Source organism: Benincasa hispida, chromosome 12, assembly GCF_027475165.1.
Source record: "Benincasa hispida cultivar pf3 chromosome 12, pf3_genome.v1.1, whole genome shotgun sequence".
Lineage (NCBI taxonomy): Eukaryota > Viridiplantae > Streptophyta > Magnoliopsida > Cucurbitales > Cucurbitaceae > Benincasa > Benincasa hispida.
In genome coordinates, this window is record NC_143489.1 from 76,350,427 (window position 1) to 76,422,515 (window position 72,089).

At 33.6% G+C, this 72,089-nt stretch overlaps 3 protein-coding genes and 1 non-coding gene across 10 annotated transcripts; 2 read left to right on the forward strand and 2 right to left on the reverse strand.

The window, feature by feature from the left end:
- Positions 1–10,253: 10,253 nt before the first annotated feature.
- On the reverse strand, positions 10,254–10,985 carry LOC120067619 (uncharacterized). Its single transcript, XM_039019164.1, has one exon. It carries the CDS (start codon positions 10,983–10,985, stop codon positions 10,254–10,256), a length of 732 nt encoding a protein of 243 aa, XP_038875092.1.
- A 956-nt stretch (positions 10,986–11,941) lies between these two features.
- On the forward strand, positions 11,942–12,042 carry LOC120068719 (small nucleolar RNA R71). Its single transcript, XR_005479344.1, has one exon. It is a non-coding gene; the product is annotated as a small nucleolar RNA R71 (small nucleolar RNA).
- Positions 12,043–25,651: 13,609 nt separating this feature from the next.
- On the forward strand, positions 25,652–38,942 carry LOC120092641 (transcription factor DUO1-like). 2 transcript variants are annotated; one of them, XM_039050786.2, is made up of 3 exons: positions 25,652–25,777; positions 37,624–37,864; positions 38,221–38,942. In XM_039050786.2, the coding sequence occupies exons 1-3, from the start codon at positions 25,743–25,745 to the stop codon at positions 38,713–38,715; spliced, it is 771 nt and encodes a 256-aa protein (XP_038906714.1). In that variant the 5' UTR covers positions 25,652–25,742; the 3' UTR covers positions 38,716–38,942. The 2 variants fall into 2 exon arrangements, with proteins under 2 accessions (XP_038906714.1, XP_038906713.1); XM_039050785.2 differs by lacking the exon at positions 25,652–25,777 and adding an exon at positions 36,773–37,137.
- Positions 38,943–41,513: 2,571 nt separating this feature from the next.
- Positions 41,514–49,395, reverse strand: LOC120068135 (uncharacterized). 6 transcript variants are annotated; one of them, XM_039019835.2, is made up of 11 exons: positions 49,117–49,360; positions 48,614–48,842; positions 48,330–48,427; positions 47,035–47,144; positions 44,176–44,244; positions 43,865–43,980; positions 43,698–43,752; positions 43,379–43,499; positions 42,876–42,923; positions 42,555–42,649; positions 41,514–42,192 (listed from the first exon to the last, which is right to left on the reverse strand). In XM_039019835.2, the coding sequence occupies exons 3-11, from the start codon at positions 48,355–48,357 to the stop codon at positions 42,091–42,093; spliced, it is 744 nt and encodes a 247-aa protein (XP_038875763.1). In that variant the 5' UTR covers positions 48,358–48,427; positions 48,614–48,842; positions 49,117–49,360; the 3' UTR covers positions 41,514–42,090. The 6 variants fall into 6 exon arrangements, with proteins under 6 accessions (XP_038875763.1, XP_038875762.1, XP_038875760.1 ...); XM_039019834.2 differs by having other exon boundaries at positions 48,330–48,430; positions 49,117–49,310; XM_039019832.2 differs by lacking the exon at positions 48,330–48,427 and having other exon boundaries at positions 49,117–49,395.
- Between the last annotated feature and the right edge of the window lie 22,694 nt (positions 49,396–72,089).

The window sequence follows — 72,089 nt, forward strand, 5'->3', positions numbered from 1 at the left end:
AGGTTTAACTTTGATATTCTATCTATTTTCAGTTTATTAGAATTTCAGAATTTCTAAATTAATTTCAAGTAAAGTCCTGATAATTTCGCTACGCTAGGGCTTTTATCCCTACAATTAGTATCAGAGCCATCTCGTAGAATTAATTTAGAATTTTGACATCTGCACTGGGTTTGTTGGTTTGAATTGTGTTATAAATGTGGTTTACGAAGACTGTTTAAGGTAATTTTTTACAATAGATTTACATGTTTGATATGATCAATTTATAAAGGCCCCTAAGTTTTTTGGCATTTTTCATGTAATTTAAGTCTTTTGTAAGTCTGTGTCTAGAATTAGGGTTGTTAATAGTGAAGATCGACACCAAGTTTGGCCAAAAACGAAGAATAATCAACGAACTGCCCAGAATTGTGTTCTGGTGTCGCAGCATTACAACGCTACGACACATTCGATGCTAGGGTTTGCGTTGTGTGCGATTTAGGGTGGTCCAACCTAATACAGTCGGTTCAATGTGGTTTGGTCTGCTTTTGTATTGGGTTGGCTTGGTTCATGGTTTTCAGGTCCGGTTTGAAGCGGTCCGGGTCAGTTTGAGTTGGTCTGATTCTAGTTCTAGAGCGACAGAAGTAGTTTTAGGACAAGATTTCCAAAATTATTGTAATTTATTGCTTTATTTTATCCTATGGGCCAAATTATCGGTTCATTTGCTCTTTAAATGATTCATGGATGTCATTTAGATAAATCTCACTATAAGTTAAGCATGTTCATACATTTTAATATATTATAAGCGTTAAATGTATGATATTAATGCATGTTATATATATAATTTCATGAGCTATTTAATATATTTTGATATGTTAAATATATGAAATTGGAAAAGGATGATGCATGGCAATATTTAGGTAAATATAAAGAGTTATATTTATTTATATTTTGTGTATGCATGGTTGATTTTCATGAATTGTTTAATATAAGTGTTACATTAATAAAGTTGACAATCAATTTACATTGAGCATGACACATCCATAGTTTAATATAATTGTTATATTAAAGTTATGGAATGCACATAATGTAGTTTTCTTATTAATTAGAATTTGATTGTTAATTAATTAAACCATAGAAAGCATGATTATAAGGCTAATAATTAATTTTGTAATAGTTATAAAATTAATTTTTAGTAACCGTCAACCTAATAATAAATAGTTGCATGAAAACATTCGGATCTTAGCGAATTGGAATTAATTTTAAAATATTTAAAATTAATTTAGACCTTAGATCACTTTAATTCTAGTAAGATTAGAATTAAGTCCTATTCCTTTTGATAGATTTAAAATATGATTAATAAGACAAACAGCACTTTTAGGTTCTAGTCTTGTAGTCGGCCTGGAATGCCTTTGTAGTCTTTCTAATGCTAATGCCTTCTTCATTCATTTTCTTTTAGTTGTGGTAGCTCCCGTGCCAGCAAGACACAGACGGTGAAGTCAAAGCAATACTAAACGAGCAGCCACCCTAACGAGACTCTTAGTCTAGCCTCAATGTCCTTATTGAAAACTAAAGCGCTAACGAGCAAACTCTATCGGTGAAGTTTTATCTTGGTTGGGGGTACTTAAGATGATGGTTTACAGAACACCTTCTACCTAGGAACTGGCCCGAAGCTTGAGTTGAATTAACTTTAGTCTTGTTGGCATGCAATGTCACTAGGTTAATTAAATGGTTTAATTCACCTGGAACATTAGAGTAAATACCTTATTATAAGAGTTATAATAGGCATAGACTTAGATAGATGTAAGAGTTAGATAACATGCAGCAGAAGTATCAAGGATCCATAAGCATTCAAATTCACTAATTTTGACAGAAACTAAAGCATGCTCTTCTAAAAAGAGGGTTTTAAGATCATACCTTTGAAGAACTCTCCAAGAACTTGATTGTATAGCAGCAGTCTTCACCAAAGATCACCGTGAACCACCTTAAGATCTTCTCCACTATCCTCTTAGAGCTTTAGACTGAGTTGTGAGACTCAAGAATAGCTTGAATCGATGAAGAACAGTGAAGAACTCACATCAACTCACTTTGAAGAACACTTTCTTCTCACTGAAATTCTCTCAAAATTTCTGTATTAGCATCCCTTCAAATCACTCCAAACTTCTTTATTTATTGCAAATGAACAAACAAAGAAGTGAATTGCATGGCCTGCAGCTCATGCTTGAAGTATTAATGAAGAGAAAAAAATGGGCTTTGTGTGAGCATGAAGAAGATGATAATGGAAAATCAACATTTTCTATTTTAAGCATGCAAAAAAAAGTTTCTCAATTTTCTTTTTAAATCAAAATTTGATTTCAAAACCATTTCGATTTATAAAATTGAAAAAAAAATTTCAAAAATTAATTTAAAATATTAATTAATTTAATATCAAATATTAAATTAATTTTTGCACAATAATCATCTTCATATATTTAAATCATTTTTAAATATATATTCTCCTATTCCGTTTAATTTGAATGTTTCAAATTAATTTCTCAAGCTACTCTAAATTTGAACCATTTACGAGCTAGTGGGGGGACCTCACGGACCTACAGATCATGGGCTCCAACGATTTGAGATTAATCGGATAAACTATTCATTGCTATCGTGATTCGAGCTAGGAGTGTATTGTATAAAATAAATTGGAAGAATTTCTAAGTATGAATGATGTGTTGATGCTTTGATGCGTTTATGTATTTGTAACGCATTGGTAACATAACGCACAACAATCCACTATTGACGTTCAAGTTTTCCTAAATCAGACCAAAGTATAAATCCAATTTAGGTTCCTGGTAAGTCCAGGGTCGAGCTCAGGGATTCAGGTTAAGCTAACGCAGACCTTGCGTAGTAGCTATTGTAGGGTTTTTCTAAATGTATGAAGAGATGTGTTATTTACACTAAGGTGTTGTGCTTATGCAAGAAGATACAAAAGAGTTGAGTAGTGAGTGATTGATCATGCGAAAATAGATTTAATGTAAGTGGTATGCGTCGATCTAAGATGAATGTACACGAATTTGAATAATGCTTGTCCTCAAGCATTCCATAAATAATTCTTTGTTATCTCCCTTGTCTTTAGTGTGCAGAGTTCACCTCTCATCATATTCAATTATAAACTTGAGATAAGAGTTTGGAAAATATAATGCAGATTGACTCTTTTCTAAAAGGAATAATGTTTAGTTTCAAGTGCAGCAAGCCTTTTATCAACAACTCCTTTCGTTTCTCAAAACATTCCCATTTTTTCTAAACCAGTAATGCGTTAGATGCTCTTTTTAAGATAGATGTCAGATAAAAAGAAAAAATATGAATTCAATTACCCATGCATTGTTCCAGGCATCCCACTTTCGTTTTGGCTTGCACCCACGGGTGTCATGCGAGCATCCAACTATGAGTGAGAACCCTTCACAACTAAACTCTTATCTAATACTCATGCGTTTCAAGATACAACTTTCTTAAACTAGATAGAGGAGTTTTATGGGATGCATTGGTCTAGGAGACTTAACTTCGTTTTGGCTTGCCTCCACGAGTGTCATGCGAGCATCCAACTACGGTTAAGTACCTGTTCCAACTTTTTAACTCTTGTCACTTTGAGGTTTTTCTTTTAGAGTAATGACAGAGGAGTTGCGTTTAACATTTTTCTATTTTGTTCTCTTTCTTTTTGATGTATTCAGTTAATGCGTCTTAACCGGATTTCCCTCATCCCCAAATTTAGAGATGAGCTAAATCCACATTGTTAAAAGAGAAACAAAATTTCGAAAATGCTTTGAGAGTTCCGAAAGGAGTTTTGAATTAAAGCTTGCATGCGTTAGAAAGAAAACATGTAGTCTTTTTAGAGAAGTTCAGGCTTTGTTGATTTTCCTAACACCTACTCTATACTTATATATTTCATATAGTTTATATCATTGAGGTCAGATAAAGCACAAGACTAGAAAATAGCTAAAGAACAAAAAAGTATGCTAAGATCAAACACAAGGACAAAAAATGATAGAAATTTTTCATTCATTTTCATAGAATAACATGAAATAAACAAACAAGTCAAACAAATACAAAAGATCATCAAATAAATCAAAATATAAAATAACCAACACCCCAAAACTTCATTGTGCTGGCACGCCATCCCTGCGTTCTTCTGCAAGGTCCTCATCCATAAAGCGCAAAGGGTTTCTAAGATGAGCAAGTAGTTGAGGCAGGGCAAACATTCCAACCAAGACCTGATTAATGTACTGCATTGTATAAACAAATTGGTTTTGCATCCTTCTTGTTTGCTGCCTTAAATAATCTCTTAGAACCCTGTTTTTTTGCTGAAGACCTTCGATGGACGCGGCCAATGGTCTGAGTTGATCACTGATGAAAGTTTACAACTCTTCAAGGTCAATGTTGCGTTGAGGTGGTGCTGGCTCTTCACTTCTTCCAACTAGGTCTTCAAAATTTCCTGTGTTGCTCGATCCTAACCTAGTTGGTTCAAAAATGGTTGGAAGAGGCACAAAATTGGGAATTGGAATTGGTGAGGGCAAAGGAAGGGAACAAAGGATGTCTTGATCTATGTAAGTAGGCTCTTGGTGCGTTGGATTAAGACTCCCTTCTCGCGGGGCCATTGGTGAGTTTTGGAGAGTTAGGTCTAGGCTTGGCTGTGCTTCTTCATCCGTAAGTTCAAGCTCTGCTTCGTAATCTTCATGCTCTGAAGCTTCATCGTTGTGTTCAACTATCTGGATGCGTCTTCTTTTGGGGGCACGTTTAGATGATCGAGGTCTGGTTGCCACTTCTTTAGGAGGCAAGGCAGGCTGATGCGGCGAACCGCGAAATAAATGCCTGATTAGCTTGATGTCCATCAGACCGTCGATCTCTTCATGATCATCCCCCAGAGGGATGCCCCGCATTCACACAATGCACAGATCAGCCATGGAAAATACAGTTATCCTCTTGGTTTGGTTTTGATGGCCTTGATCTGATCCCTTATTATTCTTCCAACATCTAAAGGGATGCACTGCATGATACAGTAGGTAGCCAAGACACGTTCTTTCAACAATGTTTCATCATGCGTTGTAGGCATGATGCTTTTCTTGATCAGATAATACCATAGATTCATGTCTAGGTTTAGGTTTCTGGACGCTAGCATCTTTGTTCCATTTCTAGACTTTTGCCATTTGCTTTCAGGCTTGGCTACCACTCTTAATGCATCTTCAAGTTGGCTCGGTGTTGGTTGTTCCAAGATGCGGTTTCCTTCTGCGTTCGGATTACTCCTGATGTTGAACACTTCATTGATCTTATGTTGTATTCTTATCCATGTCGAACTCACTGCTGTAGAATTGGCAGACAAGGTTGGGCCAAATTCACTTCACTAGGATAAGAAACGCATCAATACCGTATCAACAAATGTTGTATTCTTATCCATGTCAAACTCACTGCTGTAGAATTGGCGAACAAGGTTGGGCCAATTTCTTGTGTGTAGAACTGACCCCAACCCATTGCGTCTATGGTTTCAGTTATGTATGCTGGCAATGGGTGGCATTCGGGAAAGAAGCCTTTCTCTACAAGAATATCATTGAACTGGCGCTTCCTTCCCGTGGTCTTTTTGGGTAACGCGTCGGTTACCTTACGCTTGCCCGCCACATGTTCCTTGGCTTCTAACGCTAGCTCTCTTAATTCGTTCTCCAATTCCCATTGGAGAGCTGACTTCCTTCGCCCCTGCCTTGCAGGCTGATAATCTTCCAATTCCTTTTCTAACGAGTTGTGCCTTGAGCAGCTCCCACGTGCTGCATCCTCAGAACCGGATACTAACTGCTCATCTTCTTCCTCCAAGATTAATTTTCTCTTTCTTATCACTCTCTTTGCTTTTGAAAGCCCTTCATTCGCGTCAGTTTGGCGTGATTGAGCCGCGTCTAGGCCAAATCCCCTTTCTTCTTCTTCTTTTTCTTCTTCTTCTTCTTCTAATTCTGCTTCGAGCATCATTGTGTAGCACTCCGCTTTGTCTAGGTCAAGTGATGCGTTAGGTGGGTCGAAATGCATCACTTGCTCTTCTTCTTGGCCTTGATTAAGGCTTGCCAAGAAAGCTCCAAACACTTCTTGCTCGTCTCGTCGAGCCAATTCTACCAATTCTTCAAGGTTAGCTCTGATGCAGAACTGTCAGAGCTGGGCCTAGGTGGAGTAAATGGTGGGGTGCCTGATGGGGTATGAGGCGACCCAACGGATGAGATGATGATGGGTGAACACGGTGGTTGGCTGGACGTGTATGCTTCAACTAGGTAGATGGTGGCCAAGGGTTGGATTGAAAGTGGAGGAGGTGGACTCATGGCTGGTGATGGGGCATTATGGAGGTAGGTTAGGATGGGGTCATGCGTCGCACCCACCGGTGTGATGTTTGGAATCAATGGTGGGGGGGCGGGTTTGGTATATGGCTTATTGGCAATCGTAGATGAAGAAGGGCGCTGCCTAGGTTTTGCAGGGGTTTTGGGTTTTGGTTGGGTGATTTTGGGCTATTGGGTGGTCTTAGAAGGAGGTTTTATGGATGTTTTAGTGGGCTTCGACCGAGACGGTCCCTGGGAGATGGAGGATGCCCCGCCATGGAGAGGTTTGGTTGGGACAAAGGTTTTTGAGGTTTTTCGAGGGCTTGGGGGAGGCGAAGTTGAAACAGACGAGGAAGAGAAAGAACTTACCGGTGAGATGTCCCCAAAACTCATGGATTGATTCTGACTATCAGACGCTGACGACATCGTGGTTGAAGAGTGGCCGGAGAGATGCTTGAGCGAATGGCGATAAGGGAAATAAGAGGGATAGGGCTTTTTTTTTCTTTTTCTTTCACAAAAGCTCGAAGGTAATGGAAGAAAAAAAGGAAAACGAAGGGTTTCGTCTTATATAGGCTGGGGAGAAAGAGTGGGGTGACGTCAGGCGGCGCCTGACGTCCGTAATTAATGTGAAGCCGAAGGGACGTGTCTCGGGCTTCCAAGTACTCGAGTGCTTTGCATTTTCAAGATGCATCCTTTCGACTTGGGCCATCCGTTAGACTTAAGTCTAACGCGTCCATTATTCCCATCCCGATTATACACAACTTTTTTTTTAAAAAAAAAAAAAAAGTAAATCTCTAACTATGAAGGAAATAACAATGAACAATAAATCTTAAAACGCATATAAACAAACTAACTAACTCAAACGCATCGGTAAAATACATAATGCAAAAAGAAGAAGGAAAGAGGAAGCGTCCCTGAAATATATGTCGATGCGAACGCAGGGATGCTTCGACGAGGGCCTCAGCTGGCTTCGCGTAGTGCGAGAGATGACTTTTTACGTTCTATGCCATCTTCAAAGTATGGCTTCACTCTTTGGCCATTTACTTTGAACGCGTTTGTGCCATCCTCCCACATTAATTCTACCGCTCCATGGGGAAAGACTGTTTTAATGATGAATGGACCTGACCACCTTGATTTTATTTCCAAGGAAACAAACGTAATCGTGAATTGAATAATAAAACTTTTTGGCCAACAACAAACTCTTTCTTACTAATGCGTTGGTCATGCCAACGCTTTGTCTTCTCCTTGTAGAGCTTGTTGTTCTCGTATGCGTTCAATCGCCACTCCTTAAGCTCATTGAGCTGAAGTTTGCATTGATCGCCTATGGAGTCCAAGTTCAAATTTAGCTTCTTAACTGCCCAAAAAGCCTTGTGCTCCAACTCTAAAGGTAAGTGACAAGCTTTTCCAAATACTAGAGAGTATAGAGACATACCTATGGGGGTCTTGTAGGTAGTCCTGTAGGCCCAAAGCACTTCATCCAGCCTCTGTGCCCAATCTTTCCGCGATGCGTTGACAACTTTCTCCAGGATAGATTTTATTTCCCGATTGGATACTTCAGCTTAACCATTCGTTTGTGGGTAGTAGGCGGTAACGATTTTATGCCTAACATTATATTTGGCAAGTAATTTAGAAATGATGCGATTAATGAAATGCGTACCTTCGTCACTTATCAGAGCTCTTAGCGTTCCAAAGCATGTGAAGATGTTCCTGGTAAGAAACTTAGAAACAGTGGACGCATCATTTCTGGCACAAGCTACTGCTTCTACCCACTTTAATACATAGTCTACTGCAAGCAGGATATATTGTTAGCCGCAGGATAGAAGAAAAGGTCCCATAAAGTCAATGCCCCAAACATTAAATAATTCAACTTCAAGAATATTGTTCAAAGGCATTGTGTCCCTTGATGAGATATTCCCGGTGCGTTGGCAGGGGTCACATTTACGAACATATTCCCTCGCGTCGTTGAAGAGGGTGGGTAGAAGTATACTCTTTGAAGGATCTTCGCAGCGGTTCTTTGCCCACCAAAATTCCCTCCGTCAGGTGATTCATGACACTCAGCCAAGATGCATTGTGTCTCTTCCTCCGGAACACATCGACGCATTATGGAGTCAGGGTCTTGTTTATAAAGAAACGGTTCATTCGAAAAGTAAAATTTGTTGTCATGTACTAACCGTTTCTTTTGCTGAGTGTTGAAGTGAATTGCTTGATAGTTAAGTAATTAACTATGTCTGCGTACCAAGGTTCCCTACCTTCAACTCTGAACAGGCTTTCATCAGGAAATGCGTCTTGGATTTCACTTTCTTGATCTTGCATTTCTTGATTTTCTAGCCTGGACAGGTGGTCAACCACCTGATTCTCAATTCCCTTTCTGTCCTGAATATCAATGTCAAATTCCTGTAACAGCAGCACCCATCTTATTAATCTTGGTTTCGCATCCTTTTTACTCATCAGGAACTTTATGGCTGAGTGATCCGTATAGATGGTGGCTGACGCACCAACTAAATAAGATCTAAACTTCTCGATGCCAAACACTACAACCAACATTTCATTTTCCGTGGTTGTGTAATGTTCCTAAGAGTCATTCAGTGTTTTGGACGCGTAAGATATGGGATGTATCAAATTTCCTTTCTTCTACCCCAGCATGGTACCTATTGCAGCATCACTTACGTCGCACATGAGAATAAAACGTTGCGTCCAATCCAGTGCTATTAGTATTGAAGCTGTAGTCAACGCATATTTCAATGTTTCAAACGCATCGCAGCAGTCTTCATTGAAATCGTAGGGTCGGTTTACTTCTAGTAATGCGCTCAGAGGTCGTGCAATTTGATAAAATCCTCTAATGAACCTTCGATAGAAGCCAGCATGTCCTAGAAAACTTCGTAGAGCTTTAACATTTGATGGTAGTGGAAGTTTAGCTATGACATCTATCTTGGCTTCATCAACTTCCAACCCAGCTTTAGATACTTTATGGCCTAAAACAATTCCTTTCATCACCATGAAGTGACATTTTTCCCAATTCAGCACAAGGTTTGTTTCCTCGTATCGAGCGAGGACAACCTCCAAATTATCTAGGCATGATTGGAATGAGTCTCCAAAGACTGAGAAATCGTCCATGAAGACTTCAACGATCTTTTCCAAGAAGTCAGAGAAGATTGCCATCATACACCTTTGGAATATTCCAGGTGCGTTGCATAGCCCATAGGGCATGCATCTAAACGCAAACGTTCCAAAGGGACAGGTGAATTTTGTCTTTTCCTGATCATCCGGGTCAATCAAAATCTAGTTATAACCAGAGTATCCATCAAGGAAACAATAAAATTCTTTGGCAGCAAGTCTGTCAAGCATTTGGTCAATGAAAGGAAGGGGGAAGTGGTCTTTCTTAGTTACCGCGTTGAGCTTCCTATAGTCCATACAGATGCACCAGCCCGTGACAGTCCTTGAAGGGATGAGTTCATTATTGCTATTGACTATCACAGTTGTTCCCTATTTCTTGGGAATGTATTGGACTAGGCTTACCCAGCTGCTGTCAGATATAAGATAGATCACTCCTAAGTCCAACCATTTTAGGATTTCTTTCTTGACCACTTCCTTCATTATGGGGTTCAGCCTTCTTTGAGGCTCAATCAATCCCGACTTTCATTCTTCCAGCCTGATTTTATGCATGCAATAAGATGGGCTGATGCCACGGATATCCGCTAGCATCCAACCTATTGCACGCATGTGCTTTTGCAGCATCTGCAAAAGAGAGTGTTCGTTAGGCTCAGTAAGATTCGCAAAAATAATTACAGGTAAAGTTTTATTTGCTCCAAGGAAGGCATATTTCAGGTGACTAGGTAACGGTTTCAACTCGAGTTCTGGTGTTTCCTCTATTGATGGACACGTCGGTTTCATCCGCCGCTCACTCAGACTTGGCGGCTCTAAATCTTTCATGTTTTCCTCCAACGCGAGGACCTTGCACACTTAGGTCACTTCTTCTTCAGGCAACTCTATACTGTTCAGTTGACATTCTTCACTGTTTGGGAATTTTAATGTGTTTAACACATTAAACTTCACCTCATGATTGCCTACACGCATAGTCAATTCTCCTTTATGCACGTCTATTAAAACTTTTCCAGTAGCTAGAAAGGAGCGTCCAAGGATAATTGGTACATTCCTATCTACTTCATAGTCCAAGATGATAAAATTTGCTGGGAATATGAAGTTGTCAACTTTTACCAGAACGTCTTTAATCTTTCCTTCAAGGTATTTGATTGTTCTGTCAGCGAGTTGAAGAGTAACAGAAGTGGGTTGTGCTTCATCAATTCCCAGTTTCTTAAAGATTAAGAGTGGCATGAGATTAATTCTTACTCCCAAATCGCACAACGCATGTCCCACATCCAACCCTCCTATCGAGCACGGAACTGTGAAGCTCCCAGGGTCCTTCTGTTTCTTGGGTAGACTGTTGCTTACTAACGCATTGCATTCCTGCGTTAGCACAATTACCTCCATCTCGCTGACTCTCCTTTTCTTCGTCAAAATGTTCTTAAAAAATTTGACATATTTTGGCATTTGATCCAAGGCCTCTATAAGTGGAATATTGATATGCAGTTGCCTTAGGAGTTCAAGAAAATGCTTAAATTGTTGTTCATCATTCCTCTTCATCAAGCGTCTAGGGAATGGTGCGTTCACCGCAGGTTTTCCCGCATTAGACATGCTTGGTTCTGAATGGCTTGTGGTTTTAGGTGTTCTTTCTTCTTAATCTTCTACTGCCATTGAATGTGTGTTGTGTTCTTTTGAAGGACTACTATTTCTTGGATTTATTCTTCTTTCTTCAAGAGCTTTTCTACTTCGCAATGTCACCACGTGACATTGCTCCTTCTATTATTGTTCCCAGGAGTTTCAATGTTGTTAGGCAAAACTCCAGGCTGCCTATTCTTTAACTCGCTCGCTATCTGCCCTATCTGTATCTCCAAGTTTCTGATAGACGACGTCTAGCTTTTCAGCAACGCGTCATTCTGGGCGATGTATTCCTTCAATAGGTTCTCAAGCGGAGATTCTGAACTCGATGCCTGATCTCCTCTATTAAAGGAATGTTGGTGTGGCTGATGCATTGGTTGGAATGCAGGCGACGGTCCTTGCCTTTGCTTTTGGTTCGCCCCTGGGTGGTGCTCCTGTTGGTTTCCTGTCCGAGAAAAATTTGGATGGTTCCTTCATCCGGGATTATATGTATTGGAAAATTGGTTGTTTTTAATGAAGCATACTGACTGCAAGTTTTATGGGCAATCAGTATAGGAATGAGAATCTCCACAGCCCATACAGCTAACCATGGGCTGCCTGAATGCCTCTATCTGATTCACCTTCTGCTGATTTGATGTGTTCCCTAGCGATATGTTCTGCAGAAGGTTGGTCATCATAGCCACTTGTGCAGATAGTGTGGCTATTGTGTTGGAATCAATAGAATTAACATTCTGAGATCTCTTCTTCCTGTCAGCTCTTGCGTCATACGAATCGTCCACCCATTCCATGTTGTGATTAGCAATGTAGTCTAATATCTCCTTAGCTTCGGTGTAAGATTTATCCATAATTCCACCAGCTACAACTGCATCGGCTGCCATCTGCGATGCTCTATTCAATCCACCATAAAAGTCTCCATCTGGATAGTTAGTGGTAGTCCATGATTCGGGCAATTTTTTACCAACCCCTTAAAACGCTCCCATGCGACGCTTAAGGTTTCAACTTCTTCTTGCTCAAAGTTCATAATCTTGCGACGCCTCCTCGCGTTGGTGGGAAGTATTTTTGCATAAATTTCACCACCAACTTCTCCTAGGTAGTGATTTCACCAGGCTTCAGTGAGCTTACCCATTGTTTTGCGTCATCACGCAAAAAATAGGGGAACAGAGATAGCCTGATCGCCTCTAGGGTGATTCCAGGAATCACAAATGAGTTACATGTTTCCAGGAAACGTTTCATGTGGGCGTGAGGATCTTCTCCACGACCACCCCCAAATTGTCCAGCAGTCTGGAGCATTTGAAGCATTACAGATTTCATCTCGAATCTCATCCAATCTGGCGTTGGGTATATGATTCCTGGAGAGAAATCATACAATACAGGGGATGTGAATTCCCTCATGGGACACGTGCTATTGTTCGCCATTAGGATCAGATTTTGCGCAGCTTGAACTAGTTGTTGAGCTAAGTTCTGATTTGCCTGGTTGTCCGCCATTGCTTGTTGCCTATTTTGTTGTCTGAGAAGTTACGGCCTCAACTTTCGACGACAATTAAATCGGTTTCTACGTCGAAAGGTCCTTTCAATCTCGGGGTCGTATACAAGTTCGGGAATGCTCTCCCTACTCATAAACATTCACAAGCTTAGGCTTAGCTCGTAATACTCCTTCGACTAAAGTGTTCCTACAAAAGATACAAACAAAATTTCTGGTTAGATTTGTTTCTGAATCCCCGGCAACGGCGCAAAAAACTTGTTCGTTGCTATCGTGATTCGAGCTAGGAGTGTATTGTATAAAATAAATTGGAAGAATTTCTAAGTATGAATGATGCGTTGATGCTTTGATGCTTTTATGTATTTGTAACGCGTTGGAACATTATAGATGTGCAACAGAACGCACGACACTCCACTATTGACATTCAAGTTTTCCTAAATCAGACCCCAAGTATAAATCCAATTTAGGTTCCTGGTAAGTCCAGGGTCGAACTCAGGGATTCAGGTTAAGCTAACGCAAACCTTGCGTAGTAGCTATTGTAGCGTTTTCCTAAATGTTTGAAGAGATGTGTTATTTACACTAAGGTGTTGTGCTTATACAAGAAGATACAAAAGAGTTGAGTAGTGAGTGATGGATCATGCGAAAATGGATTTTAATGTAAGTGGTATGCGTCGATCTAAGATGAATGTAAGTGGATTAGAGCAGTTCGATTTCTTTTTTCTTTTAGTGAAACGTTCATTATGAAAAATGGTGTGACTATTTGTTCAGCTAAATTAGAAAACAACTTGTATGTTTTAAAACCAACTAAAGCAAAAGCACCTTTGAATTATGAGATGTTTAAGACTGCTAATACTAAAAAAAAAAAAAGGCAAAGAATTTTTCCAAGTAACAATAATACATATCATTGGTATTTGAGATTAGGTCACATAAATCTCGATAGGACCGGGAGATTGGTAAAGAATGGACTTCTAAGCGAGTTAAAAGATGGTTCATTACCTCCATGTGAATTCTGTCTTGAAGGAAAAATGACTAAAATATCTTTTAGTGGAAAAGATTATAGAGCCAAAGAGCCCTTAAAGCTCATACATTCAGATTTTTATGGTCCAATGAATGTAAAAGCTTGAGGAGGGTATGAATACTTCATCTCTTTCATAGATGATTATTTGAGGTATGGTTACTTATACTTAATGAAATATAAGTCTAAAGCCCTTGAAAAGTTCAAGAAGTATAAGGTTGAAGTTGAAAACCTGTTAGGTAGAAAGATTAAAACACTTTTATCCGATCAGGGTGGAGAGTATATGGATTTAACATTCCAAGACTATATGATCGAACATGGAATTTAATCCTAATTTTTAGCACTTGATACATCTCAATAGAATGATGTATCAGAAAGGAGAAATGGAACCTTGTTGGTGTTCTATGATAAGCTATGCTCAATTATCTAGCTCATTTGGGGGGTATACAGTAGAGACTGCAGTTCACATCTTGAATAATGTTCCCTCGAAGAGTGTTTCTAAAACACCTTTCAATTTATGAAGGGGACGCAAACTAGTTTGCATTACTTCAAAATCTAGGGTTTTCCTGCACATGTGCTAGTGACAAATTCTAAGAAATTTGACTTCGTTCAACGTTATGTCAATTTGTTGGTCACCCTAAGGAAATGAGAGGTGGTTTGTTCTATGACCCTTAAGAAAACAAGGTGTCTATATCGAAAAATGCTACATTCTTTGAGGAAGGCCACATAAGAGATCATAAACCATGGGGGAAATTAATATTAAATGAAGCTACTGAAGAGTCAACAAGAGTTGTTATTGAATTTGGTCCATCATCAAGAGTTAATGAAAAAGCCAATAGTTCAGGTCAGTCTCGTCCTTCTCAATCGTTGAGAGTACCTCAATGCAGTGGGAGGGTTATATCACAACCTGATCATTACATGAGTTTAATTGAAACTCAGGCTGTCATACCAGATATAATGGCATTGAGGATCCATTGTCCTATAAGCAGGCAATGAACGACGTAAACAAGGACCAATGGGTCAAAGGCATGGACCTTGAAATAGAGTATATGTACTTCAATTAAGTATGGGAGCTTGTAGGTATACTTGAAGAAGTTAAAACTCATAGGGTGTAAATAGAACTATAGAAGAAAAAGAGATGTAGCTGGAAAGGTATAAACTTTCAAAGCTAGACTTTTAGCAAAGGGTTATACCTAGAGGGAATGGGTTGACTATGAGGAAACTTTTTTCCATATTGTTATGATTAAGTCTATGAGAATTCTTTTATCCATAGCCACATATTATGACTATGAGATATGACAAATGGATATCAAGACTGCCTTTCTTAATGGAAATCTTGAAGAGAGCATCTTTATATCTCAGCCCAAGGAGTTCGTAGCCTAAAGTCAAGAGCAAAAAGTTTGCAAGCTAAATCGATACATTTATAGGTTGAAGTAGGCCTGGTAATAGTCAGTAGGTACCAATCCAATCCAAGGTTAGACCATTGACTGTGGTTAAGAACATCCTCAAGTATCTTAGGAGAACGAGGGATTGGTGTAGCTAAGGATTTGATCCTTACGGGATATACCGATTCTGATTTCCAAACTGACAAGGATTCTAAGAAATCCATGTCATGATCAGTGTTCACACTGAATAGGGGAGTTATAGTATGGCGTAGCTTTAAACAATGATGCATTGCAGACTCCACTATGGAGGCTGAATATGTAGCTACTTGTGAAGCAGCAAAAGAAGTAGTTTGGCTTAGGAAGTTCCTAAGAGATTTGGAAGTCGTTCCAAACATAGACTTGTCTATCACCTTATACTATGACAACAGTGGAGAAATAGCCAATCTAAAGAGCTTCGTAGCCACAAACGAGGAAAACATATTAAGAGGAAGTATCACATGATATGGGAGACTGTAGAACGAAGAGATGTGATCATCACAAAGATCACTTTGGAGCACAACATCACTGATCTATTTACAAAGGTTGTCTCGGCTAAAGTGTTTGAGAGTCATCTAAAGAGTCTAGGTCTGTGAAACATTGACATTGTATAATCTAGAGCAAAAGGGAGATGTATAATGGGTATATGGATACCTAGTTTATTGTACTTATTTACCATTCCCGTTGTTTTGGGTTATTAATATTATGTACATCCCACTAACTAGAGTTTTAGTTCAAATTGGAGTTTGTTGGATTTTATGCTCTAGAACTCGTAGATAGTAAATGTAAATAATTGATTGTCATTAATAAAGAGTTATTAATGTTATTTCAATAAGTGTTATTGATTGTATTGTATTCATTTTTCTTAATAATTCTAAATCCAATAAACTAACATCCTAAGCTATCTTATGAGTCTTGAATTGTATGTGGAGACATATAGAGATCAATGTTCAAGATACAACCTAAAGGGTCTATAGTATAATGATAAGGCTGGGTATCTTATCTTGGTGACACAGTGATACAGCCTACTTTGTATGATACAAATGTAATGATTCAATGCATTCGTGTAAGTGACATGCGAGTAGGGGTATCTTATGCAATGAGTTTAAGTAAAATCAGATCGCAAAATAGTAACCACTAGATGTAACTTCATGAACTAGTTAGGTTCCTATTTCAATAAGATGGCCTAGGTAACTTAGTCTTAATCCTCAGTCTATTATAAACTCCTATTCACGAAGGATTATCCTTTGATTTTTATGGTTGAGACTATGTTGGAAATATCCTAAAACTCGCAATTCGTAAATAAACATATTCTATTTATCAATAAAAGTATTATTGAGTATTTCATTCAATAAATTGTTATTGATATTATATTCTGTTATGAAATCCAATAAACAAATCCATGGCTATAATATGAATACTTTAACTTTATGTGGAGACATAAAAGTGGATCAAGTTTTAGTATATAGCCAAAATGGTCTATAAGTATATGAATGAGATTGGGTACTGATGGAATGAAATATCATGCAACGGAAGACTATAGAATCAATAAGTACTTAAACTACATTTAATTTGAGTTTTGAGCATGTTGTACATATGATATTCAAAAGAGGGTTTGAAATACATATTATCTTTGAAGATTCCTCCACAAAATTAGTTGAAAAACACCAAGATCTCGCTTGAATCATCGAGAGGACTACCACCGAGATCTTCTCTATTATGCTCAAGCTAGAATATGTGGTGGAAACACTTGAATAAGTTGAGTTGATGAGGAACGAGAGTAAGGATATCAATGAAGAACTTTTCTTTTCTTTTTTTTTAAATCTCTCGTTGATCTTCATGCATGGAGCTTCAATGTATAGGTAAAAACCATGCAAATGTATTAGGTTGCATGTTGGGCAGCTCCAGCTTAGTGATTCTCCAATAAATATAATTAGTGGATTTTTCCCAAAATATGGAAAAATCTACTAACTACGAATGTTTTCAAAAAAAATTTTTATTTTAAATTAGTTTTATAAAAATCAATTCAAAATAATTAATTATATAAAACTAAAATTTTAATTTAAATATTAAATTAATACAATATCACAAATAAATCAATTTTGTATTTAAATTATAATTTAATTACTAATTGATTTTCCGATTTCGTTTAATTTCAATTAAAATAAATATTTATAATTGTATCATATATAATCAATTGAAAATCCAAAAATTCATATATCAATACTCAATTTGCTATTCTGATTTAATGGACTAGTAGAAGGACCTAATGGACCTATAGATCATGAGCTCCAACGATCTATAATTAATTCGTTAAAACTCTTTAATTGAATTAATCACTATTTGTTAACTATCAAGACACACCACTATAGCTCGATAGTTGTACTCTCCTCATTGTAGATATATTTCTATCTATATAAACTATGATCAGTAAGTCAATCCTCCACAAGTTATTCGTACTTACAACTAGGTCAAAATTACTGTTTTACCCCTGCAAATACATCTTGTTCCTTAAGTTTCCACTAACCCTCTAATTAACAATTCAATTCATAATTCTACTTATGAATCATGTCCTTCTTTATCATGAGAAGGCGGGGCCCCGATTGTTCAAGATCTGGAATCAGTACTTAGAGAACAACCTATCTGCTAACCCTAAAATGGATAGGAGTGCATTCCACCTTGCAGGGCTATGTCCCAAGTTATTCATCTGGTCTTATCCCAAAATGGAAGGCTTATTAAGCAGTGCTATTGGACTACCCTCACCCATGCAGATCAAAGGACAGTTTGAATAAACAGGAGTTCATAGCTAGCTCAGGATTAAGATCGACTTATCCTAGGTTACTTGAATATGAAATAATTAGTTTTAATAGTAACGGTTGTTATAAAGAAAAGTTACTATTTCGTGGTCTAGTCTATATGCAAACTCATTGCATAGGATGCCTCCACTCACATGTCTCTACATGAATGATTTGAGGATCACATCATTTGTATTAACTTTACAAAATGGGTCGCATCCAATAATGTTACCAAGATGAGATATCCAATTTCATCCATACTTATTAGACCATTTAGGCTATATACTATTAACTTGATCTTGTTTATGTCACCACATAAAGTTAAAGTATTCATACTATAGCCATGGATATGTTTATTGGATTTTCATAATAGAGTGCAAAATCAACAACTTTATTGAATAAAATACTCAATAATATTTTATTGATAAATAGAATATTTAACACAAACTGCGAGTTCTAGGACATTCCCAATAGGTACCTCATCTTGGTAGCACTACTGGATGCGGTTCACTTTGTATACTGATATAAATGATGTGACCCCAAAATCATTCATGTGGAGACATGCAAGTGGAGGCATCCTATGCAAATGATGTTTGTATAAGACCGGACCTCGAAATAGTCACTTTTCTTTATCACGACCATTTACTGTTAAAATTGACTATTTCAAAATTCAATGACCTGGGGTAACTCGATCTCAATCGTAAACACTCGATCTCAATCCTAAACTAACTATAAACTCTTGTTTATTCGAGATTATCCTTTAATCTGCATAGGTGAGAGTAGTCCAACAACACTGCTCAATAAGTCTCCCATTTTGGGGATAAGACCGGATAAGTAGCTGGGGAAATAGTCCTACAAGATAGAATTTACTCCTACCCGATTTAGGGTTAGCAGATAGGTTATTCTTTTAAGTATTGATTCCCGGTCTTGAACAACGAGGCCTCGCCCTCTCATGATCGATAGGATCATGGTTTATTAGTTGGACTATAAACCAATTGTTCAATAGAGGTTCAGTAGGAGCTTCAGGAGCAAGATGTATTTACAGGGGTAAAATGGTAATTTTGACCTAGCTGTATATACGAACAACCTGTGAAGGATCAACTTATTGATTATGGTTAAAGTGGACAGAAATATATCTAGAATGAGGAGAGTGCAACTATCAAGCTATAATGGTATATCTCGGTAGTTAACAAATATTGATTAATTTGGTCTAAAGAGTTTAGCCATTTAATCTAAAATCGTTGGAGCTCATGATCTGTAGGTCCATAAGATCCCTCTACTAGCTCGTAAAATTATATCTTGAATCAGTGAATTGAGCATTGAAATTATCAAATTCAAAAATTAGGGTTTTTGAATTTGAAGTTTCAAATTCAATTAAGGTTTTGATTAATTGTATTTGATACAATTAAAACGTTTACTTTTGTTAAAATTAAACGAAATCGAAGAGATTAATATATTTAAATATTGATTTAATATTAATTAACATGAATAGGATTCATGTATAAATTAGATGTTTAATTAATTCAATATTTAAATTATTTTTTGATTAGTTAATTAAATTTGTTTAATTAATTATTTAAATAAAACATTTTTTTTCATTTTTTTTAAATTGAAATTTAGATTTCATTGTTTGATTAAATTTAATTTTAGTGTAAATTAAATATTAAATTGAAAAAATGAAATTAAAAATTTGGAAAATAAGAGTTAGTGGATTAATCCAACATTATCCCTTAATAAACACCTAGCCCACTTATTATCAACTTCTTGAGGTGTCAATATGCTGAAGATTGAAGTGCTTGCATGATAAACCTGCTTAAATACATCAAATTTGATCAGATTTAAGGTTTATGCCAGTTGTAACTCCATAAATTCTGATATACTCTCTCAAACCCTTTTCACTCCCTTCACCTAATTGAGCTATTTTAGAGATTCCACCTCGCAATCCAAGTTAAAGGATAGTAGAGAAGATCCTTTTGGTGGTCTACTGTCAATTTGGAGGCTGAATTCGTGGAGAGAAGCAGAAATTTCAGAGTTTCAACAAAGGTATAACATTCTAAAACCTTTTCTCAGAAATTATTATCTTCCATGTTTTTTAAATTCAAATTAAGTGTAATTAGAGTGCTTATTCATTCTGATTTCTTCCACTGCATGTTAATTTACTCTATCAGAGTGGCCAGTACACCGACTCAATATACCTACCATTTTGGGGATAAGACTGAGTGGGGAGTTGGAGACATGATAAAACAAGATAGATTCCGCTTCTTCCTAACTATAAGGTAAGTAGATGAGTGTTCCTTAAGTGGTGTCTCTAAGACTTGAACAAAAGGCCCTAACCTCTCAATGGTCTAAGAGAGGTTTCTGTTTAATATAGACCATAAAAAGGTTGTTCATTAGAGGAGCACTGGGTTAAAGATAAAGAAGTAACCCAGGGGTAAAATGATAATTTTGACCCAGCTAGTGTTACGAACACTCGTGAAGGACTAACTTACTATCATTGGTTTATACCCGTGGACATAGAAATATATCCGCAGTGAGAAGAGTACCCATAGTTAACGAATATTGATTAATGTAGTTAATGAGTTTAGTCAATTAATCTCCTATCGTTGGAGTTTCTGATCTGTAGGTCCATGAGGTCCTCTTCCTAACTCGTAAAGGGAATTGAGGTAATTATGTCTTGAATTGAGTTCGAAATGTCCAAATTCACTTAGAAAAATAGTATAATGTATAATGATACATTATAATATAAAGTTTATATTTTAATTAAACTTTATAATATTAATTTAATTTAGGATATGATTCAAAATAATTTATGGGAGAATTAAATACTTGAACAAATTCAAATATTAATTTAATATGAATTTTATTCATATTACAACTATTGGTTAAGATTAATACATATTAGATGCACATTAAAACTATAGGTTATGAGAGAAATACAATTGAATATGATTCAAATGTAGACTAAATTAAATATTTGATATGTAATTTGGTAATTAATTAATTGGAGAATTAATTAATTATTAATTTAATTTAATTTAATTAATTTAATTAAATCAATAGGTTATGTGAGAGATATTTCATTTAAATATGATTTAAATGAAATTATTTATTAAATTATATTTAACTAATTATTAGTTTAATTAATTATTAATTATTTAAATTAAATTAAAATAAATTATTTATTTATTTGATTTTTAAATTAAATCAAATTTTAACTCCCATGTCGGGAGTTATCAGAAATGTGGGATTGCTCCCACGTTTCTCCCTCTCTCTCCATTGATTAAAAATTTGGAAAAAATTGAAGAACAAAAGGGTGTGTCTTGTTGTGCAGAAAGGTGCTGTGAACAAAACCCCTCCCAATTTTTCTCATTTTCCTTCTTCCCAATTAACATATTGGTTTCTGAAAACTGAAGGAACCCTAAGATAGGATCCTTGAGCGGAAGTGGGATCGACCCAAAATTCCCAATTTTACAGAATAACAGAAAATTATGCATTTACATAAAGAAACAGTAGTGTGCTTAAAGAAGAGGAAAAGAAAAAGGTCCAGAAGGACTTACCCATGAAGATCTCAACACTTCACATTAAAATCCCTTCTGTGAAAAAACACGTACAAATTGTAAGGCCAAATGGGCACAACCAATAGGTAACCTCAGTATTATCAGGTGAGAATCTAGGAGGTGTGGGCTCTGGTGAATTTGGATGAGAGGGAAAGGAAGAATTTTTCAGAAGAAGTGAGTAATAGGGAGTTTTCTCTAAACACTTTTGTGAGAGTTTTTACCGGAAGAAGAAGACTACCCCAAAACCACTCATCCCATTCACGTAAAAGTAGAGAGAAAAGAGGGGGGGAGTTACAACTCCCTCCCTTAATTAATTTAAATAAATTTTTAATTAATATAATTAGTTTATTTAATTTAATTTAATATATGTTAATATGATAACTAACTTATCATATAATATAAATAAACTATATATTATATCAAATATAACATATAACCTATAGTTTTAATATTGTACCATATACAGTATAACCTATAGCTTTTTTTTCCTCTCATTAATGGCATTAAATATAAATAACATTTAAATTAAAATTAATTATATGATTCTAATTAATATTTAAATCATATTCAAATATTTATTTCCTCTCATAAATACTTAATATTATAATGTAACAAATACATTATAGTAATCATATCATATATAATTAATTCTCTCAATTAATTTGAACTAATCCAAAAACTGATTCTCATTTAATCTCGTTGAGCTACCGAGGGGACCTCATGAACCTATAGCTTGAAGCTCCAACGATACGTAAATAATTAATTAAACTCTTTAATTAAATTATTTACCATCTGTTAACTGTCGAGCACTCCACTAAAGACCGACGGTTGCACTCTTCGTACTACAGATATTTTTTTGTCCATTGGATATAACCAATCAACAATACGATGACCCTTCACAAATTGCTCCAGAGTACAGTTTAGTCAAAATTACCATTTTGCCCATGTAGTTATATCTAACTCCTTAAGTACCACTGTTCCCTCTAATGAACAATAAATCATAGTCCAACTATGATCAAACCCCTCTCAGACCAGGAGAAAGTGTGGCGTCACATTGTTCAAGCCCCGAATCAGCCTTTAAAGGAGCAATTTATCTACTTACCTCGATATTAGGGAAGAAATGAATTCCATCTTTTGTAGTTGTGTTCCCAGCTCCCCAATCAGACGGATCTCCAAAATGGTAGGCTTGTTGAGTCGGTGATCTGATCACTTTCACCCATACAAATCAAAGGATTGCCCTCACAGGTAGGAGTTTACAACTTACTCAAGATTTATGTCATGTTACCTATGGTCATCTTGGTGAAATGTAAGTCTCTATTATGGATGGTATTATATAATGAGACAAAACATTTTGTGGTCCAGTCTTATACAAACTCCTTTATATAAAATATTCACGCTCACATGTCCTTACATGAATGATCAGGATTTGTAACACTTAACAACAATTGTAACACCTACAAAGCGGATCATACTCGTAGTGTCACCATGATAAGATATTCAGCTTTATCCATCTACTACAGACCATTTAGGTCATCACTTAAATATGATCCACCCGTATGTCTCTACATACATATTTAAGTTATAAAATAACCTTGGATGTTAGTTTACTAGTTTGTGGTTAATGCAACTAACTTCAAAATAAAATATCAAACATTTTATTACATAAATAAAAAGTTTGTACATTACAAATACAAACTATAGAACCCTACGAGATTTAGGGCATCAACCCCAACACAAACCAGTACCATAATTCTCAAAGAATAGGGAGGTTGCCCATTTGTAGTGTTCGTGGAATCTCAAGGAGAATTGGCTCTTTCGTCTGAGTCATCAACAAGAGCAAGTTTTGTTTACCTTTCTCTGTAGGATTTTTTTATTTTAAAGCATGCTTAACCTAGAATATAGTAGGTTTAACTTGTTTTAAGTTTATGTGATATCCTGTCTATTTCTAGTATATTGGTATTTCATAATTTCTAAATTAATTTTAAGTAAGGTCCTTATAATTCCACTGTGCTAAGGCTTTTATCTCTATAAAAATAATATATCTTGATTTTAGTTTTATATATGATGATTTTTATACTTTTATCATATAATTTAAAGAAATATAAACTATAATTTGTAATATAAACTATATAAACTATAAAATAATTAACTAATGAAATTCATATATTAGTTATCGACTCATACATATTGTGTAATATGTTAAATCATATAAATATAGTTTAAACTTACCAAATGTTGTTACCTACTTTTTATATTTAATTTTGAAATTTATCAAATACTAATCTATTTCATATAAAAGCTTTTTTTTATATATGCACAGTTGTCAACAATTATTTTAAAAGCTATAACAATCTCAAACGAAGCCTTAATGATGTATATTAGGTATCTGTTGTAAACATTACTGGTGGAATCTTATTTGTAAAGATTAGTTATATAGGTTGGTTTTAAGTGGTAATCGGCTGCCTAGGTTATCAAACCAAATTACTGGTTTAGCTGGTCACTTCTTTATGTATAAATAGGCTTACAGCCTTCCATTTAATGATATTCAGATTATTTTTCTTAAACTTGTGGTGTGTTGCATCAATTTGGTATCATATCGTTGTAATCCAAAACAAGCGTTCTCTTCATTGGATTGTTACCTCAATGAATGTGGAAGCTTCCTCATCAGCCAAAGCCTTGGAGAATAGAATGGCCTCGGTAGAATCGGCCATTGTGAACAAGAAGAATGAGATGAACGACCTTCGAGTTATGTTAGCCCAAATTCTACAACAATTGGACGTTCAAAACCCAGTAGAAGCTCAAGGACAGCAAGCTCATGGCAATCGAAAAAACAAGAATGTCATGCAAATCAATGAAAATCTTCAAAAAAGAGCACATATTGATGGAAATGGCCTAAACTTCAATAGAACAGAAGTCGGAACCCAAGAAAGAGTAAAGAACCTTTCAAGAACCAAGGAAGAACTAATCTGGGTGGACAAATTTGGGCTGACATACATAATTTCCCATAAAAAGACATAATTAGCAACAAAGATTGCGGGCCCCAGATGCTCAAATCCCAGGATACATGATGCAAGACTCAGACTCTTCATATGAGGATGATGAAAACTGCTACTTACCAATTCAAGAAAGGATAGGATTTCATAAGGCAGACCACAATACCTTCAAGAACATCAAGATTACAGGATGAAGGTGGATCTTCCTAGCTTTGATGGCAAAATGGATGTAGAAGCTTTCTTGGATTGGATCTAGAAGATTGAAATTTTTTTCAAATACGCCAATACCCTCGAAGACAAAAAGGTACAATTGATTACATTTAAGTTTCAAAGAGGAGCTTCAACTTGGTGGGATCAACTCCAAACCAACTGAAGATATTATGGCAAGCCACCAATCAAGCTTAGCCCAAACTTCTAAGACTAATGAAAAAAAGATTCCTCCCCCTCAATTATCAACAATTCATGTACAACCAATACCAACTTTGTAGGCAAGGGGACAGATCTATTGTTAATTACACCGAAGAATTTCATCGATTGGGGGCTAGAAACAATCTTCCCAAAATCGAGCAATAAATTATCTTGAGATTCATCCTTAGCTTACGAGAAGATATTAAAGAAGTTCTCAAATTATATCCAGTGGCCTATTTGGTTGACGCCATTACCTTAGCTACCACCATTGAGGAAAGTCAGGAGGCCAAATACCAAAAAACATACCAAAGAAGACAGAATTGAGAGCGGCAACAATCCTCCTTTTGTAGAACGGTAATGGAGCAATCTAAAGTAGTTGATCAAGTTTCTTCTTTAAGTCAACAAGTCAAGAAAGATGACACTACCTTCAAGCAATCGAAACCTAAACCTGTTGAGACCACTTCAAATAGGAAGAACGTAAATCTTTACAACCGGCCAACACTAGGAAAGTGCTTCCATTGTGGGCAACAAGACCATCTCTCGAAGGAGTGTACTCAACGAAGGACTTTAGCCATTCAAGAAGAAGATGATTTTGTAAGGGATGACTGTGTAAATGACAACGACAATGAATCTGCTTACATTGAACCTGAAGATGGAGATCAATTATCATGTGTTCTTCAATATGTTCTCCTCACACCTAAATCTAAAAGTTGCCTCCAATGTCACTCTCTATTCTGCACTCGTTGTACCATCAATAGTTGGGTGTACGAAGTAATTATTGACAGTGGGAGTAGTGAAAACATAGTGTCAAAAAAGTTGATTGTTGCTTTCAATCTAAAGGTAGAGATTCACTCGAATCCTAATAAAGTCAGTTGGATCAAAAAAGGGGGAGAGGCAACAGTTCAAGAAAGTTGCACAGTCCCTCTTTCAATAGGTAACATTTACCAAGATCAAATCACTTGTAATGTTTTGGAAATAGACGCCTGTCACTTGCTTTTGAGCAGACCATGGTAGTATGATAACAAGACCCTCCACACTGGCCGTGATAACACCTACGAATTTACATGGATGAGCAAGAAAGTGGTCCTCCTCCCTTTCGGTAAGAATGACAATAATAGAAAGGTATCTTCTAATCTTAAAAAGTAACTTTTTTTTCCTGAAAAATGGTAAAAAATCCATATAGAAGAATGATAATCATCCTATAGCTTATATTGTTAAGCATGATACTTTTGATACCCCCAATCCTTTCACTCTAGATCCTCGAATTTCCAAGCTTTTAAAAGACTTTCCTCCTCTAATAGAAGAACCTAAATCCTTCCCCTCCCTTTTACAATATACAACATCACATAAATCTTATTCCTAAAAGTTCATTAACAAATCTACCCCACTGCAGAATGAGCCCAAAAGAGTATGTAGCTTTATATGAACAATTTCAAACTCTTTTAGAAAAATGCCACATACAACCAAGTCTTAGTCCATGCGCCGTCCCCGCCCTTCTAGCACCAAAAAAGACGGATCTTGGAGACTATGTGTTGATAGCCGGGCCATTAATAAAATCACAATCAAATGTAGATTCCCTATACCCTATTTATCTGATCTATTAGACCAACTAGGAGGAGCTACACTTTTTTCTAAGATAGATCTTAAGAGTGGATATCATCAAATACGAATTCGGTCAGGAGATGAGTGGAATACGGCTTTTAAGACCAATAAAGGCATTTTTGAATGGTTAGTTATGTCTTTGGTCTTTTCAATGCATCTAGCACGTTTATTAGTCTTATGAATCAAATTTTGTTACCTTTTCTAAATAAGTTTGTTGTTTACTTTGATGACATCCTATTTATAGTTCTAATTATAAGGCACATTTAGAACACCTACATTCTCTTTTTATTGTTTTAAAGGAACATGTCTTATATGCTTAAAAAAAATACTCCTTTCTTCAAATTGGATTATAGATCCTAGGTTTCTTAATAAGTTTACAAGGTATTTGAGTAGATCCTAGGAAAATCTAAGCTATTGTTGATTGGCCACAACCTAAATCGATTAAAGAAATCCAAAGCTTCCTAGAATTAGCATCTTTTTACTGAAGGTTCATCAGAAATTCCAGTACACTTGCAACCCATTAACTGCTTGTTTAAAAAGTAATAAGCCTTTTACTTGGACTGATGATCAAACAAAATGTTTTTCTACAATCCCAAGCCTTGAATTTACATGGATAAGTGTTGTTTTAGGATTTCCAAACTTTATTAAATCCTTTGAAGTCATCTAGATGCATTAGGATTGGGATAGGTGTTGTTTTAAGCCAATGGGAACACTATCTTTTGGGTAGAGAATTTCATTAAATGGAACACTATCTTTTAAGTGGTAACTGGCTACCTAGGTCATCGAACCAAATTATTGGTTTAGCCAGCCACTTCTTTGTGTATAAATAGGCTTCCAGCCTTCCATTTAATGATATTCAAATTATCTCTTAAACTTGTGGTGTGTTGCATCACTAAACCCCCTTTAGTTCTCATCCAGATTTTTAAATTTCAAGGCTTGGGATTGTGACATATCATGATGAGAACAAGGATTGTATTTTGTATTTTTATTTTTCTCCTAGTTTTTTTATTTTTCTCTTAGTTTTGTATTTTGTATTTATTTAACTAGGGATTTTTTTGTATGCCTTCAATATGTTTTTAATGGTGTATTTAGCATATTTTTTCTTTTCTCCTACCCATTGCAGAGATTTATGATTTTAGTTTTGGCTTGAAAATGTTATCACTTTAATCTAGACTAGGATGCTATCACTACTTGTAAAATTTTGCATGCAAGTGAGAATTTTTTTTTTTTTTAGAAGTCTTTAATTTTTATTTTTTATTTTTTATTTCTTTTCTTGTTAATGTTTTATTATTGAGAAAATCTAAATGGATAAATCAGTTAATCTCTAATAGGAACAAAGAATTAATTGAACTTGGAATATTAGATTAATAACTTTGAAACCTCTTAGCTAATAATTTGTTGTATGTGGACTTACTTCACTAATTAATCAAAGTGGTATTTTTTTACGACAACATGGTCTAAACTCTAAAGAGAACGTATCCTCTGTTTGTTTCCATTTAGGTAGATTTTAGGTTTAGTTTAGATTATTTCATTTAAGTTTTAGGTTCTTTAGATAAAACTAGGTTTACTAACTTATTCATGCACTTCAATGAAAAGATTGATGGATAATAGCGAACTAGGCTCCACGATAAGAGGAGATACTCGTAATAGAATTGTTCATTATTCTTTGGTTAAATGGGCTTCTTCTATCGTTGAGGATAGGGGTGTGCATCGGCCGGTCGGTGTCGCCGATAACTAACCAAAAAAAGAGTGTAAAATCCGCCTGTACATCAGTTCAGTCGGTTTGGTCTATTTTCTTTCTTTCTTTTTTTTAAGAATAGTCAAGATGAATGAAAAAGAAAAATGAATTGATAATGTATCATTGTTAGGTTAATAAATTAGCAACCTTTTTAATTTTAAATCAGTCATTTTTTTATGAAAAAATTTAAATAAATCAAGTAATGGTTTGAAAATTAGGAACATAAAAAAAATAATAAATCAATATTAAAATAGTAGGCTTGGACTTGGGTTTGAGTTGGTGGTAATGGGCTTACTTTTATACTTATTTTTAAAAAAAATAGAAAAACAAATATATATATATACACATATACTATGAAGCATATATATTTCATGTGAGGCAAAGAATCCGTATCAGACACGTATCAGATACCGATATTTCCAGATATTTCTATCTGACGAGCAATTTGATGTATCTGTTTTTACGCTTACTTTTTTAAAGAAAAAGACAAACAACTCATCTAATCTTTTTCAATCTAAAACTAGACAACCTATCTTTTTAAGCAAGAGAAAATATACCTTCAATGTATCAGTATCTTCGTTTTTTAGAAATATATATTAAAATGATATAAAAAAAATGGCGTATCCTTCATCCTACCCATATCTTAGTTTTTTAGAAATCGACGAATAACCGTATCTAATCGTATCTGTATCATGTAACCGTATCCCTATATATATACGTCGGTCGGTTGGTTTTTAATTTTTTTCCAAAAAAATCGAAAACCAACCAACCAATCTTAATTCGATCAGTTTTGATCGATCGAATTGGTTTTCGGTGCTTTTATGTACACCCTAATTGTGGGATTGAATGGACCTTTAATTTACCCATGTGGCTGAGGCCGGTTATATGGCTAGCTACAAGATGTGTGCAACTCTTTAAAAAGAGGCCACAATTCACAGTTTCAAAATCAAGTCTTGAGAGTTTATTTGAAGGTAAGTGTTGAACCGAACCAAACTGTCAAATATATAAAATAATATTAAAAAAAATCAAACGAATTGCTACATACTCGGTGTCTATGTGTATACTTTTCAAGAAAAGTTGTATATAGTTCATGTATTTTTAAATATCCCATTTTAGTCAAATACTTTCTTAGTAAGTTTAGTTCTTGTATCTTCACAAATAATAAATTTAGTATTTCAAAATATTTCTTTTTTATCAAAATTGGTTAAATATAATTATAATTTTCATGCATAAAAAGATACTGTGTGAATATATTTTTTCAATTTATATAAGGATTGTTAATTATATTATGACTAGATTTAAAATTTATTGAAAATATCGGGATTAAAATTAGACATTAAAAAATAGAGAAATCAAAATGAAAGAAAAATTAAAATACATGGACCAAATTGATATTTCAACATAATCTTTTTCGTATATTGTAAAATTGATTTGAGAATGATTCACGCAAACATGTATAAGAGAATAAAACTAACATATTCAATATTGTAAAATAAAATTATAAAAACCTTTTTAATCTTTAGGTTTTGGATTTAGTTTCTATTTGATCCCTAGATTCTAAAATGTCACATTTTTAGTCACTGAATTTGAGTTTGATTTTAGTTTAGTTTCTAGGTTTCATGTTACAATTTTACCTAAGATTTGAATTTTGTTTCAATTTAGTTCCTACGTTTTAAGATTTTCACTTTTAAACTCGAATTTTTACTAAATATTCACTCTCAATCTCTAGTTCTAATGTCTATCAATTAATTTAAAAGAAGTATAATTTAGTTTCACTACTTTTTTCATCATTCATTAATTTTTAAAATTTCACTTTGTAAATATTTAAAATTAATTAATGGACATGAATGTAAAAGACTAAATAATTTTGTTGTAGCATTGAACATTTGAAAACTATACAATTCAAATCAAACTCAAATTTAAGGACTGAAAATATAACATTTTGAAGCTTATGAATCAAATAAAAACTAAACCTAAATTTTAAAGATTAAAATATAATTTTTTTTCTCTTTCTTTATTCCTGTTTTCTTATACTTATAATAGAACTACAAAATGCATTGTGTCATGGTCATGCTTGTCCAAGGCCTGTTGCCCATGGCCGCATGCCCGATCCAACTCCCTTCTAGCATACTTTCATATCATGTGTTGTATTAGCTTAGTTAGCTTGCTTTCTTTACATTTTCATTGTAAGTGACCACTCGCCCTTTTGCATATGCAAGAGTGCCAGTTGGCTTTTTGTTCAGAATGCACTATATGGGGATAAGACTAATCATCACTTCCCCATACCCGGAGTAGTACTCTATAAAGCTGTTGTTGTTGCTTATTGCTTTCTAGCCTACTACAATCTTTCTTTCTTTATTCACACTCACAAAAACTTCTTACAAAAACCTTTTCTCCAAACCCGTTTTCTAAAACCGTTTTCCCTAAAACGAGGGTGAAGGTTGAGAGAGGCACTCGGTGTGCCACCGGCAGTCCGTATTCGAGTTGGCTGACTTGTTCGTGAGCGGGAACAAGTGCCGCACAATCGCTAAGAGAAGCTTTCGAAAGAGCGATTGTGACAGTTGGTATCAAAACCAGGTTGGCTCATAGAGGGAAAGATCAGTGATCATGTCGGCGACGAAGAATCTGAACAAGTCCCATGTGGATAGGTTGGTAGAGATGGAAGAGCAAATGCTCTACCTGAGAGAGGTCCCGGATAATATCCATTTCCTAGAGACTCGGCTACAAGAAGTTGCTGAGAAAGGCGATGGAATTGATGCGGTAGTGGGCCGCCTAGACGGATTACCCGTCAGAGAATTGATGATGAGAGTAGAGACCCTCGAGACCAAAACAGCACGGTCCGGCAGCTTTGAACGCGGCGATAGCTCATCGGGCTCTGTTGCCCACATAGAGGAGCGCGTCGAAGAGCTAGACGGCTCCCAAAAAGCAATACTTCAGATGGTAACCGATTTGTCTGAAGACTTTCGGTCAGCCCTTGACGTCGTCAGAGCCGAGATAGCGGATGTGAGCGCAAGGGTGAATCTCACCATCCGAGCGGTAGGGAACCAAGCCCCATCTAGGGGAGCAATGGCAGTAAGCAAAATAAAAATCCCAGAACCGAAACCTTCTGTGGGGTGCGAGAAGCAAAAGCCCTGGAAAACTTTATCTTCGACCTTGAACAATACTTCAAGGCGACGAACACAGTGACTGAAGAGTCGAAAGTCACACTAGCAACGATGCATCTGGTTGAAGATGCAAAACTATGGTGGAGATCACGATTTACAGACATACAGGAAGGACGATGCACTATTGATACTTGGGATAGATTGAAACAAGAACTTCGCTCGCAGTTCTTCCCTGAAAATGTCGAGATCTTGGCTCGACGAAATCTTCGAGAGCTGAAGCAAACAGGTAATATCAGGGACTACGTAAAACAGTTTGCAGGACTCATGTTGGACATACGAGATATGTCCGAGAAAGACAAGGTTTTTTTCTTTGTCAAAGGGCTGAAACCATGGGCGAAATCAAAATTATATGAACAAAGAGTACATGATCTCCCCTCTACCTATGCGGCAGCTAAACGGCTATACGACCTTAGCACTGACTCACAAGATGTGAGGAAGTAGTCAACTTTCTCAAATGGGGGAAACAGAAACAGTCGTTCCAGTCCTCCTAGACCTGGGGGAGGAGACAAGAACACAGGGGGGGACCGTAAACCATCCCAACCGAGATCAGGAAACAACTGGCGGGGGTCGCCGCAACAGCATAACAATTACAATTGCCTCCTGTCTTGTTTCATATGTAGAAGGCCACACAGGGCGAGCAAATGTCCAAATCGGAACGCGTTCAATGCTTTTCAAGCCACATTAGCCTCTAGTTCCGAAGACAAGGCTGAACTGGAGGAGACAGTAATCGAGCCAGCTGTAGAAATTGAGAATCCTAGGATGGGGGCATTGAAATTCTTATCTGCCCTCCAGAAGAAAATGGGAAAGGCGACGGAGCCACTAGAGAGAGGACTCGTGTATGTGGATGCTTGGGTCAACCAAAGATCGGCCAAGAGCACTATGGTCGACTTTGGGGCCACCCATAACTTCATGATTGAAACGGAAGCCCGTCGCCTGAACTTGACCTGGGAAAGAGATGCAGGGAAGATGAAAGCTATGAATTCTGTAGCCCTACCGATTACGGGGATAGCGAAGAGAACTCCGGTGAAGTTAGGAGACTAGAAGGGCCTCATTGACTTCGTGATTGTCAAGATGGATGATTTCGACGTGGTATTGGGGATGGAGTTCCTACTTGAACATAAAGTTATACCAATGCCCCTCGCCAAATGTCTAGTCATTACCGGATCTACACCTACCGTAGTTCAAGCCAGTATCAAGCAGCCAAATGGGGTGAGAATGATCTCAGCCCTCCAATTGAAGAAAGGCCTGGCCCACGACGAACCCACGTTCATGGCCATCCCGATAGAATCAGTTGAAACCACTGAAGAGAAGATCCCCCAAGACGTTCTATTTGTCTTGGAAGAGTATCGAGATGTCATGCCTAAAAGTTTGCCCAAGTCCTTACCCCCATAAAGGGGGATTGACCATGAGATTGAGTTGTTACCAGGGGCAAAGCCGCCCGCCAAGAATGCATATCGGATGGCCCCGCCAGAATTGGCCGAACTTCGAAAACAATTAGACGAATTGTTAGATGCAGGATTTATCAGACCGGCAAAGGCCCCTTACGAAGCCTCAGTACTGTTTCAGAAGAAGAAGGATGGGAGCCTCCGGTTGTGCATCGACTATCGAGCCTTGAACAAGCTCACAGTCCGCAACAAATATCCCCTTCCTATCATTACTGATTTATTTGATCGGCTTCACGGTGCTAAGTATTTCTCGAAGCTGGACCTGCGGTCAGGATATTATCAGGTTCGAATTGCTGAATGAGACGAACCTAAGACGACTTATGTCACGAGATATGGAGCCTTCGAATTCCTCGTGATGCCCTTTGGCCTCACCAATGCTCCAGTAACTTTCTGTACCTTAATAAACCAAGTGTTTCACGAATACCTCGACAAATTCGTCGTAGTGTATCTTGATGACATTGTAGTCTATAGTGCATCGCTGGAGGACCATCGACATCACCTCCAACTAGTCTTCGAAAAGCTGAGGAAAAATCAGTTGTATGTAAAGAGAGAGAAGTGCTCCTTTGCCCAAGAACGCATAAATTTCCTCGGCCACGTGATTGAATGTGGTCGGATTGGTATGGAAGAGGGCAAGGTGGCCGCGATCAGAGACTGGAGGATACCATCATCCGTGACCGAACTACAATCCTTCCTTGGACTAGCCAACTACTATAGGCGGTTCGTAGAAGGATTCTCAAGAAGAACAGGGTCATTAACCGAACTGCTAAAGAAAGATAGCCAATGGAGCTGGACTCCTGAATGTCAAGCTGCCTTTGAGGGCTTGAAGAAAGTGATGATGGAGGGGCCGGTCCTCGGAATTTTCGACGTGACCAAGCCATTTGAAGTAGAGACTGATGCTTCTAACTTTGCATTGGGCGGTGTCCTCCTCCAAGACGAACACCCCATCGCGTATGAAAGTAGGAAACTAAATGATGCCGAACGGAGGTATGCCGCCTCCAAGAAAGAGATGTTAGCAGTAGTTCACTGCTTGAAGGCCTGGAGACAGTATCTCTTGGGGGCTAAGTTCGTGGTCAAGACCGACAACAACTCCATTTGCCACTTCTTCAACCAACTGAAGTTGTCGTCGAAACAGGCACGATGGCAGGAGTGTCTAGCGGAGTTCAACTTCCAATTCGAACATAGACCGGGGAAAAGTAACCAAGCGGCCGATGCTCTTAGTCGAAAGAGCGAACATGTGGCCCTGTGCATGTTCGCCCGCCTACAAGCAAGTACATTGAGTGCAACAGTACGAGAAACTGTCAAAACTCACTTGACAAATGACACAGCAGCGCAGGCCATCATACAGTTGGCCAAAGAGGGGAAGACACGCCAATTTTGGGTGGAAGACGGTCTACTATACACCAAAGGAAATCGCCTCTACATCCCCAGATCCGGGGAGTTACGAAGGTCGCTGATGAAGGAGTGTCACGACACACCGTGGGCAGGACATAATGGTTGATAAAGGACTTATGCCCTCCTAAAACAAGGCTACTACTGGCCAAGCCTTCGAGACGATGTCATGCAATTTACCAAGACTTGCCTTGTCTTCCAACAAGACAAGGTCGAAAGGGCGAAATTAGCGGGTCTGCTGGAACCCCTACCTGTGCCCTCTAGACCATGGGAGAGCATGTCTCTCGACTTCATCACCCATTTGCCCAAGGTGGGAGAGTTCGAATCAATCCTTGTTATCATCAACCGGTTCTCAAAATATGCCACTTTCATCCCAATGCCAAAAATGTGCACAGCCGTGATGACTGCCCAGCTATTCTTCAAACACATCGTGAAATTATGGGGCGTCCCCGCGAGCATTGTTAGTAATCGGGACAGAAGATTCACTGGGACATTTTGGACAGAATTGTTCAAAATATTGGGGTCAACACTGAACATCTCCTCTAGCTATCATCCCCAAACTGATGACCAGACGGAACGCTTCAATAGTATGCTCGAGGAATATCTGCTTCACTTTATCGACACTAGGCAGAAGAACTGGGTCCAGTTGTTAGATGTGGCTCAGTTCAGCTTCAATAGCCAACAGAGTTCCGCGACCGGAAAAACGCCCTTCGAAGTGGTGTGCGGTAGACAGCCACTCATGCCACACTTGGTGGACCACCCTTATGCAGGCAAAAGTCCTCAGGAACATAACTTCACTAAAGAGTGGAACAAAACCTCTAAGATAGCTCGCGCCTACCTAGAAAGAGCACGAAGAAGGATGAAGAAGTGGGCTGATAAGAAGCAAAGGGCCCTCGAGTTTCAAGCTGGGGACAAGGTCCTGATTAAGCTATGAACGGAACAGTTTCGTTTTCGAGGCCAGAGAGACCAACGGCTAGTAAGGAAATATGAAGGTCCAGTGGAGGTAATTGAGAAGGTCAGGAGAACCTCTTATAAGGTTCAGTTACCCTCATGGATGAAGATTCATCCTGTCATCCATGTGAGTATCCTGAAACCCTATCATCCCGATCCCGAGGATGAACAACGAAACATGCTAAGGCGCCCACCAGTCACGATGAAGAATTCCGCTGAGAAAGAAGTTGCACAAATCTTCAATAAACATACGCGTCGTATTGGAAGACCTAGACGAGAACTGACAGAGTTCTTAGTGAAATGGAAGGATCTCCCCGATGAAGAGATCAGTTGGGAGCGGGTCGAAGATTTGAAGAATGCAGCTCCAGCCATCGCAGATTTTGAACAAGGTCGGTTGACGGGGACGTCAACCAATTAAGTGGGGGAGAATGTCACGGTCATGCTTGTCCAGGGCCTGTTGCCCATAGCCGCATGCCTGATCCAACCTCCTTCTAGCATACCTTCATATCATGTGTTGTATTAGCTTAGTTAGCTTGCTTTCTTTACATTTTCATTGTAAGTGACCACTCGCCCTTTTGCATATGCAAGGGTGCCAGTTGGCTTTTTGTTCAGAATGCACTATATGGGGATAAGACTAATCATCACTTCCCCATACCCGGAGTAGTACTATATAAAGCTGTTGTTGTTGCTTATTGCTTTCTAGCCTACTACAATCTTTCTTTCTTTATTCACACTCACAAAAACTTCTTACGAAAACCTTTTCTCCAAACCCGTTTTCTAAAACCGTTTTCCCTAAAACGGGGGTGGAAGTTGCGAGAGGCACTCGGTGTGCCACCGGCAGTCCATATTCGAGTTGGCTGACTTGTTCGTGAGCGGGAACAAGTGTCGCACAATCGATAAGAAAAGCTTCCGAAAGAGCGATTGTGACACATTGCATGTACTTCTTACTAGTTTATTTCAAATATTCAAAAATCCAAATTGAATAATTTTGAAATTTAGATTAGAAGTAACATTTCAAGATTTAAAAACTAACCATTTGATTTTTTTTAGTTTTTAAAAATTAAGCCTATAAACACACATTTCACCTCATATTTTGTTTTGTTATTTATTGTTTATCCATGTTTTAAAAAACTCGGTCAAGTTTAAAAAACTAAAAAGAAAGTAGTTTTTAAAATTTTGTTTTCTAATTTTGAATTTGGCTAAGATTCAATTCTTTTACTTTGCATGAAATTGAGAGAAAATGGACTTAATTTAAAAAATTAAAAACAAAAATCAAAGAAAAATTACTTTTTTTAAGAATATATATATTTGGTTCATGTGTTTTCAAAATGTTCGTTTTTAGTCCATGAGGTTTTAAGAATATGTTTAAAAGGTTTTTGAAGTTATTTTTTAAATTTCTAATAAAATTATTATATAATGTTTTTTAAAAAATAATTTTAGATAGGAAGATAATTTTAAAAAAAAAAAAATTTAATTGAAAATGTCATATAATGATGATGATGATGTCAAAGACTAAAATAAAGAGTTAGCAAAAATCTTCATAAAACTAAATTAAATATTTTATTTTTAAGAGTTTAGAGATCAAAATAAAATAATATTCAAAGTTTAAAGACTAAAATAAATATTTCTAAAAGTTTAGAGATCAAAATATAATGTTATTGGAAGTCTAGGACCAAAATAAGATTTAAACCATAATAATAAGAATAATAATAATAATAAAAGAAAGAGAAAATGCAGAGAACGTGGGGGAAATGCTCGAGGAGGGACGTGGCCGATAACCGTCTCAACCGCCAAATCGCTTCAACAAAAACCAATTAAACAAATTAAAAAAAATGAACTCAAAATCTTCAAGCATAAATCTGCAAGAACAAACCCCTGCATGCTCAAACACTATCACAGTAACCATTTTTCTGCGAAAAGAAAAAGTTTGAAGATGGAGTCGGGGAAATTTAGTGCTCTGTGAGTGGAAAGCAACAATGGAAGAAAGAGGATCACATGAAGTTTTAAGAAAAGGGCCATGGAAACTTGAGGAAGATGAAGTACTTTTAAACCATGTTAACCGTTTCGGCCCCAGAGACTGGAGCTCCATTCGATCCAAAGGCCTTCTTCAGCGGACCGGCAAGTCTTGCCGTCTTCGTTGGGTTAATAAACTCAGACCCAACTTGAAAAAGTAACCAATTTTTGCTTGACCGCCATTAATTTCCTTTCGTTCATTTCTGCTTTAGGTTTTCTTGATGAATTTGAAGGTGTTTCATGTGGGTTGGGGGTTGAGGGTTTTCATGTTCAGTTTTTGTTGTTTGTTCTATCTCTTTTATGTACGAGTTTATTTGTGTCTGCAAACTGTTTGAGAAAATGACCGGTAGAGTAATTTCTGGATTATGCTTCTTCTGATTGTGGTATGGACCTTTTTTCGGCGAGACTCTGATTTATTTTCTTAGAATATGAACTTATGTGTTTTGTTATTCTGTGTTCCCCTAAATCCGGCAAGTGGGTTGTTTTTGTTGACTGTTTTATCTATGTGACTGCAAACTGTTTGTGAAAATGTCTAAAGAGATGTTGCAATTCATGGCTTTTTCTCACACGAGATTTGGAATTTAATTTCTTAGAATTTGCGCTTATGTGTTTGATTTTTTTGTGCTCCCTCATTTCCGGCAAGGGGGTGCAAGTTCACAGCAGAGGAGGAAAGAGTGGTGATAGAATTGCAGGCACAGTTGGGGAACAAATGGGCGAAGATAGCGACTTACTTGCCCGGCCGGACTGATAATGATGTGAAGAATTTTTGGAGTAGCAGGCAGAAGAGATTGGCTAGGCTTCTGCAGACATCAACTGCTCCATCCAAATTGCAGAGAAGCGCTAAAAAGGAAAAGCCAGTTCATTTTGATGTTCCCTCCATGGAGGTATTTTCTTTGTTAAATTAATATCTCGTTATGTCTTGGATCCAAAATTTCTTGTAGTTTTGTAGTTGGTTTTAATTTTCTCAGAGTTTTAGGACTTCTAGTTTTGATTAAGTTGCAAGAATAGTCCGGACTGAGATGCTTAATGGTCATTTCGAAGACGAAATATGAGCGCTGCTTTTTCTTGTGTTAAAATGGATTATGGTGATTAATGTTGTTGGTTTGATTTGATCTTTATCAATTTGCTAACAAGATCTTATGATCGAAGGGCATTATGACATGGCACTTCTTTTTGTTGAAGTTACTTTAGATTTTGGTGATTTGTTCAATTTCTATAACTGGTTTCTCCTACTTTCAAGGCACCAAAGCTAAGCTCTGCATCAGAGGGGGAGTCATCTTCAAGGCCAATGTCGTGTTCGTCTTCCTGTTGTGCCGACAATGCTGAAGCTGTTAATATGTTCTGCTCGTTGCCAGATCTGTACAGTCCCAAATTATTTGGTTTTGGACAAGACTTTCTTCAACCTGAATTCAACTCGTTTCAGACGACAATCAAATCCGAACCACAAACCAGTTACCCCTCAACCAATTTCCACAAACAACCACTGAGTTCAACATTCTCATCTCAAGGACTCCATGATCCCAACTTTGATGTGTTTCTTGAAGCTTTGGATGTTTCTCAATTAAATAACGAAGTTCAATTTCCATTCGGGCTACAGTTCTACGAACCGATGGGATGTTGCTCAAGTCATGATGTTGTAAGGGAGAACGTTGACAACCCAGAAAGCTTCTTCAGTGAGTTCCCTGCAGACATATTTGATCATATAGAACCACTTCCGAGCTCGCCAGATAACTGATACTTTGTCCCTTTCATTTCTGTAAAATGTTTGCAACTTTGATTTGCATCTGTATCTGTGAAATTCATGTGTAATGTTTTGTCTAATCAATTGGCCTATATTACAGAATGTGTTTGTTTTCTCATTTGAACTTGTAAAGTGAAAAGTATTCAGATTTCAGCATGTTTTTTCCTTTCAGTTGCAAGAATTTTTTAAGCAGTTAAATCTTAACAAGTATAATTATTATATCCTATTATTATTATAGTTTCTAATTTTCTCAATGGGAGAACTTGCCAAATTAATATAATGTTTAAAAGGGAGAAAAGCTTAATGTTTTATATCTAAACTTGTCAAAATTGTATTCATTTTCACCATAAACTTTCAATTTCATCCACTTAAGATCAGTATTGCAATTTTTAACATTTGTTAATTCAATTACTAGTTTTAACCAAAAAAAAAAAAAAACAAACAAACAAACAAAACAATACAAAAATCTTTATAATCTCACTAACATCAATAATATCAAGTTTTAGACAAATTTTAGTTTGATTTATCCGCATATTAACTATTTAACAACTTTACTAAAACCGTCACAACCCTACCCCAATTTACCCTACGCTGCAATTGCAAATAAAGTCTCATAAGTATATAAGTGAGAATATTTAATTGTTAAAATAAAACGCAACACTAACTAATCTAGAAAGTTCTTGAAATATATACAAAATGACGTGTAAATTAAGATTTTCTAGAATTATGTTTAGATATGTAATTGTAAATAAGTAACATAAAAATAAAGATCCAAAAATGTCCTAGGCTTCCTTTAGATTTAAGGAATTCTATAGATTTCTTTTAAGATAAGAATAAACCAAGAAATATCTAGAATATTTAAAATCCAATAATAACCTAGACAGATGCTTTTACTTGGGTTCTAAGGATCTCATGCCTATAATAAGAGGTGTGGCCCCATATGAAAGCTAGAGAGCTAGTGAAGAAAAGTGAGCGAGTGTCTTGAGAGTGAATAAGTAATTTTAAAAGGCACTAGAAGTACTTGTCGTAGAGGATTTTTCTTGGTGAAGCGGTTGCTTGTTTGAAAATACGATTGGAATGAGCTCGTATGAGTTTTGACCATTGGAAGATGAAGATCAAGGATTTCTTAACTTATGAGAAAGTCTGAAAAAGAAATTAAAAGGGATGTTAGATGAAGATTCGAATGCTCTAGATTAAAATGTAGTTGCAATCATCAGAATGTATCTATCATTGAACATGATTAGTCTTGAGACCAATGAGACTAGTATAATTAAGTTGATGGAAGTACTTACAATTATTGAAGATGAATTTTATATATGCTATTTAAATGTGCCTTTGCCTCATAGTCATAGTTGGATTACACACTCAATTTTTCAAGGGTTTGTGATTTGGCTATCATTGAGAAAATCTGTAAGAATGATAATAGTATGGAATCCTCTCTAGGATTAGTTTTAGTTATAACTTTTCTTTTTGACCAAGTAGAGGGATCAAATCTTAGACCTTGAGGTTGATAGTATAAATTAATACCAATTGAGCTATATGCTCCTTACTAAAGGTAAAAATAAACTCAATTCTGGGGGAATAGACCGAGTAGTAGTGAGGAAAATTAAAATAATAGGAATAAGGAGGTAGACTATTTTAATTGTGATTTCAAAAGTCATTTTTGGAAATTAGAAGAGGGTCAAAAAAGAGAATGGCAAATATTGTTAATATCTAACATTTTCTTCAATTCCCGAAAACTTTTGTTCAATAGAATGTTGATAATATCTAACTAACCCTAGAAAACTATTTTCCAAACTTTTTAAGATCGACACCTTTGATTTTAGAAATGTTTTCAAAATTTAAGCAAAGTTTTGAAAACTAAAAATAGTTACTTTTAAACCCTATTTGATAATTTTCAAAACTCTTAAAGAAACACTTGAATGAACTCCTCGATAAATTCTAAAAATAATAACTAAGTTTTGAAAACTACATTTTTTAGATTTCAAAACTTTACCTAGTTTTAAAAAAAATATTAGTAGCATGTAATAAAACATAGGAACTTTTAAATAAAAGTAGTGTTTTAGTTCATGTATTTTAAATTTAGTTGAGTATTCAATTATTTTCTTAGAAGAGGCGAAACCTGAGGGGGAAAACATATAATTTTCAAAAATCAAATTATTATCCAACAAAAACGTAGAAGCTTGTTAAACATGAAATAGGAGTTCACATGTCAGACACTTAAGTACAACTAAACTTGTAACCCTTTTTCTTTGTTTTAACATAAGAATAGCTTAGTGGTTGAGAAATTACTCCTCTTGAAGTCGAAAATTAAAATCTTCACTTTCCTATTGTTATACTAAACAAATAAAAAATTTTAAATTTAATATATATGTATATATATTATTAAAAAAAAGGAAAAAAAAAAAAGTCATTTTCACGTGAACAAGGATGACAGTACTGAGTCATTGGATGCAATTTGGGAATATTAATTGGCTTCCAAGGTATCCATTAGAACTAAATTTTCATATTTCAACATTTGCAACTTTATAACAAAAGAAATGAAGATCAAAGTCTAATTTTTTTTGGTGGGGGGGAAGCATTCATTATAGGAGGAGCGTCCTCAATATTTAAAGTGGGAATAACTTTATGATGACAGACTCTTTTAACAATAAACAAATCAATAAGAAGTCTTTCACCCTTCCCCGATCTAAGGTAGATCCAATTTGCAAAAATAAACTTTTCATCTTTATATCAACCACGATATCGTTCGAAGCATAGTATAGAGATATAAAACGAACACAAGAACGAGATTGATAAAACTCTAACTCAAGTTAAAATTCTTTATTGGCGAAAGTTGATAAGACCACGGGTACATTCTTTCTCATGCATTAGATCTCATATCTCATAGTTTAGATCCCAAAAAACAAAACAAAACAAAACAAACAAAAAATCATTATGATGTTTCACATTCACAAATCATCAGAGGAGGTCTTGTATGCAGAGCGAGAAATTAAAAGCTCATCCATCAAACTTAATTGCAAACAAGTCTCAACCTCAAATTCCGAGAAGAAACAAAGTGGGAAAAAAAAAAAGAAAAAAGAAAAAAAGAAAAAAGAAACCCACAATAAAGAAGAAAAAAAAGTGGAAGGAATGAAGACAGGGCTTCTCTTGGAAGAATTGAAGTGAGAATGGGTGGATATACTACTAGCCAAAGGAACAAAAGAGCAAGCCACTTGGAAAATGAAAATGGGGAAGAGACCAGAGAATAATCATGTACAAAAAAAAACACTAACTATTTAAAAGCTATGGGAGGGCGATACCGTAACTTGCTTTCTTTTTCTCACGAGCTATTTCCTTTAGAAAATGAGATGTTTGATTGTAGACGAACTATCGATTGAGAAGGCTGTATGAGGGCAGTTCTTCTAGTCTTGAAATGTCCTCGATTAGAAGCTCTTTTTCCAGCTGTCGTCGTGTCGCTTTCATTACCGTCTGTAAAATGGCAACAACAAAGGAAACACCTGCTGCTATTATAAGGGTGGAGAATTGAGTATCTAACTTCAAGGACGTCTATAATGACTTAACCAGTTCCACAATCCATGTCATGGGTGTGCATTCACACCTTAAAAAGAAGGTTTTAATTTTAAGGATCAAGATTCCCAACAATTGTATGAGCAGTGGCACAAGTTGTCAAGTTGAATGTTTCAAGGAAGTTTGATCAGATTTTATAAGTCTTAACCTATAGTTTGAGAGGATATTGATCGAATGTAATACGTAAAAACAGGGATCGAGTGCATGCATCAAACAGTGCTAAGAGAGTAAATTTGACAATTTCAAGGTTCAAGACTACATACATTAAAGTCCATATACGATGCATGCATGGCAAGCCATTCATGATCCATTAATTTGAACGTGATACAATAGAGTAGGTCAAATGCTGAATCGTTTTCTGTCAGCAAAAAGGAAATACTGGGATTAGTAAATTTAAAAAGGAGATGCTTGTTTCACATGTATAATCATCATATATCATGAAATCACCTAATAAGAAGATATATAATCAATAGCTACGCGTATTTTGTGCCATAGAAATAACAAGCAGAAAAAGCATTTCAATTGGCATATATGGCTTTCATATACTATTCGTGCAAATACTCAACAAATTAGTTGCACATTACCCGCGAGAAACTTCAAGAAAGTTGCTCCGACAAGTGTCCGTGGCTTGACTGCAAATATCATTTCATGCCATTAGTTGATAAGAGCTGTCACATTTCCGTAAGCTAGAATATCAACCCTAGAATTGAGTATAAGAGAACGCTGCTTTTCAAAAATCATGCTTAGAGGTAGAGGGTGTCTAGTTAGGTCCTCAAATCACATCGAATCAACCATGAAGCAAGTTCAGGAAGTATTTTCAGAGTGAAATGCAGGGCAAGTAAATTCGGAAAATCGAAATAAAAAACAATTGTCAACCACATCAGAAATATCATGGAATACTTTAAGGCATGCATTTGCCTCCACCCACACCCAAAAAATCATACGCGAGCGCACACAAACACAAGGAATCATGGTACATTCTAAATTGCAACGAAATTGAATTTGACGTCAAAGAGGCAGTTGAATTAAATGTGGCAATTGTACATTAAATTTCCGTTGAATACATTGATTCATAGAGACAGCAAACCTGCTTCAAGATCAAGCATTTGAATAAGCATGAATGTAATGTTCACCCCGGCTACAGCAAATGGGTATTCCCATAGAGACCGATCTCCTTCCTGCTTTCGAAGGAGATCCTGGAATGACTTCTGTAATGAATATCCAGAAACTTTAGGGTTAAAAGACAATAACTGGAAGCATATATGCATTTTCCAAGCTAAAGGTTCCTATGGTAAAATCAGTATGTTCAATTTTCATTTAATAACTTTAGCTTTTTTCTTTTTGCCAAAAGGAAACTAAATCAAGACTCCAAGGAGTTAAAAGCAAGGAAAGAGAAAGTTGCATACCGGGAAATTTCTGGCAAAGTACAACAAATTCTCCAGTGAAATAAAACCACCACCCCTAGAGATAGCACAATAAATAAGAATTAACGCAGGAATAACTTTAACGAGAAAATATAAAAGCAACTCATGTTAACTGTTAAGTATGAAGCAACAACGTAAATCTTAATTACCTAAAATCTGTTGATGGATCCTTTCCTTGCCAACCCATTTCCTTCCACTGTTCAGATATCAGACCACGAAGTTCTTCCTCTGGGAAGGCCACATTCCATAGAGTCCTTAGAGCCTCCTATCAAGAGTCCAAATCTTCATAAAGGAGAAAAACTAAACAAAAATAATCTCAGGTTCTCTCTCCACCAGACACAGAAAAAAAATGGCTTGGCAGGTTGGTAGTGAGATGTGTCCAAGCTTCATCTCCACCAGACACAGAATCTTTACATTTTACATTATATAGAAGGATAAAAACGTTGTACAGGAAACAAACCTGGTGCTCAAGGATTGAACTATCATAGGCAATATCTATGCGGTTCTGCAGTCTCAGCAAGCATTCTTCCTAGTAACAGAACCAACATGAGCTGTGATTATGAGATGCTGATTCTAACCTAAAACAGTTAAAAAAAAATAGTTTTTCTGTCGTTCTTCTAGAGATATGAAATTACAAAGGAATGCTGCAAAAGTGTCGATGACCAATCAAAGAACAATATTCCAAGTTAAAATCAATTAATAATTATCGAAGCACACTGCATATAAATTGTTAGCACCTCAAAGATTTAATTTTGCATGCACAAAAATATTTTATAGGTGAAGAACTAAGTTTAAAAAGCTGTGGATGAAGGCAATAAAGACTTTCTATGAAATTTCAAAAGTTGATCATGGGTATTCCAACTATGCAGAGAGAGAGAGAGATGTTTGTGGTTGAGGGCAAAAGCTAGTGTTAGAAATCAACTTGCAATTGCTCCACAGCATGAGAAAACATTATTCATGAAAAGGAATTCAATCGGCCTCCTCTATAAATGAAGGGATTGGTACTTGGCTATTTGACATCCATTGAAGTATGAAAATATTAAGAACATAAAGAATAGAACAGCCTTGGAGGATTTGTAGCAAATCACAGAAGAAAAGATGAAAAATGAGATGAAAACCATCAACTCAATTACACATCCATCAGGCTTTGACTTATCCAACTATGTCTACTAAAATGCTAGAATGAAGCCTTCTTAAAGTTAGTGGATGAGAGAATATAGAGGATGGTTGAAGAAAAATACTCCTCATGACATGTAAATGGATAAAACAAAATAAGGAACACGAGCTGACCAACAAAGACAAGGTCTCAATGCCATTTTCAGGCTATCTCACCCAAGGAATTCAAATGAATAGATACGTCCATATTGTAGATACAAAAATTCTAAATTTTGATGGCTCAGTTTCAAGACAAAAAAATGGAGATAGGTGAGAGGTCTCAGAAATTCTATGCTAGATTTAATAACATTGTAAACACCTCAACAAACTGGCTAGAGAATTTTAGTAAAAACAAGTGTGGATATGGAAGAAACTACTCAATGACTAAAATGTTTAAGAGTATGAAAAAAGCATTGGAAAGAGTATCAAAAGGTTACAAAATAGCTTCCATATGTTTTTACGTAATTGTACATGAAATTCAGTTATGATGTAATTTTATATTGTGCTTATATGTTTTTTTTTTTTTTTTAATAGAATTGTGAAAGAATACAAGGGCATACAAAAAAACAAGCTCACAAAAGTAACCCCCCTAAAGAAAGGGTTTCTAACTAAGTAAGATGTTACCTAGAGCATAATTACAAAAAACCTTCGAAACCGATGCCCAAAACGACATATGAAACCTCACTAAGCACCAAACCTCACAGGGTCCTTATCCAAACCTCTAAACACCCTATTGTGCTTATATGGTTGAAAATTTGAAAATTTGAGTCCAGTATCTAACATCGTGTAAATATTGCATGCCACTAACATCATGTAGATATTGCATGCCACAAAAATTTAACTTAGTATAAAATTTATCTACCTATATAATATATTATTAGCTCTAAAATTTAGCTTTGAGTCTATTACTTGAAGATATCTACATTAAAGTTTTATAAAACGCTCTTAACCTTTTTTTTTTTTTGTTCCAAAAATTGGTCAAGCTCTATTATTGATTATCATTATCTAATCTATTTCCCCAGTAGATTAGCTTTTAGGCACCTTAACATGTGAAGGGCGAGAAAAAGTTTGTTAAAATGACAATAATTACAGGGGAAGAAATAAGAGAGAGAGAGAGAGATCGAAGATTGAGCTTCGTACAGTTGGCCTCTTTCATAACAAAGTCTAGGACATGATGCATTGGGTTTTATTAAGTTGGAAAAAGGTCAAAGAATTTCTAACTTGAAGATCAAAGAAAATATAGAATGGATGTGTAGTCAAGCTGAAAACAGCAATAAAAAAAACGTATATCCAAAGTCAGCAAGAAAATTTTGAGAAAGGTGAAATGTGAGAATCCAGAATTTGTCCACTTGGAAGATTCTTCTTTTCACAAGCAAAATTAAGATCAAAATAAAGCAAAAGAAGGCAGTAAACGCATAGTGAGTTAAGAAGGAAATCTATAGGTCTCTTCCAAAACACTCTATACACAAAATATCCATGTGATCACTTTCTTAGTTGAGTTGTTCCTAGCATCTGTGGCTTGTCCCTAGTGTAAAACTTTTTTCTTTATAAGAAACGAGATATTTATAATAACAAAAAGAAAAAAGAAACAACCTAATGGCCATGGGTAAGAAAGCCAACCAACTTTATTTCGTATCTAAAGGTAGACTGAAACTTCAAATTCAATTCAAATAAGCATATGCCCACAAGCTCTAAAAACTATAATCAGACCTCCATCCCGATCATGGCAAACAATGAAAGAATAACCCATTACTCTACCATATAGACAGTTTTGTGAGACACTGAGACACTCTTGTTACTTCACAAACTACTCACAAAAGAACATGCAGCAGCACAAAGAACATGGTCATAAAGGGCTATCATTTGAATACTTAACAAAGGATGACAAATATGAGCATATAATTTGTCTTGTAAAAAAGAACAAAAGAAAAAAAAAAAAAAAAATTAAATAGTATTATTTTTCCTTTCCTTTCTACAAAACACACATTGCTAGACAGCTCCTTTAATAGTCCATCTAAGTGGTATGAGCTTTGAAAAAGCAAACAGCAAAATAAACCACTACCTCTTCGGCCCCCAAACACTTCAAATCAAAATAATAGTTAAAATAAGGCTCCTTCCCATTTAGCAAAATGGAAGTTAACAGTCATCAAACGCATGAAGTTACCTGTGCAGGGGTTAAGTCAAACGATGGGCGTGCATCACTTTCTCTTCTCTGTGCACAAACACAAGAAAGACCCCGGCCAAGCCATGCAGCTGATCCTGCCACAACCTCAGCTGAAATAGAACAAAAGCACATCAGCAACGAAAACTGAAGTTTTCGATCTATCAATTTCAAAGTCCCCTAATCCTGCAGACAGCTATTAAAGTGTATATGATAAAAAATATAACACACAACAATTCATGCATTCAGTATTAAACTTAATTTCCTAGCTAGTTGCTATACAACTTATTCATGGTTTCCCGAGCATGAATATACAGTAAAAGTAATGAGAAGTCCCATGAAAAGCCATAATTCATGAGAGGGCATCCAGTACAGGTTTCCGGCAACTGCCTAAGAGGATCCTAAAATTGCAAAGATATTAGATAACGATAAGGAAATGTCACTTCTACACAGCAAAGCAAAATTGAAAATGGAAACAAAAGAAAAGTAGAGAATATTGTCCTACTAACACAGGATAGGGTGGAAACATGAAGGAAGCTGTTTATGCAAAAAAGAACACGAGTTTGCAAAACAATTAATAGCACATAACACATACTGAAAGCACTAATAACAAAGGAGATTCGATCCTTACACTTCCTTTTTCCTTACTTGTGATTTGTTCATGAAATATTATTACTTTACTTCGCAATAATCTCTCTTTAGATCAGTCAAGTAAAAAACAGGGGTAAGTACTGAGTAAAAATGGGCAGAGATCTTAACTCATTCCAAACCACTAACTGTAATTGCAGAATATTTCTCCCACAAGCAAAAAATAATAATGAAATAAAATAATTTGGCACAATATAAAAGAAAAAGAATAGTATTTGCCAAATAGCACAGTAAATAATTAGACTATGCAGGAGAGTTAACGCTATCAACGAAGAAAAATACACACGCCTTCGAAGGTGTTTGAGTTATGTCAAGCAACTAAGGCAACCTTGAGTCCTGCCATCACGTTCATCCAACAATCTAACAGTGCATAGGAGAAAATAATAATCTAATCAGACTGAAACGTGGATAATTAATGAGTTTCATGATTTCTGCCAGAAAGATCTATAGTTCCCACAAATTTCAATGGACAACGTACAAATCAATAAATTTTAAAATATGTACATTATATATATAAAATGGAATCCGCAACGAACGTGAATATCAAAATCAAAAAACTTCCAGTACTTGATCACAAATATAACATAAACGAAGAGTAGAAGAGGAGATGAAAAAATAAAAAAATAGAAAATCCCACTGAGTAGACCCACCAAGACAGATTTGAATCTCAGCAAGCATGAAGCCAGTAAGAGCCTCAGTATAAGCAGAGCTTAGCGCACATTACTCAAGTTGAAGTCACAGATCTAAACTTCTAAACCAAAAAGTAAACCATAAATCAAGAATTAAGATAAAGAAAAGGAAGCAAGAGAGAAGAGAGAGAGAGAACTTTTCAGCGAAAGAAAAGCAAGGACGAAAATTCTAATTTTAATCTAAAGTAAAAGTAGTGTGAGAGAGAGACGGAGAGAGAGAAGCGGAAATTAAAGATAATATTCACCTGAAGTTGAATGGCAAGTATTTCCTCGCTCCAGACCTTGAGAAATCCTCCTCACAGCAACAAACGATCCACCACCTCTATCATCCATCTCCCCTCTCCTCTCCTCTCCTCTCCTCTCCTCACCGCTCTCTACCTTAATCCGCCATATCCCTCACCAACACCACAGCAAGTTCCCACTCCTTATCCTTACAACAAAACCTCTGGAAATTGAAATTCATCCACCACAATCCTGAAACGAAAAAACCGATCAGAATTACAGTATTAGAACGAAGCTAAATCCAAAATCGCTAAAACACTTCAAAACAGAGAAAATGCAGAACAAAAGAAACAACAAAAAAGGATCCAAAAGTAGTACATCAACAGAGCACAATTACGGCAATCAGAAACAACAAACGATACAAGTAGATGAAATCAAGGTGAGAATAGTAAAAAAAAAAAAAAAAAATTAAAAACGACAAAAAATAGAGGAATCGAATAGAATGAAAGGAAGAAGGAATTGAAACCTGGAAAGCGGCTAGGGTTGGAGCAAGATCTGAGAGTGAGAGTCCATGGAAGTTGGTTCAAAGATTGTTTGTTAATGCGAATGTGTATGGATTTGCAATTGTATTATCTTCTCCTTCTCCTTCTGCTTTTGAGAAAAGCGTTTTTTGTTTGTAGAACTGAAAGACTAAGAAGCGTTTTCTTTTTTTTTTCTTTCTTTTCTTTTTTTTTTTTTTTTTTGGGAGAAGGGAAGATTATTTTAAATGCGAAGCAACTCTCGAGTATTACAGAAATGTAAAGGCAATTTTCCTTTTTGCTTGCTGTAATTAAAAAAATAAATGAGTTACTTTTTATTTATTATTTATTAATTAAATTATTTTATATATATTAAAGTTTTTTTAGATATAAATGTTGATTAACGTCTAAATTATACGTTTTTGCAGCTACAACTTTTGAAATTGTACTTAATAAATAACTTTAAACAGTTATCTAATATGAGTCGGTTACAAATATAACATTTAGTTCAAAATATCAACAGATATAGTAACACAAATAAATTTAGAGATATAGTAAAATTTAAATTCAGTGTCTCGAAATCTAGGATACTATATCCATTGTTAATAGGATTCCATAATAATAGAGTCTATCATGGATAGATTTTACAATATTTATACTTCTTTAAAATTATTGCTATACACTAATTATTAGCTCTAGGAGTGTTATCAATTACAATTATCTTATCTATGATAAGGCCAATATGTTCGAGTTTATAGTCTTGATCAGTTAGAGTTTTGTATCTTGTCACTTTTACATATCGTTAAACTTTCGAAAAGGAGAAAACAAAAGTGAACATAGCTCAATTGATATAAAATTTGTATTATCTCAAAGTCAAATATTTGATTCCCCACCTAACATATTATCAAAAAAAAAAAAACTCAAAAAAATTTACTAATATGTTTCTAAAGTTAAATTTTGTGTTAATAGATTCCTTCTTTAACTATGTCAAATAAACCTTCCGAAAAAAAAATCAATTTTGAACTCTAAAATTATCGATTTCAGTTGAAATCCTAAACTTTGTCTATATCATTGGTTTACCACAAAATCTTTAAATATTTGTGTTCATGCACATCAAAATGTTTAAATATGAATTTAATGAGTGATATCTATGAAATTCAAAATTCAAAAGCTTGTTACAATTTTTATTAGTCGAAGAACTAAAAAGAATACGACCCTTAAAATTTTAGACATCTTAACATATTTTTTAAAAGTATTGGTAGCTATACGGACACCATTCTTAGGTGTTGTTTGGTGCTCTAATTTGGAATAGATTTAGTGGGCTACAATAGTCTACTCATGTTTGGGGCATGTATTAAGAAAATCCGAGTAAGAATTATATTAACCCCTGTTTTGCAACACTATTTATAACTCAAGTGGTTAAAGAAACCAATTATAACGCCCTCCAATGTTTTCAATGACTCCACCCTCCACGTAACCACCTTCGATGACCAGCTCTGGCGACTAACTCCGAAGACCACACTCCAGTAGTCAACTCCAACAAAGAATACCTCTAACGCCCAATTTAATAGTGTTTAATAATCTTCTTTTATAGTTTTTTTATATTAATAGAAACACTTTGAGTGTATAACAAATGCAACGAATTTGTATATAAAAATACTTTTGAAAAAATGTAAACTAAATATATGAGTATTTTTACTTTAATTTTTTTTAAAAGAAAAAGTATTTAAATGAAAATGACTTTATAGAAAAACACATTTTCTAATCAATCGAAACAAAATGTCCTAATATATAACTTGTTTTATGAACTTATCCAAATTTAAATCAAGAAAATTGTGTATATGTAAAGGAAAAAAAAGGTCATTAACTAAATCCAACTAGAGATTAAGATATGAAATCTCTCGAAGGCATTATTTTGTATGGTGAGATCAAAATGTCGGGTCTCATAGGAGAATCAATCTAGTCTTCTCATATCCTTTACCCTAAGTGGTTTCAAAATTTGGTCCAAAGACATTATTTTGTAGTTCTATTTTTATTGTTTTTCTCAAAAAAGAATAAAAAATAATATTTATCTTTTACAGCTATTTTCATTTTAATTCAAATGCATATAATATAATATCTCACTTTAGTATTGTGAGATCCTCCTCGAGAGCAGATTTGATGAATCCTTTTTCTTAAACTACTTTTGAATGAAAACCTAGCATCATCTAAAAAATTGTGTGTCGTGTGGTGGCCTATATTTGAAAACTATCACTCCTAGATATACTTTTGCAGTCTCCAAATCTGAAGCTTTTTTATTTAATCAATTATTTGAATGTTTAGTCTAATCTCAAGTACTTTTTACATCCCAAAATATCTAAATAGGCGAAAATAATGTAAGTTAAAATCTAAAACACATATTTAAATGTTGGTGGAATAAATCTTTTTATTTCTATTTATAAAATATGATATTTAAGATATCGGTTTTTTTATAGAATACAAAAAAAAAATTGAAAACAACCATAAACCCTAAACTCATACTTAATAATTCCGTACTAAACAAATAGTCATTCCAAACACGTGAACCTTACACTCAGTTTAAAATAATTTACATTCCAGACATATATTTCCTAAACCTACACTAAATTACTTTACAACCCAAACATAACTATCTAAACATTTATAGACTATCTGAAATCAGACTAAAGTAGTTTGTGCCCAAATTAAGCACACTATCTAAACTTATACTAAAATATTTTGCACTCCAACACACAAATTATTCGATAAATTTACAAACTATTATAACCCACGGATTATAATAAATACATATTATTATAATCAACTATATATTCCAAATTAACCCACAAAGTTTTTAAAAATAAAATTTATATAGTTGAATCCTATACTACACTTTTTCCACTTTTTACGTTAAAATACGAATTAATCTTTCGACTTTGACAATAATTGAGTTTATTTGTTTTTCAAACTTTAAAGATTGTTTTGGTCACGTCATCAATATGTGCAATTGTTATTACAACTAACACTAATAATTAAATGATTTGTATAAGTTGTTTGTCAATGTAAATATAATATCTCAATTGATTAAAATATATTTCATCTATCAAGAGATTAAAGATTCGAATCCACCAATTAAAAGTGCATATTCATTAATATGTTACATTAATTAAGAGATACACGTAACATATCTAAAGATCAACGTCATTTATTTTTTTTATTTTTTTGCTCTGTCCTTCCTCATCGTTTTGCAAAAACAATCTTTATTTTGGACACTTCGCAAGACTACCCAAATGAAGATAGGGTCGGCAAATTTACCGTAGGTCGAGCTCGAGCCGCCCAAATTCAATGCATTTTTATATTAGTTTAAAACAATGATATTTATCTTAGTTATCAAAGTGGCTATCCACGGTGGTATGATACTTTAACCTCCCTCAATACGTCCGTGTTAGACACATAATTAAAAATTCAGAGATCTATTAAACATTTTTAAAGTTCAATGACTTATAAGATACAAAATTAAAAGTTATGAACTAAATTTATAATTTAATTTTTTTTAGAAAAATTATTTTAAATGGTAAAACTATTGAAATATTTACAATATATAGCAAAATTTTAGAATTATCAATAATAGACATTGGTAGACTTCAATCCGTGTCTATCAGTGTTAGAAGCACTGATAGAAGTACTGATAGAGTACACGGATAAAAGTCTATCAGTATCTATCAGCATCTATTATTGATAGTGCTAAAATTTTGATATATTTTGTAAATATTCTTATTTATTTTTCTATATTCAAAAGCAGTCTTTTTTTATTTTATTTATTATTATTATTTTTTTTTTTGGCTAAACTTTAAACTCTCACTAAACAAAAATTCTCATCCGCCACATGATGGCCAAGAAAATGTTGTTTCTTTTCTTTCTTCCACTTCATAAAAATTTCAAAGTGCATGATCTCAACTATAGACTATATTTATAAAGTTACTAATGTTAAGTTTGAAACACTCTACATTAATTTTTTATACATCTCATAAATAAGTTAGTAACGATTCTATTTATGAATGGAGTATTAACATTATGATAACTCATTTGATTTTTTTTTTCAAGCTTTTTGAAATATGATGGAAGAATCTAATCTTGAAACATGGCATGTATCAAACTCAAACATGTGATCTATCTCGAACCATAAATGAATAAGATAAATAAAGATTCGAAATCTTTAAATTAAAAATAATATTCCATCTATTCTTTCGATGATCGAATAATAAAATTAACAACAATGTTCTTTTAAAATAGAAAGTGCTTTGTTGGAAATAGTTGCTTTTCATTAATTGCTAGGAGAAGGCTAGAAGTAAGTTTGAAGTTGGAGTGCAATGAAACACTAGAATTCAATGTGTTGTACTTGGATTTCTTTGATTCACACAACATGTTTGGTTGTGACATATTACTACTAACTTTTATTATCATCTCTATAATCTAATTTATTTAAATATTTTTGACTTTTTGTCATGGTTTATAAAAACGACCGTCACGATCACAATAATAAGTTGATAGTTAAATTATGATAATTGTTTCATAATGACATTGAGGTCTTTCATCAAAATAGTATATAACTCTTGAGACAAAATTGGATATAATTCTAAAACGTTAGAATAAAACTAATTAAAATAGCAAAGTAAAAATGAAAGGAGAAGGAAAAATATTAAATTAGAAGAAAAAATTAGGTGTACTAAGAAAAAAAAAAAACAAAAGGATTATTTTTAAATATAAGAAAATGAATCAAAATATTTGCAAATATAACAAAATTTTACTATTTATTCGCAAGATCGCGATAGACTACTATATGTATCTAAATGTGTCATGATAGGCACAGATAGTAGTCTATTGCAGTTTATCGCAGATAGATTGTGATATTTTACTATTATTTAGTATTGTTTTTAAATATAGAAAAACAAATCAAAATATTTACAAATATAACAAAATTTCACTGTCTATCGTACATAGACTGTGGTATTTTGTTATTATTTTTTAATATTTTCAATAGTTTTGTCATTTAATATAATTTATCTGAAACGCAAAAATTAGGTACTTTATTTAAGGAAGAAGATGATTAGATGGTTGATTGAGTTAGCTTCTAAATGAATGCACCTCTAAAACATTTTTCTTATCTCGATGACTTGGAATAATATGACGATATTTGGTCTCAATTTTTATTTTAAGACACATCTACATTGTTTTAGATCTTAATGTTGATCCAAACTTTTAATAGATTTCAATTCAAGTGAGAGTGGAAATGTTTGTGACCAAATAATAATATTGCGAATTCAAAGATAATAATAAGTAAACTTTTAAAAGATTATAGATAGTCTTGAAAAAGGCAAAGCTTTTATTATTTTTATATATATATAATTTAGTCTTATATAAGTAGTTTTATTTCAATGAATAATTAAATAAAAGTAGTAAGAAGAATTGTCGAGTAACCAAAACAATCAAATAAAAGTTTACATTCATTTTTTCATAATTTTTCTCTCTTTTCTAAGGTATATCTCAAAAGATCAAATTTATAAATACAACAATTTAGAGATATAAATTTTAAAAATCTATATAGCTCTAGATTAATATTTTCTATTTACTACGTATTATTATTTTAGAAAGAAACATTCTAGTCAATATTTTTTTGATTAAATTATAAATTTAGTCTCTATAGTTTAGAGAAATTAATTTAAAATTTAGCCATTAGAATTTAGTTTCTATAGTTGGTAGAATTATCATAAATAGTCCCTATTTACTACTTATGAGGTTATATCTAACCATATGGACTATATTCTAACTTTTAGAACTATAAGGACTAAATTTTAACTTTATCTAAAATATAGGGACTAAATTTATAATTTTATTTTTTTTCTTTAAACCTCACAATATTGGTATATTTTTTCTATAGCAACTTTTGTTTCTCTTTCTCTAACTAATTATTCTCTCTAATGTAGGCATATTATCCCTTAAAAAAAAGATGAAACTTTCATAAATTTGATTGATGAGGAAGTACTTGAGATAATTGTGAGTCAAATCAAATTAGACATATTGTTTTAATGAATAATCAAATTATAGATCAACTTTAGAAGGCAACTCAACACACAACATTGATTATTATTCTTGCCCATTTTCCTTATTTTATTTCTATAGGAGACTAGTTGGGTTGTTTACATTAGTATTAAAAAGAATAATTGCAATGAGTAATACTTTTAAGGATGATAATCTAGTGTATAATAACAATTTTTAAAAAATTGCAAATATAGCAAAGTCTATCAGCAATAAATTTCTATTACTTATAGACTCTTACCAATCCAGTAATATGGTCTATCGCTATCAAACTCCTACCAAAGAGATGGTCTATCGTTGATAGACCATCTAAATTTTGCCATATTTGTAATTTTTTTTACTTTATACTATATTTGTTGATACTTTAGGTCTGATGGCTATATTTACATATGTCCATGTTAAAAGGTTATCTTTGATTCATTATTCTTTAACATCTTTCTTTTGTTATATATCACTTAATTGATTAGTTAAAATAAATATAAAACATTTATCTTCCATCATTGGGAGAGTTACCTTTCATTTATTTTTAACCAACAATTAAATATGTTGGCATTGAATTTACGCTCTTGTTCTTAAAGAAAGAGTTGTATTCAAATATAAGAAAATTGACCAACTTATTTATAAATATAGCAAAATGTCACTATCTATCACACATTTTACTATATTTAAAAATATTTTCAACAATTTTGTTATTTAAAATAATTATCTTAAAGAATACGTTAGCCACAAATTAAAAAAAATTACCATCTTTCATTTTGACATATTTTTATCTATTTTGGTCCAATAATCCAGTAATGGACCAAAATTACTTAAGAAAACAACCCTAATTTAGGAGGTGATTTTTTGTCAGCTTGAAAATCATTATTTAAAATATACACTAATATTTTTCTTAATCATTTTAATCACTTTTTTTAATTATCACATTGACTTAATATTTTCAACCAAATTACCTTAGTTGGATCATTTTTTTTTTCTGAAATCACTTATTTAATAGTTATTTGATAATTTAATAAGTGATTTCAGAAAAAGTGACCAAATTACAAGTAATTTTATAGAAAATATGACCTAAGGCTATGTCTGAAATTTTTTATATATAATATCATGCATGCTATAAAAGAGACTTTATGTGCATTTTTTATTTATTTACTTTTATGCACATTTTTTTATTTATTTACTTTTATATTGTTCCTATATTTTGTCTTTATTTTTTAAGATGGAAAGATCATCTTTATTTTGAGACAGAAAAGTATTATATTTTAATAAACTATTTAATTATATCAATAACTCTTTTGGTTGTATATATTTTTATTTTTTAAAATCAAGCGAGCCTTTTAGTTGTTTTATTTGTACTTAAAAAAGAAGGGGGGAAAAAACGCCACCAATTAATTTCTGTTTTAAAGTAGTGTGATATATTATGATCATCCGTATTTGGTTTTTCTATCTTAAAATATGGCTCAATAAGCTGCTTTTTATTTATTTATTTATTTATTTTGTTTCTTTTGCCCATCCTTTAATATTTCATTTTGATTTTTTCAATTATCTAATGATTGTTTTAATTATTTTATTTTTCCAATATTTATTTAATTCATTTTATTAAACATTACTTCTAATTTAATGAAATCAATTTTATGTAAAACTTTTAAGGATATAACTATTAAAAGTTAACAATATAATTATAATATTTCTTATATTACTCTTTCTATGATTTTATTTATTACTTATTGTTATGGTTAATTTTGAATCCAAGAAAATGGTTGATATTAGACAAAGTTCAGAAGTAATTAGATCATGAAAGAGGCAAAACTAAAACTACCCCTTAGGACCAAATCAAGCTTAGAAAAACCCTCGGTATGGTTGAGGCCCTTGTTTTAGTAAATGGGACATGAATTATGCATGGCCAATCTATTCGACTCGAGAATTAACTCAATATGATTTTGAAACTCTAATAATTTAGATATCTTAAATTAAACTTTCCATATAAATACATATATCATTATAACTCTTAATAAAAGTGCGTCAAAATTTTCACCTTCAAACTCTAAAACTTCTTCACCAATTTACTGTCAAAAAGCATCACGGTGTATGATAACTACCACATCAGTGTGTATGTTTCTTTTTCTTCGTAGAACATATCCTTTCTTCTTCAAAAACACATTTATATTATTATCATGCAAATGTTAGATTCTCTGTCTAAATTTTAGCATCAATATTAATAATAGTGCAATTTTTTTTCTAATTGAAAAATATTATTTCAAAGGGAAATAATAAATTTTACTCGAAGATTAATTTTCAATAAAATGTCAAAATTATATTTACTTTCTATTTTAAAAAATTTCAATATATATATATATATAAAAGCTTATGGGGATTACAATTAATAAGCTTTTTAACAATTTTATATTTGCAATTATCTTCTATATAATGTTTTAGAATTGTAATTTATTATAGAAAATCTGAATTTGTAAATAGTTTAATAAAGAAAGTTACTCATTCAAAATCTTCTCTAAAATACTTAATATTACAAAGTCCAAAATAGAATAATACTATAGTTATGAAAATGCATACCATTATAAAAGAAAGAGATTAAATGTCTTCTAATTGTATCCTTTAGCTCCTCCGTCAAATATATATATATATATATGGTACTCTTAAAAATACGATCTTTTCTAAGGAAAAAAAAAAAAACAAAAGTACTTCTACGACCTTCTACAATTTCTAGCATTAAACACATTTGTTAAAAAATTTCGTACGGAGTAAAATCAACAATAGGTTAAAATAAATATATAAAAATATGTTTAAAAAATTCATATAATGATGAATAAAATCTATAGAGAAACAAATTCAATAAATAGAAAAAGAAATTGAAATTGAAATCATCTATAATAGAGAGTTCACTTAACGACGTACAATACATTAGAGAGAATAATTGAAGGGAGAAATATAAAGAAGACCTAAAGTCATAGTAGCACATGGGATGTTGGTAAACAAAGAAGTAAAGAAAATGGATGTATTTGAGAGTTTTTTTTCTTTCATTTAATTAAAATATTGGAAACTAAAAAAGAGAAAAGAGAGAGACCTAACAAATGATAATAATAAATAATAATAATATATAATTTTGCATAATTTGGTCCTTTTGAGCAAATAAAAGGCCCTTCTCTCTTGGAAAATGAATGGTCCACTCCACATCCCCAATTAGACATTCCCAATAAAGTTGTTTTCTTGTTGCCTCTTCTTTGCTTTTCTCTTTGCTTGCCTTTCAATATAATCTTTTTTTTAAGCATGGCAACTGTCTTGTAATACTTTACTTTTTCAGTTTCACTTGCATGTGCTTCTGCCCTCACCCATAATTCTCCCAAAAAAAAAAAAAAAACCTTCGGTGTTTCCTTAAATGCATCTATCTTGGTACATTTCAACTATTATCTAATAAAATAATGTCATGTGACATTTTTTTCCTAATTCTATTTTTATGTGATTAATAAGTGAGGAATATAACGACTAGGTGTAACCTCGTTGTTCTAATTATCTCTCTCACAAAGTTATATATGGTCCTTATTTTCAACTACGTGTTTTATTTTGTCACAAAGTAATGAAAATTTGAATGAGTAATTCATTTTCTTTAACTCTTTAATGATGAATTAACTTTAGCTTAAATATATGGTTTAAGAGTGTTCCGAATGTATTTTCAAGTTTTTAATTTAAAAAATAAATTATTTTAGAAAAAATTAGAGTGTTTGACAACTACTCAAAATACTTTTGAAAAGTATTTTCAACCATTTTTGTCAAAAATATTTAAATAAAAATTAATTTTTTGAAAAACACTTTTTTCCCATGTCAATCCAAACGGTTCTCAGTTGTTTTTGGTATTTGAGTGCATTTTTTTTATTCATGTTACTGATCTTTCGAAAATTTCAATTCTATATTATTTGAACTAAAAAAATTTAAGTATTTGTTATCGTTGATGCAAAGATGTGTATTATTAACAAGATACACAAATTCACTAGTTACACTAAGATGTGGTACTTCAGGATCAAGAAGTTCTTCATTATCATTTCGAGGTCAAAATATATCTTTCTTCACATCTAGAGAACAAACTTCCACTGAAATGTTCAATAGATGTGCTTTGTCTATATAGAACCTCTCCAAAACTTTTCATTCGTATAAGTTGACTGGTGAACAAATATTTCATATGCTAAATGCTCAATTTGCAAGTTAAGACAAAATTTTGCTCTTCCGAGATCTTCCATCTCAAATTCTTTCTTTGCCTTTGAAAGTTCTTTAGGAGTCCCAATTATATTTAAATCATCAACATATACAGTAATAAAAGCAAATCCTGATTGTGGTTTATTTATAAAAATACATGGACATATTGAATTGTTTTGGTATCATTCTTTCAATAAATATCTACTCAGGCGATTGTACCACATTCGTTCTGATTGTTTCAATCCATATAGCGATCTCTGTAACTTTGTTGAATACAATTCTTGGGAATTTGATTTATATGTTTCAGATACTTTAAATCCTTCTGGGATTCTCATATAAATATCATTATCAAGAAATCCATATAAATATGTATGACTACATCCATAAAATGTATGTCTTTATTTTCATACACAGTCAGACCAATTAAATATTGGGATTGGTGTCCTAATTCTCCCGAAATCTCGTAGTTTGTAATCTGTACACATTGTTATGAATAAAATAAGAGTTATTTTATTTGGCATTTACTCATATCCAATAAACAAAGCTTCATGGTTATTTTATGTAAACTTAAACATGTATATGAGATATACAAGTGGATCATGCTTTAAGTGATAACCTAAATAGATCTGTAGTATAAGGATTAAGGAGGGATACCTGATTCTAGTGATACTACGGATACGACCCGCTTTGTAGAGGTTTGCAAGTGTTATGAACTACTACAGATGGTAGATCCTAACCACTCATGTGGAGACATCCGAGCGGTGGTATCCTATACAAAGAGTTTGTATAAGACCGGACCACGAGATGATTCGTCTCTGTATATAACATCGTTGATACTTGAGACTTACATCTCACCTAAATGACCATAGGTGACATGACCTAAATCTTGAGTGTTTTAGGAACTCCTGCCTTTGAGGGCGGTCCTTTGATTAGTATGGGTGAGAGTGGCCAGATTGCCAACTCAACATGCCTACCTTTTTTAGGATCTGTCTGATTTAGGAGTTGGGAACTCAGTTACACAAGATGGAATTCACTCCTTCCCGGAAGCAGAGGTAAGTAGATAAATTGCTCCCTTAAAGGCTGATTCCAAATCTTGAACATAGTGGCCACAACTTCTCTTTGGAAGGACTCAGTCATAGTAGAACTATGACTTATGTTTATTAGAGGGATTAGTGGTACTTAAGCAGTTAGATGTAACTACAGGGGCATAACGGTTATTGACCCAGCTGTACTTACGAGTGATCTGTGAAGGGTTATCGCACTGTTGATTGGTTGATATAGACATATAATATATATATAATAAGGAGAGTTCAACTGTCGATCTTTAGTGAAGTGCCTGGCAGTTAACGGATTGTGGATCTCGTGACTAAAAAGTTTAGTTAGTTATTCACGTAACGTTGGAACTTCGAGCTACAGGTCCATAAGGTCCCCTTAGTAGCTTAATGGATTCAAGTTGAGAATCAGTTCTTTGTGTTGATTTGAAATGTTCAAATTGACAAGAGGTAATTTGATTATATATGATATGATCGGTGTGATATATGAGATACATCAAGTGGATGATTAATGTAAAGGAGATTTACATTAAGTACCATGAAATAGAAAAAGAACTATGGTTTATATGTTTCATGAGATGAAATATTAAAACTATAGGTTATAAATATAATATGGTAAGTTGGTTATCATATATATTTATAATAATATTAATTATCGGATAATTCTATCTTTTTCTCTAATAATCAATTGAGTGGGGGGTTACTGGTGGTTTCATGGTAACCGTGAGATAAAAGAAAAATGTTTTCCTAAATTTAGTATGAAAAAGTTTTTAGATTTTCTATTCTCAAAAAGACTCATGAAATCACTGTCAAATGAATAGGATTCACTAAATGATAGCTTGAGAGAAACTAAACGATCATGGAGTGACACTACATGATAGTTCACTTAGTTGGCCATTAGCTAAACAATCGCAGAACATTTGTTAAACGATTGGGCATTCGTCTATATGATAGACTTTTGTCATCTCCCACTTGCTCAATCGTTTACACGATTGTTTTTCCTTCGATCTCCTCCTCTAACCAAGTCCACACAGAGCCCACACTTCTGGATTCTCACACCGAGAATACCAAGGTAGCCATTGTGGTAGTGTCATACTTAACTCGATAGAGGTCGAGGTTTTTGGAGGCCGTTCGTTGAATTCATGGTGTTCGTGTGATGGTCGTTGTGATCGTGTTGTGTTGCGGTCGCTGTGTTCAAGCGTTCTTATGTTGCAGTCTTAGAGATTGAACGAGCATTCGTGATCGAGGGATTTTGAAGATAAGTCTTTAAAGGTATGATAATCTTTCCCTTGATCTTATTATAAAACATGTTGTAATTTCGTATTATTGCATGACCAGTTTGTTTCCGTTTCTTAGTTGTAATTGTTATTGTTCAAATACAAATGGAATTTGTAATGATTATTCCGCTGCTCATGGAATCATCATGTCTAATTTCCTTCATTAAATATCTTAATGTAATTGCACCACCACTGGAGAATACGCCTCCTCAAAATCAATATCAGGTCTTTGTGAAAAACCTTATGCAACTAGTCTTACTTTATATCTTGTGACCACATTATTTTCATTTTTTTTTCTCACAAATACCCATTTATATCCCACAGGTTTGACACTTTCTGGTGTTTAGACTACTGGTCTAAAAACCTGACGTTTTGAAAGTAGGTTTAATTTTGCCTCGATTTCTTCTTTCCACTGAATCCAATCTCTTCTATGTTAATATTCTTCAACAGATTTTGGTTTAGAATCCTCATTTTTAGATATAATATCAAGAGCAACATTATATGCAAAAATGTTGTCAATAATTACATGAGTTCAGTTCCATCTTTTTCCTGTCATGACATAGTTTATTGAAATCTCATTATTATCTTAGGTATTTCACCTTTCTCATTAGTCATGTCGAGGATTTCTTCATGGGTATTTATATCCCCAATCAAGTCTTTTTCACTATTAATTATTTTTTGTTTTCATTAATTTTTATCTTTGGAACACACTGGTTTACTATGCTTTTGACGTCTTCCAAACTCATTAGTGACAACTTGCTGTGTTGGGATATCAATTTTTTATGGAACATTTGCAGCTGGTATATGTGACTTAGTTACTTTCTTTGCATCTATAACTGCATCTGTTAATTGATTTGCTATATTTTGCAAATGAATTATTTTCTGAACTTCAAGTACACATTGATCTGTATGGGGATCTAAATGAGACAATAACGATGCATTCCATGTAATTTCCTTTTCCAACTTTTTAATTCCTCCCCCTAATGTTGGAAAATTTGTCTCATTAAAATGACAATCAATAAATCGTGCAGTAAATACATCACCCATCAGGGGTTCAAGATATTTAATAATTGAGGGGAATCATATCTAACATATATTCCTAACTTCCTTTAAGGACCCATTTTAGTACGTTGTGGTGAAGCAATTGGAACATATACTTGCACATCCAAAAATTCTCAGATGAAATATATTTGGCTCCTAGCTATAGGCTAATTGTAATGGCGAGTACTTACGATAAGATACTCAATGTGTACAAGTGACACTGCATACAAAATAGCATATCCCCATACAAATGTAGGAAGCTTAGCTCTCATAAGCAATGGTCTAGTAATTAACTGCAAACTTTTTATGAATGATTCTGCTAAACTATTTTGTTTATGAACATGAGCTATAAGATGTTCAATACTTATCCCATTTGACATACAATAATTATAAAAAATTTGGGATGTAAATTCATAGCATTATCAAAAAGAATGGTTTTAATTGTATAATCGATAGATTGTGCTCTTAACTTAATTATTTGAGTAAGTAATCTTGCAAATGCAAGATTTCGACTTGACAATAAGCACACGTGTGATCATTTGTTGGATGCATCTATTAGTTCCATAAAATATCTAAATTGTCCACTTGGTGGGTTAATAGATCCATATATATCACCATGAATTCCTTCTAAAAATGTAGATGATCCAATCCTCACTTTAGCTGGTGATGGTTTAATTATCAAATTTCCTTAAGAGCAAGCATCAAATGATAATTCATTAGATTGAAGAATTTCCTGACTCTTCAATGGATGTCCATTTGAATTCTCAATAATTCTTCTTATCATTATAGACCCTGGATGACCTAATATGTCATGTCAAATTGTAAATATGTATGTATTCATGAACTTCATGTTCATTGTTGCATATTTTTCAATTACTCATATATGAGTATAACAAAATCTAGAAGATAAAGCATGCAACTCTTCCAATATACTTTTTTCATTTGAGACAGTAGATATAATATATAGATATTCCACATTATTCTTACTATCAGTCTTAATATGATGACTATTACAACGTATATCTTTACAACTAAGTAGATTTCTCTTTGATGGGCTAAAGAACAATGCATTGTCAATTGTAAATTTTGTTCCTCTAGGCAAAATAATATTTGCTTTTCCAAAGCCTTCATTCAGGTTTGCAGAACCTGATATTGTATTGACTTTTGCTTCCAGTATTGTCAGTTTGGAAAAATATTTTCTACTTGTAAGTATTGTATATTTATATGTGTAGTTGCACTGTCTGCCAGACATTGATCTTCTTTATTCATTGTTTAGTCACCCAACATTGAAAATGATCAAGGTTTCTTTATCAAAAGAAAATAATTACAATAAGAAAAACAACATTTGGAATATACAAAGGTTAACATCTACTAAGAGAAGAACAAAACACATGGAAATGAATAAAAAAATCAACATTAAGTCTAGATATTTTCAAAGTCAAAAGAAACATTTGATCTTCCATCAATTCTGTCGATTTTCTCTTTAGGAGATTCAAAGAAATCCGCCACAACCAAATTTGTCATATAGGATCGGTCAAATATGTCATTATTTTAGTATGCAAAATTTGCTTCCACATTTTTCTCTTTTTCCTCCAGAGATGCTTGATAGAGATCAACAAAGTGTTTTGACGTACGATAGGTACGTGATCAATGCCCAGTCATTCTGCATCGGAAACATTTATTTTCAACACTTTTTGAACTCTTATCTTGTGGAGTTTTTCCTTTGTGATCATCATTTTGTGTAATTCTTTTGAAATTTGATTGATTAGAATGACCACCACGAAAATAATATTATTTATTCCTCTGCCACGGTCACAACTCAACCGCAACCACAATCTCGACCACTATTATTAACATTCACAATATTCACTTCAGGGAATAGTGTTGTTCCAATTGGTCGAGATTCATGATTTTTCATTGATAACTAGTTATTTTGTTTGGTCACGCGAAGACATGAAATTAGTTTAAAATACTATTTAAAATCTTTCTCTCGATATCCCTACTGCAAAAGCATATTTGAGACATAATATAGAAAATGTGTTCTCTAACATATCATCATCAGTAATTTTCTCTCCGCATAACAACAATTTCGAACTGATTTTAAATAATATAGAGTTGTAATCACTTACTGATTTGAAATCTTGTAGCCTCAAGTGCATCTACTCATAACGAGCTTGAATAACTGTTTTTTATGATCATACGTCTTTTTCAAATTTTTTCACAAGACACGGAGATCTTTTATTGAAAGATACTCCATTTTCAATCTCTAATGGAGATGATGATGAAGGAAAATCATAGTTTTTGCTTTGTCTTGACTGGATGTCGTATTTTCTTCTTTAATAGTCTTTCCAAGATTTATAGCATTCGGGTGGATTTTGGCATCAAGCATCCATGAAAAATAATTATTGACGTTAATATCAAGGACAACAAATTCTCATTTTATAAAATTTTTCATGGCAGCACTATCATAAAATTTGTATTTATATTAGAAATTTAATAGATATTAAATATACAAAATAACATTAAATTTTTTAATTATAACAAGGAGATAAAAACCAACATATCTTTAGGACCTACCTTTAGCGGAGAAAACGATAGGAGCTCGTGCTGATAACGTGATGTAAATTTGAGGAGCACAACGACACACAAAGATGGAGAAAATAATAATATTAAAATAAATAAAACATAATCTATGAATCAATTAATTAAATTAAATTAACAAAATATGAAATAAAAAAAAATCTCTAAAATCTCAACTTTTTCCAATTTTCATGGATTTTGCCCAATGTATGTGTTTCAAAACCCACCAAACACCATTATTTATAAACAATTTGGCGGTGGATTAAATGGATACTAATAATGTATAATATTGAAACACATGGTCAATAGACACTAAACATAAATATCTAATGGATATCTATTATCATAATATTTATAATAAGAAAATAAAACTTGAAACTATTTTTTTTTCCCTTGGTCGGTGGGGCTACAATGTCTCAAAAAATACGGAGTAATAAAAATATATTGTTTTGGGAATCATGGTTTCTCGTACAACTATTAATATTGCCTTTTCTTTTTTAAGATTTTCTTGAAAGGCAATCAATATTATCGGATATTTAAAGAGCTTATTCAATTATTAATCCGACAATGGTCTTGATTAACCAAAATCTAAATATAAGTAATTGGAAATTAATATTAAATCTCGTAGTTAGTCCAATGGTTTGACGATTACCTATAAGATATCAATATTTATAAACTAAAATATAAACTAATATCCAATTCCAAAAAGCAATGCAAATTTACGAGATCCAATGAGCTTTAATTTGTTATTAGAATCTTTTTTGGTCTTATATTGTATTTTAAAAATTTGTCCCTTTTAAAATTAATTAATTAAATTTAATATAGAGAAATTTTCTGTATAGTAAAAATGTCAAACTATTTATAAAAATAGCAAAAAAACATGGATGGATACTGATAGACTGATAGACTTGTTCTATCACGGGTAGTATCAATAATAGATTGTTATCAGTTTCTATCGTTAATAGACACTGATAGACTTCAATCAACCTCTATCAATTTCTATCACTGGTAAACGTTGGTAGACTTTTATTAGCATTTATCACAACTATAATTAAATTTTGTTATTTGTATAAATATTTTTCTTTATTTTTTATTTTTGAAATCCCTTTAATATAATATTTTAAACTATTTTTGAAGCGAGGGAATCAAACATTTGATCTCAAGACAAGTGTTATGTCAGGAAAACTAACTCCCTACTAAAGTTACAAAAACCACACCGCAATTAACCTTGCCGTCAATTCGTTATCGACCTGGGAGTCGGAGTTCTTTTAGACAACAAGTGATTATGAGAATTTGAACATCCAACTCTAAGAAAAGGACTACATGTTAATTACCACTAACTTATGCTTACTTCTTTATAACTTATTAGCAATCGAAGGTTTTTTAGTACAACATTTGCAGGAAAAGGGATCAAACTTTCGACCTCCAAGAGAAAGGTAATATCAATTACCGTTAAGCTAAGCTTACTTTGATTATTAGCAATTAAATTTAATTACGAAAATGTAGGAGTCGTTTGATAATCATTTTATTTTTTTATTTTTGTTTTTGAAAATTAAGTCTATATCATCCATTTTTTTTAATCATGTTTGCATCTTTCTTAAGGATAATGATTGTATTCTTAGTCAAATTCTAAAAAAAACAAAAATAACTTTTTGAAAGCTATTTTTTTTTTAGTTTTCAAAATTTGACTTGGTTTTTAAAATCATTGGTGAACAAGTGGATAATAAATGAAGAAATTTGAAGGTGAAAGTAGTGTTCATGGACTTAATTTTTAAAAACAAAAATAAAAAATAAAATAGTTACTAAACGGAATTTAATAATTTTTAATGGTATAATTATAAAAACTCTAGTTTACTAAGTTTAGGGCTAGTTTGAGATTTTGAATTCCTAATTTATTAGTTGCAAATTGTAAACTTTAGTTTTGCATTTTCAACTTGTTGGAATGACCATTTCTGTTTTTAGGTTTTGGTTTTTTCCTTAAATTTGTATTCTTTCAACCATACTTATTTCATAACTAATTTTAGTTCTTTTTATTTTCTTTCAAAAATTAGAAAGATAAAAGAGATGTGGTAGAAAGATATATATATATATATATATATATATATGGGAGAGAATTTTTTTGGGGAGAGAATTGATGAAAATTTTAGAGTAAATTTAGAGAGACAAAGGAAAGTGTTTAGAGAGACCGGTTAAAGAGCAAAGATACACGTGAGAGAATATTAACTAGAAAAGGAAAATTAACCTTTAAAGTTTTTTTCCTCTAAAGTTCAACCTTTGTCAGTTACAGAATTTAAACATCTGATTTTTTTGATCGAGAATATTCATTGTTGATGTGAAAATTCGAGCAAGAATATGCACTTGATTCACATGTTCTTCAATGGAAAGATTTGTAATTAGAAGGGGAGAGATGACTGGTAAAAAAGGAAAAACTAGACATCGATGTAGTACTTGCTACAAATACTTCGATGCTGAAGTCAGAGATTGAAAAAGTGCAATAAACTTAGAATTTTAGAGTGGACTTACTCACGATGGAGTCATAAAGATGTCTTTATATGAGAGAGTTGACTTGGGCACCCATTTTGGGTTTGAAAATTTGATCGGGATAACCCTCGAATCTCTTGTGTCGAGGGGCAAGCATTTAACATACCCATTTAGTGAAATGTTAGCAAATTGATTAGTCTCAGCCTGGTGAATCCATGCAAGTAGTGAAATTTGGGTTTTGATTCATTTGGGTTCTCGAGTGCAACTTGGATCCGAGTTACATAGGCTTTCTAATCAGGTAGTCTTTGACTGTGTTTAATCTTGATTATGCCCTTTTGACCCGAATCATCCCATAATAAGATATATTACACACAATTACCTAAAGAATTTCTTTTTTCGTTTGAAAAACATAGAGTTCAAATAACAATAAAATAAGTTCAAATATTTAAAAAATTCTTACGTTGATGCCAAAATCTAGACCCGACTTTCACATGACAACGACGGTAAATTTATTTGATAGGAGAAGAGAGTGACCTGCAGAATAGGAATACCTCATGCACACACACAAGCTTTGATGCTTAAGTTAGAGAGCAAATAAGTGCAACAAGTTAAAAGTGTGAATGGAGAATGGACTTGCCTTCGCTAGAGTTATAATAATTTATTTCTAAGAGTGGTTGATATTGGTTGTCCCAATAGGGTTTCGAAGTCGCTTTAGGATAATTTTTCATCTCACCAAGTTGAGGGGTGAGTCCCGTTTTCATGTTTAGCTAGGGTTGACAACTTGCGTTGACACCGAGTACCTTCCCGCAGACCCATTTTGACCCTAGGGTGATGCTTTGGGTCGGGCATAAACAAGACATGCCCTATTTGCTACTTTTTTAGGCTTGGCCTCGACCTAGGCCGAGACCAAGCACGTCAATTTGAGCTTCAACGAGTTAACCCTCTTCTCTAAGCTCAAAATGGGCTTCATGTGCTATTTTTGACCCGAACATTGTTATTGCTTCTATCCTTATTTTATACCACTTATACCTTTCAATTCAAAATCACCTCTAACATGTTGAGAAAAAATTTTAAACATTCAATATCATAGGTATATACCAAACGAAACCAAATCGTTTCTATATTACTTTTAAATTATAGATTAAGATTTAAACTACAAGACATTTGGTGAAAATATTGTGTGTTTTGTGAGAATTTTTTGAAAAGTACAATGCTATTTATATGATTTTAAAAAGTATCGGAAATATAAAATAATGATGATGATGATGCTTCCGAGGTGATGGGAGTTGAATTTTACAAAACACAAGCATCAATTTTATCAAAATTAGATACATTTTTAAGTTTTGTTTTCAATAAATAATATGCAAAAATAGCTTAAACATCATCTGGAAGATTTGGTAAAGATAAACCATGCTACAATCTCTAGATATCTTTCTGACTCTCTTGCTTCCCTCTCAACCTAACATCTACGTATGTAGTTAGGATAATTGTGGTGTATAGCTACAAAACTATACGAGTAATAAAAAATGTCTAAAAAATTACAATATTTACTATTTTGACTATCACGTTTTTAGGGTAGGTGAATGAATACGATTCGCACGAGGTTTTTGGAGAAACATATTGTTAAATTGAACTTGTGTTGATGTAGATGTTGATATTGAATCTTCAGGAAACTTGTGTCATCAAATGATGTGCACTTTCAGGAATTAGAGAATTCTCTCTAGGTTCTTTGGAGAGAGCTCATCTATTTATAGAATTCTCTAGTGGACTTCGTGGGTTTAGACTTGGTTGGTCTGAGCCTAGCCCTTGGGCTCAATTAACTGGATTTAGGTTTTCTTTTATAGTTGAGTCAAATTAAGCATATTGTTTATGCAATTTAACTTTAGTCCAAACTTTAATATTTAATTAGATCAAACTAATTAATTTGATCAAGATGAAAACATGGCGTCATTAGGATTTACCAATTTATGACTTAAATTTCAATTCATAATACATGTCAACTTTTAATTAGTCTCATATTCAATGAAATTTCGTCATTAATTTAATGAATAGTATGATAATTTATAATTGGTCCAAAATTTAGAGATTTCTTTCTACCGATACCTCCGATATATCAATATTTACAGCTACACCCCAACTGCAATATTTATGTAAGGCGTCATTTACCATTTTTGAAAATATAATTAAATGTGCATAAGGGGTCCAAACCTAATAATGAGTTTCTTTAAAATAATGGCAGCTAATGATTGAACTGACTTGACCTTTTCCCTCAATTAATGTAACAAAAAAAAAAGTGTTTTTCAAATCTTGTAATGCTGATCATTTGGGATTCACTGGTTAGGGTTATTAGATTTCATGTTAAATAATGAAGTTATATATTATGGGTATATACTTATATTTAAATTTACATTTATATAGTATACGTGTAATTCCCAATATATACACATATTGAAAATTTATTTAGGATATCATTTTAATTCGTAAACGAGATAAGCTCATATCTAAATTTTGTCCACATAATTGTATATGATGGGACTGAGAATGTCATTCCCTATCCCCATCCCTACTCTTCATTTTATTCCTCATGTCCGTGAAATTTTCCACGGAGATTGGGATGGGATTCCGGGTAGGAATTGAAAACTTTCTCGTTAATTAATTTAAATCACTAATATAGATCGATTTTAATTAAATAATTAACTCTATCACTAAATTATTTATTATGGTTAATTTGACGACAATTTAAATTTAAAGATAAATTCTCAAGTTGTGACCAAAAAGATTAATCAAGTTTTATAGTGGAAAGAAATAAATATAAATCAAATCATTTCAATATATAATTTAAAGTCTACATATTCAATTTAAACATATTAATTATCTTGACCAATAATCAATCAAATAATATTTATATAATAATAATAATAACATAACATTAAATAATTATACTAAACGAGCCTTAATAATTTATTAGAAACAAAAAGAATAAGAAACTTAATTAATATACTCAATTCAAAAAGTCTACCCGTGTTCATCTTTTTGTTAGCAATCTTCACGATGATATCTATGCTGGAAAAAAATTCATGAAAAGTTTCATGATTATTGCACAGAATAATCAATATTTAGATTTAAATATGAATGAAAATTTAAAATAAGATTATCTGAAACTTAGATTATAACCTAGAATCGTAATCTTTCTTAATTATGCAACTCAAATCGTAATAGACGAGTCCTCACTATGAGAATAGAAGATTGAAGAGTCATAGTATTTTTTAAGTTGATTATAGGGTTCTCATAATTCTTCAGAACCGACCTGCTTTGGTACTATTTAAATCATCAATTAATCCAAAAGTTCAAGTTAATAGATGAAAGTAAATTTAATATATCATATTGATTTATTTTCCTATTTTTTGAAAAAATGTAGCAAAATATTGACTAAAATATAAATATATTTGTTCTTTAATATATATATTCGAATTTTGCTCTTTATTTTACATTTATTCTTTCAAAAGTTTGAAAACTACCATGAGAGTAAAAAGCTTTTAGAACTTGAAACTAATTATTATTGCTTGAGATCAATGATTCAATAGGCTTATTAGTACGATAATGTATAGCAATAGTATACCAACTTTTTGAATGGCACATGGTGCCCATGTGACTACTAATATAATTATAGGCATTACGTTACTCTCAGCAACCAAACAATCTAATGCATATATGTTTTTATTCTATTGCAATCGAGTCAAATCAGAAAATATTTTGGTGCATTTCGAGTAACATTTATTGTTATCAGTATTTTCACAAACATATTTCTTTGGCCATCATAAAAGCTTGACGTGACTATATCCTCTATCCTTCACAATTCTTGTCTAGATAATATTACAAAAGAATCAAATTAAAAATTAGGCAAATATTAGTTTTATACTTCTAAACTTAAACTTTGACGATTGTTAACTAAAACTTCATATTAATAATTGTATATGGTATGAAATCCCGAAGGTTTGGATCTAACAGCCTTGCTAATAAACAAGACCGACCCAGAGAATTCAACTCGAAAACTTCAAAACTAGTTTGAAATCAACCCAAAGAAAGTAACAATTAATTGTAAGATCAGTATGACAACCCTAGAGGAGGGTGAATAGGGTTTATTTAACTTAATAAAAACCTTTTACTAATGTGAGCCCAATTTAAAAAACTAAGACTTTTTGCTAACAAGTAATTTGAACAATAATTTCATGCAAAATAATTCAACTCAAAATAATT

Bases quoted from the DNA above. Each gene is read 5' to 3' on its own strand.
- LOC120092641 (XM_039050785.2), top strand. From the start codon at position 36,944: ATGGAAGAAAGAGGATCACATGAAGTTTTAAGAAAAGGGCCATGGAAA. The intron at 37,138-37,623 runs GTAACCAATTTT...ATTTCCGGCAAG, and splicing joins CTCAGACCCAACTTGAAAAA to GGGGTGCAAGTTCACAGCAG. The intron at 37,865-38,220 runs GTATTTTCTTTG...CCTACTTTCAAG, and splicing joins TTGATGTTCCCTCCATGGAG to GCACCAAAGCTAAGCTCTGC.
- LOC120068135 (XM_039019832.2), bottom strand. From the start codon at position 48,701: ATGGATGATAGAGGTGGTGGATCGTTTGTTGCTGTGAGGAGGATTTCT. The intron at 47,145-48,613 runs GTGAATATTATC...GTTCTATTTCAG, and splicing joins TACTTGCCATTCAACTTCAG to CTGAGGTTGTGGCAGGATCA. The intron at 42,193-42,554 runs GTATGTAGTCTT...GCCATTTTACAG, and splicing joins CATCGTATATGGACTTTAAT to ACGGTAATGAAAGCGACACG.
- LOC120067619 (XM_039019164.1), bottom strand. From the start codon at position 10,985: ATGTCTAATGCGGGAAAACCTGCGGTGAACGCACCATTCCCTAGACGC.